A 71850-nucleotide genomic window follows, 5' to 3' on the forward strand; every position below is an offset into this window, starting at 1 on the left:
TGGGGAAGTATCAGGGAATGTTTAGCATGCAGTTCCCCTACCGGTTTGGACCTTTTCTTGGCTCTGTGCCTCTGAGTGTAATTTGGATGAGTGCAGCTTGCTTGCCTTTGGGCTCATTAACAACAATATAAACAGTAATTACTGTGATCGCCTAATTAATTAATTTAAAAATGTTGCATGGTTAAAAAGCATGAGCAAATCTTTTCGAAGATAACAATTTTACGGAATCATTGTTGACATAATTAGCAATTACATGAACCAAAATACAACCAAAATAATGAAAATACTGTTCAATTTTCTTTTCATAAATCTTCCTTTTATTTTGTATCTAAGCTTGCTATTCCTGCAATTATCCTCTTTCTGATCCAGTATTTTCTCAGCGTGACAGCTTTGCTCTCCTGATAAATGTAATTCTTCCCCCTGGACAATTTCTTTTGTTTTAAGGCTATTTTTATAATCCTCTGATCACAAGGCTTTAGTCAGTGGTTATTGTGGGGAAAAGAATGGTCATTTGGGCTTCAATGCTCCATCATTTATATCTAGTTAATTGGTTAGTCAATTGTGAACTGAGTTACCAATAATGAACATCCACAGAACAAAGATGGGTGTGTTGTGGTTTGAGGTGATAGGGATATTTGAAAGAAATCTTTCTTTTAATTAGCAAAATGTTAAAACTTGGCGTTAATTGATATGATCCATAATGTGCACAGTAATATGGTGTGATATAACACGATATGGCAAGTAAAATCTACCCCCCCCCCCCCTACATTTGTTTACCCAATACATTATTTAATCTGCATTTTTTTGTAACATATAATTAATGTACTGTATAGAGTTAGGCTAGAACTTGCTACAAGTAAACACAAATACATATTCACAAGATGGTGCTAATTGCTGTAAACAATAATTAATTGAACAGTAAAAAAATAAAAAAAAATAAAAAAAGGAAAGTCATTCATTAACGGTAAGGACACTTCTGTCAATTGAGTCAACACTGTGTGTGGTTCATATGAAATGTCCTATAACCCTGCCACAACCCCATTTGACTTTTACCCTTGATTACTTCTTCTAATGAGAGTGTACTAGATTTATGCACAGACCCCCTAGTTTAGTGGATGGCCTACTGGATATGAAAAATTCCCACAGTCAATGCAAATAACTGCTTGAGTGCATTGGCTATTAACACATGGCCATGAAAGAGCCTCTCCCTTATCCTTCATTCCTCTTCACTCCCTTCCCCTCCTCCTGTTAGAGGCTACAGGAAGGGGAGCCAGTCCTGACACAGTACAGAAGTGAAAACTGACAGAGTAAGGAGAAACTGTCTGTGTGTGTGTGTGTGTGTGTGTGTGTGTGTGTGTGTGTGTGTGTGTGTGTGTGTGTGTGTGTGTGTGTGTGTGTGTGTGTGTGTGTGTGTGTCTGTCCCTCAATTGCCTGAATCAGTACTCAAAGCTCCTTTCATGCATACATGAAGTTACCTGACACTGACATTCTCTGGGAATATTTTGGATACAATTGTGTTTAATTCAATCGTATAACAATTAAGATTCAAATGCTTAAAGCATTTAATTGCATCCATACATGTCTGCATCTGGGATACTTGTGAGAGCATGCCATGGACAGTGCTGTAATTATAAAGTTAAACTTGATCACCATCTGCTGGTCAAAGTCATCAATATCTACTATGAGCATGAGGACATGGGTTTTTTAGTCAGAATCCCACTGCTGCTGTATACCTTCAGGTACTTTAAGATTCTTGAACATAATCCTAATTGATTGCTTCAAGCTCTGGAATAATTTAAATAACTGTAATGTTTTTCTATGTTTTGAGAATTATGCCCCTAGCTTCAGCTGGTACAGCATGTGGTACAGTGCAGAGTACCAATTTAAAGTGTATCAGTGGTAGCAATGTTGCCATGTGCCAGAGAAGTTCATACCTGTGTGGAATTAGCCATTTAATTATTATTTTTGGTCGATGCCGGTAACACTTGTAGTGATGCAGTAACTAACAACACTGTTATTATAGGTTGCTTTGTAATTGGTATTATTGGAGATATTGGAGATGTTTTGTTATTAGACCGATTTAAATAAAAACTTTCTCTATTCCAATTGTGTAATAATAAAAGTGAAAAATTACCATTACCATTTGTATGTAATTACAGAGCAATTACAAAATTGCAATGTAACAGGCTGTCACAGTTGCAATGTAACAGGAGGCGGCCCTGGGTAGTAATGAAGAGCTGGACCACTAGATGGCAGTAGATACCAATCAATGGGGAAATCCAAAAGACTCCCAACTAAATTGTAACCAGATGAATTTCCAAACTTAAACTAGATAGATAGATAGATAGATAGATAGATAGATAGATAGATAGATAGATAGATAGATAGATAGATAGATAAATAGATAGATAGATAGGTACTTTATTGATCCCCGAGGGGAAATTAAGGCGTTACAGCAGTTCACATCACAAACAACAACAACAAAATAAAGTGACAACAGAATGATCAAATAAAATCGACATCTGAAACGTTATATACACTAGGAACAGTCCAGTATGATTTAACATCCCCCAGCCTGACTCTGATCACCTCAATCAAGCCAAGAGAAGGAGTTGTACAGTCTTATTGAGGCAGGCCGAAAGGATCTCCTATAGCGCTCCATAGTGCAACGTGGTTGTAATAATCTGTTGCTAAAGAAGCTTCTCTGCTCTGCCACAATGTCATGTAGGGGATGGGAGAGATTGTCCATGATGGCCAGGAGTTTGGTCCTCATCCTCCTATTGGCCACCTCCTCCACAGTGTCCAGGGTGACACCGAGGACAGAACCAGCTTTCCTAATAAGCTAAGAATAAACTAGCACACTGATCAATCCCATTCAACATCCACTTACTGTTATTGGGGCCAGTTGCAGTTCAATGGACGTTGTATTTATGTCGGTTATGAGGGCATGTTTGTTGAATCCTAGAACAAACTCATTTATATGAATGTGATGCTCCACCCTCTTTACACCCAGGCATCCCATGACGTCGCCAATACAGGACAACAGCTACGTCTAGCTAACATTTTTTTTTGTAGACAGGCTCAAAGGCGCAAGGTGGCTAGGAATACTTTATTGACACCTGTTGAAGCACATGCTGTCTATTGTTTTGAAGTGTTTTTTTGTCCGTTTCCGAAGTACTTGTCAATTCAAGAGGATTCAGGCTCGTTCCCATTTTGGACTTTCGTAAGTTTTCCTAACCCTGAGCAGTGTGATAGCTATTGTTTCCTCCTCACCGGTTAGCCAGTTAGCTTAGCAACATAGGAAGTTGGAGTTGCTGTTATTCCTGCTGCACATCTGCAAGTTAAATGTTACGTCTCCAGCTAGCCAAATAACTGCGTTTAAATTCAAACTAACCACGAGGGGTTGAGAATGTTACTTTCTCATGAGCTATTCTGTACGACAACGTTGCATCCACGACGCACGGTCAGGCGCCCCAGAGGGCATCTCTAGTCTCTCATCCCTCGTTCGTTTATTCTAGGAAACTATCGGTTGATTCTAGGAATGTGAATCCGATACCTCCATTGAATTAGAGCCACTATACTTGTATATTGCCTGGCTCATGGGCACGGCAATGAGTCACAGCTCTCCTATTCTCCCTGTCATTGGAGTTACAGGTGGTTGGAACCGCGTAGAAAGAGGGAAAATGTATAGTTCATAGCATTTAAATAGTGCATATTTCATTTAAGGGTTGTGAATGTGTCAACTTACCCATGCGTCAATATGTCTTCAGACGTTTAAAATATTGTTATGGGGGGGAAATAGACATCAAAGTTAAAGACATATTTTGATTGCTTTGTTTAATCTGTTCAGGGTATGCCAGCCAAAACCAACAAGATAGGAAATCTCTGTGCCTGCCCAGGCTGTTCTGATTTTCACACTAATTATAAGCAGATGGGGAATTTTAGGGATTGCTAGGTGTTGCTGCCTAAAACTGAGTGTTAGGTCTCACCTGTGTGTTCTGGTGCCAGATATTTTCCCCTCACCTTGTTTCTGTTTCATTATGTTTTACAGAAACACAGATGATCAGCCATCTGGGCCAGAGGCACACAAGTCAAGCTCAGTGATACTCCTGTCACCTCAAATCAGTGTCATCAGGCTGAACACGTACAGAGGTATGTGATGTTGAACTTGTGATGGAAGCAGGGCAGGCCTCTGGATTAATGTTGCACCCCTGCCTGACAGACACATGAACTTCCATTGAGACAGTTTTATGATTGAAGCCAGGACCTCTGGTTTGCAGGTCAGTGGGCCACAGTCAGGCCTACAGGCCAATTCAAGCTGTACATTCACTTGCCTACTCTCGTATACTCAGATCAATGTTTCTCACAGCTGAGCAGAAATACAATTCGTTTCAGCAAGAGATTGACAGCACATACTCGGTCTAACAAATTGAATGAGATCAAAGTACTGTAAATCTAATTGTGATATTGTGTTTTGATTTCCCATTTATTGATTTACTTTTATTTGATTTAGTTTTTCAACCAGCCAAAGCCGTTTTCATTGCTGCTGTTGCGCATACAGAACAGCTCAGTTTTAAGACAGTGATTCCCCATGTCTCCAGGTGCTGTACACACACTGTTGAGGTAACCTGTGGATGAAGGAGGACACTACTCATCTGTCACGGAGAGCCAAGAGCGCAGTACAGGTAAGGGGACAATGCCTCAGTCATTTTGTACTATGCAATATGTAAAGTAATTACTATGTAACAGCAAGTTAGTATGATGTTATTACAAGTACACATGAATGGAATGTGAAGCGTAACTAGCAACAGCCTTATACAATTTGTGTACGATTTAAACAAAAAATGTTCAGTATGAAAAAGGTTGTTGACAGCAATGTAGGCCATTCTTTCTTGTAATGTTTGAACTATTTAATGAACAGCATATTATATAGTAGAGTACTCTCAAGCCTGCATCCCGTATCAGAATATCATATTATTACTAGTTATACTACTCGTTATAACTAGTTGTTATAACCAGTTAATTTGCCAATGAACTGTTTGCCTCTGAGCCTTTCAGGTGTCTAGCTATTGACAGAGACCTGGCACTGCCTCTCAGTCCCACTGCCTGTGCTAGCTAGATAAACCCACTGGTAGGTGTTCAATGGACTCATGTGACTGCTGCTTTTAGGCCCTCCATTGTTAGGTTTGTGGATACCCCCTCATGGGTACACTCACCTGGAGGTATGCCACTCTATCCTCCCCCTCACGGCCTTCGCCCCATTCAGAGAGGAGAGGACCACTGGCACTGAGATCAAATGGGATCATCAGCTGTCAATATGCTTTCCACAATGGAATCGTTGGGGTGACAGTTTGAATCGGGGACAATCTCAGCATAGATTTTGTGAAATCATAATATTATATTATTATATACGAAACACAAACAGTTTGTTTTTCTTTGCAATATTTCTCTTGCTTGAAGACACCTTGAAATACAGGATAATTCTGTAAGCAGAATGTATGGTTTAATATTAGAGAGGTTTTTTGGGGCTGATACAGATTTCCGATCTTCTGCCCACAGTATCGGCCAATACCGATATCCGTCGGTGGGGGTTTGTTTGTTAGCAGTGAAAATGAAGTGTCTATATGGGCCTACTTACTGTCCAGGACGATTTGTGACCGTTTTTAACTATCTAATAATGAAATATAAAAGAGACAAAAACTAGAAGAATGCAGAGCTTAATTTATAACTGTTTAAAATAAGCTTTAACAGTAATTGAGTAATATACTAGTCAAGCAAATTATTTAGAAACCACTCAATCAGTTAACACAGTCAATGCTTGCGCTCCAGCCGTTCAGATCAACAGTTGAGTCAATCTTGGACAGTTTGAAACACAGGCTGGATTGCTTCGCCAATATGTTTCCCTGGAGTAAACAGCTGCCCATGTTCCGTCAACTATTATTCATAAGGAAAAGTGAATGAATAAACAACAGGCAAAAAGGAACAGATATCGCTTCTCTCCCCTGCTCTGTGTGTGTGTGTGTGTGTGTGTGTGTGTGTGTGTGTGTGTGTGTGTGTGTGTGTGTGTGTGTGTGTGTGTGTGTGTGTGTGTGTGTGTGTGTGTGTGTGTGTGTGTGTGTGTGTGTGCGTGCGTGCGTGGCCTGCGCCAACTCATCCCCCTTGTGTTTTCTCACAGCTGAGGGGGAAAAGCATTCTCTGCCTCTCGCTTCCATGCGATCTGCTTAGAGACAACTCCTCCGAATATTACTCCGTTGTATAAGTACCCAAGTACCCAAGTGGCTAGCATAGACGTTCTGTTTACATACACAAGCGGCGCCAACGACATCTCACTGTCGAGAAATGTGGCTCGTGTTTTTTTGGGTCATAGATCGGTTCTCTGTATCGGACAAATGAAAGGAAAATCACGTTAAGCACGAAAATCTGCAGATTCTGATTGGTGTCAAATCTAATGGGTTCATCCGTAATGAATAATCATAACTCCTGTACATTGAGACTTGCCTTGTTTCTTATTCTGTGGCGTTATGCTAGCCATTCTATTATCACTATGTCTATGTCTCCTCTGTGTACTTTAAAAAGCACACCTGTCATTTTGCATATGGGGTTAGGTTACCCATGGCTGTTGTAATGACCCGTAATGGTGTGTGTGTGTGTGTGTGTGTGTGTGTGTGTGTGTGTGGGGCTGAGTGTGTGTGTGTGGCTGAGTGTGTGTGTGTGGCTGAGTGTGTGTATGTGTGTGTGTGTGTGTGTGTGTGTGTGTGTGTGTGTGTGTGTGTGTGTGTGCGCGCGTGTGTGTGTGTGTGTGCGTGCGTGTGTGTGTGTACATGTGCGTGTGTGTGTGTACATGTGCGTGTGTGTGTGTGTGTGTACATGTGCGTGTGTGTGTGTACATGTGCGTGCGTGTGTGTGTGTGTACATGTGCGTGTGTGTGTGGCAGAGCAGCAGTCCGTGGATGACCGAGTGGTGATACCTGGCCCTCTGATTGGTCAGGCCCCAGGCTCTGACCTCTTGAGTCGTGACAAGTATACACACTGACTGGGCCGAAAACTCAGTGAGCCAGTGTCACGGGGCTGACATTAAAGCGCTTGGTGAAATGCCAGCCCCCCTTTTTCTCCTTTCCAAATGTGATTTGTTTATTAGTTTGCTCTTAAACATATGTATTTATAATGTGAGAGGGGCGCCCTATCCTATAAAGCCAGCCTGTTGCGTGAAAGATGCAAGGCTGAGAGTAAAGCTAGTAACTGATGAGTATTTGGGTTCAACTTGCTGTCCCCCTCGTCTTCATGATCCATGACACAGTCCCAAGATGTTATCTGGCACGCAGCGTAGTCGTTCAGAATCAAGCAGCTCTCATTGTCCCCGTTGTCCTCTCACGTGCGACTGTATCAGCTATTCTGTTTCCATCCCATAGCTCCCAGGACATTTGTTTTGGGGATTCACAGGTCAGCAACGCATCCTCAACTTACCTTAGTGTCGGGCGTTGCCTGAAAACCACATCCCTCGCCTCCCATTCAAATGTCATCTCAACACACCAGCTGGGTGGAATGCCTCTGACTCTAGAAGGTCAAGAGTGAGACAAAAAAATATAAATTATTTTAGGGTCATGAACTGTCTGAAAGGTTTCAAGGATGATACTGAATGTTCCCATCAAGATGTTTTTCTTTTGTCCGGTAATGATTGCTGTTGAACATCAAGCTAGCCCTGGTGTAATTATGATTAAGACCTATTGACTAAACACTCAATCTCTCTCTCTCTCTCTCTCTCTCTCTCTCTTTCTCGCTCGCTTGCTCTCTCTCTGATGTACAATGTAATAACTCCAGATAATTACAGTCTGTATTTCTCACAATAACATTAGCCTTAAATGGCAATACATTATCAGGCAGTGACAGGGGGACAACAATAGGCATGCTCTGCCAGCCATTTTCAAAAGCTGTGTAGGTAGTTGGAGTAAACAGCAAACTCAAAGTAATTGTTTTTGTCTCTTCCAACCTGTAGCATAAGCATAGCCACTGCATAGTGCACCCCCCCCCCCCCACACACACACACACAGATAGGGAGGGGGGGCAAACTATTTTTGTCTTTCAACAGACAAGCCTCCATGAACCAATTTACACCTGTTGTAAGACTGTGTCCTGTCATCGGATCTCTACCCACTTCCAGTTAGGTCACAGTAGCCAAGTGTGGACACTTCTGGACAGGTGGCGATTATCAGATCCGGCAAAACCACCTCCTCCTCCTTCTGAAGGATGAAATGTTATATAGCAGTGGTTGTATTATCACCAGTTTCTTCTTTCTTTTTTTTCTTCAAGTGTAATACACCCATTGTTTTAAGACATTGGGCAATGCAGTGAATCTGTTTACATCCCATTGTGTCTGGGCTAACTGAGAATGTGTTTGCAGTTAGCACTGTTTGCAGAGCTTTTGGAAGTATTTGGTTCTCTCCGACATTCCCAATTAACCACGGAGCCCTCGATGCTTGGCGACACTCTCCAGACAGAGTTCTCAGGCATGCGGTTATGAACATCTCTACTTGTTATTGTTTGTGCAACGAAGCCGTGCTGGGATAATAATAAGACTGTGCTTTCAGCTATTCCTTTCAAGCTTGGTGGTTTACTCCTACTCCATTTTACAGGGGAGCACATCAGAGGCCCAAAAAGGATAGGGAAGGTTATGTATTATTTTTATATTTTGCATAATGTATTTTTTTTATCAGCAATGTGGTATGTAAGTACCCTAACCCTAACCCTAAAGTATTGAATAGATTGTTTGATTACGGTATATTGAATAATATATTTGTTTTGTCCAAGACTGCTTCCATCTGTTTGCGCTGAATACAGAAATCTCCACCAACAGTTTAGGGACACCACTCCAGATGGTAGGCTGAGTAGAGAACAGCCATTGGCTGATCTAGATCCTGATGCTACTGGGTGGAACACAATCTCCCCAATAAAACAAATCGTACATTTCTTCCCATATAACCAGCGTGATAAAGTAAATAACAGCGGCTAATCTGGGAAGTTGTTTTTGCTGGCCGCGTTGCTAGTGTCCTATGTGTGAGTAATCCCATCCAACAGCTGCTAACCGTCATGATGAGGCCTGTTTAGACCTCGCAGTGCGACCTCTCCCACACACAGACACAGACACAGACACAGACACACACACACACACACACACACACAGACACTTGAACAGAACGCTAGATACCGAGAGGCTTTTATGCAGAGCCGAGACCAAACGCTAAAGGCTGTCAGGTATCACCTCTTCATTGATTGTCAATGTATGGAGAGCACACTGGCGCAAACGACGTGCTTTGAGACCTCGCAAAAAGCACAATAGAAATAATAGCACTTTTTATTATCATGACGACAAACAGGACATGAACCCATAGATGAAAGGACGTGAGTTACAGTTACAGACAGTGAGAAGAAAAAGGCGGTGGCATTAGTGACGAGGGTATCCTGAGAGTTGACAACTTGGGTGGCTAAGATGCACTGACAGGCCCTGGCTTCACACCCTGCGCTGGCTGGGAGTCCAGACTCCAGGGGCATTCGCGGAATGAAAATGGGGCTCTTCAGAGCATGCGGAAACGCTTCGAGTCTGGAGCAAAGCACTAGCCTGCGACTTTGAGCCTAGTGTGAAGATAGTCGATACGTAGATTAGAGCTGGCCTCTCTCTGTAGCCGACAGAGGGGCATTCCCTTTGCTGATGTATAGTGGTGGAACACACGTGTCAGGGCCTCGTCTTCATCCTGCATGTGTGAATCACTTGATCGGGTTAATCAGTTCATCTTTGGAAGGATGTGTTTTCCATCTCCGATGCTCCCATGAGAAATGCACTGGAGTAGTAAAGAATGTAGGTTGCTGTAAAACGTGGCTAGCAATTTAAGATCACGCATGCAAAGATCTATATTTTGAGAACAGTGTGTAATGGCCTGTAGTCAACCACGTACTTTGAATAGAGACGTTCCATTTTCCCTAGAGGTGCGTGTCAGGCGCAGGGTCGATCTGCTTGTCTTTGCCCCCGTCATCCGTTTCAATAGAAATCCACTACGGTAGTACTTGTCCTTTGATGTGCTGATTGATTGGAGCTGTTATCGGATTGATTTCCGATACCCTGCTACTAGGCACGTGTATCATGTCCCAGATAGATAGATAGATAGTCACACATGAATGTTTTTATTTTTTTTGCGTTTAACATTCAGACATGTCCAGAGAGGCCCTCCACTGACGCAGGTGAATGCACACGATGCTCTGTACCACACGTTCCTTTTATCTCCAGTTTACCACCCATCGAGAAGGAGGGACGGAAGACTGGAGGATGAAAGCTGCCCGGAGCGTTGGTTACAGGAGGGGGGCTGATGAGTGGGCTGGAAATCGTGACGAGAGAGAGAGAGAGAGAAAGAGAGAGAGAGAGAGAGAGAGACGCGCGCACACATACCGAAACCGGCACACGTTTCCGAGGCCCGTCGAGGGTGCATGTTTCTCTACCAGACACCCACACAGCCCTGGCACGACTGGTGTCCTCAGAGATGAGTGCATTATGTCTATTTGTCTGAATTATTTCTCATACAATCACCTCAGAAAGAGCACCAACTTCACATCCAGACCGGTCTCCTCGTCTTCGCATAGAGAGACGGTTTGATCAGATTGTCGTGCGAGTTATTAATATGTGACGGGTGGGACCTTGAGTTGGCCAAACAAGCTAGCTAAGGAGCAGATTTGTCATTTCAATATGTGACTCATGCTTTCTCACATCGGCACGTCAAGTATCCGCCCCGAGTGACTTACTTGAGAAGATGATGCATTGCAATGAGATTTTTAATCATCCCTTTGTGATATCTGTGCGATAACTCTAGCCCAGCATTAGAGCCTTGTAATGGATTTTTAATCCCTGAAATTCTACCGTCTTGCTTATCAGTTAAGAAATGATTGAAAGGTGTTTTGGTAATGAAATGCCTTATCTTTAAGTGACGTTGCCCCTTTCGCAGGGATTTTTTAAGGAGATTTAATTGCAGCTGTGAATTCCTTTAGGCCTAGCCTATATTTTGCGCTCACCTTCCACGTGCACACGTCATGGTTTCAGTGCAAAGATTGTGGTCTCCCATCTGTGAGATAATGCACAGGTTTAGAACATGGAGATGGAATATGTTACGTGTGGTGTTCCCAAGGAGTTTTTCCTTGCCTGCGTGCCCTTTGTGTTTCTCCCCTCTGTGGCTTGCCTTTTTTGGAATCTACGGTTTGTTGTTAGTTGATATTGTTTGAATTCTATTTTATTGTCTGTATTGTTCTTCTTGGAAAGCACCTTGAGATAATTGTCTTTGCAAAAAGCGCGGAAAATGCATTTGTTTGTTTTATCCATCCATACAAAGCAATGAAAATGTTAAGCCAAGGTGGAGAGGAATAACGGAAAACGCTTTCTTTCCTGAATCTTATGACTACATTGTATTGTGATCCCTAGTATCCCACATGATCGGCTAAGAGTTCATGAACTGTGAATTTGGCAAATTCCTTTTGTTTTTAGTGGTAGATTTTTCTTTTTCATTACAGTCCCCCCCCCCCCTCTAGTGATTAACGAGTATTGCTTTGGGGCCAAATGTTACGGCCCATATACGGCTGTTAGTTTGGGGGAATGAATCAGAACCTCTGGGCTTTTTGATGTTTTTCTTGTTGCAGGAAGTGCTGTATGAAATATGCCTTAGCAAAAACCATTCATTATTCTTCTTGCCATTGGCCCTTTTATTCACAGCAAACTACCAGTATTAAAATAGCCCTGAGTTAAACCAGGCCCACATACCAGGGGAAATAAAAGACCATGATCGAACAAATTCATCAGATTGGCTAATGTTTTGAATGCATTTGGATGGATTTTCCCTTATCCCCCAGTACAAATCTTTCTGCCTTACAGCATCTTGCATTTCCCCGACCCGTCCCCAATTTGATCCAGTAGAGAGTTGATCTAAAGAGTGTTTTGTACTGTATATCCAGGCCTGGGAATGCAGGTGGGGGTAGAACAAGGTTGTGGCAAATTACTTTTCGATTCCATAACTTCCGTTCGTGAATTGAATTGGAATTAGGTAATTGAAATACAAAGCATTAATTTTCAATGATTTTTCAATCAATTTAAACAATCTCAGTATCTGGGTATACTGTATGTTCCAATGGTCAGCAACTCATCTGTGTGGGTTATTTACATTATAATGTAAATTGAAATGGAAGGAAGGAATTGAGCTGGAGTTTTAAAACACTTCCTGAATTGAAAAGGAAGGAATTCATATCTCCCTCCCTCCCCTTTTATCCCTGTGTAAACTGTGTCAACACTGTGGCCTCAGAGCTGGCTCCGGACAGGCCTCCCTGCCTGTGTCAACACCCAGAGCCCAGGGCTCCTGGAGGCCCAATAATCCCAGGCCTCAGTGAGTAGCTAGTGTGGTAGAAACAGCCGTCGGCAACCTCACATGGTCAGGCTTGTCTGCCATAACACACCTCAGGGAGCAAGGTAATATGCTTTTGATTACCGGCCGTATATTTGGTCGCCATGAACGGTAGCAGCATCATCTATGTGCTGCAGCAGTCGAGGCAAGGATGCCATTTTGCCCGTCGCCATAGGGATGCAGTAAGGTAGTATTTTTTTAGCACTGTTTTTCTTTGGGATTTAAGAGGAACACAGGAGCATTTGCTGTGTTAAACTAAGAAACACATTTACGATTTCTAATAAACCTATGCTCCTGTCATGTCTCCCTAGTAGGCTCAGTGGGTTACCGTGTGTTTTACTGGTGTTCAGAGCTATTAATAGACCAAGCAATGAATCAGATTGTATCTTAATGTCAGCCTTTATTTTGAAGCTCTCTGTGTCTTAAACAATGGGAGCTGCTCTTCGTCTCTCTGGTGAAACACCAAATGGTCTCTGAAACACTCTTTCCAATTCTATGTGAAAGAAAAATATTTAGAAAAGTTTCAGCCTAAGACATTCATAGTTCTTTGATGCTTGAAGTTGGATTAAGGCTGTGTTGCTGGCAATAGAAAAAAAATACTTCTCCTCCATGACTTATAATAGTGACTTAGGAATAGTTTTTCTCTCTGTCCCATGACAGCAGTTTTGAGGTTCTCTGTGTGTGTGTTGGTGTGTGTGTAAGTGAGGATTGAGGGGACAAAGGCGGACTAATGCAGGGGGGGGAAAAAACATCCTAAATACCGTATTAGCTTTTGTTCAATTCCTTTTTAAGCCATTTCTTTCAGTCCTTTTGAACGAAATCAAATTGCCATCGCTCAAATTCTAAAATTGCCTCTTCTAAAATGGATCATTTGAGCCGCGGGGTGCCTAAAAGCCTTTGTATCGCTTCATCTCACTGACTCAGTCGGCTGTTGGACAGAGTACAAAGGGACCTGACGTTTGGACAGAGAGAGGGTTAGGGACATGAGATTTTCAGGCCCCTGCTATGACTGAGGCAGAGACACAGCTACAGCTACCTGCTGTCTGAGTGCAGACAAGCATGACACAGGAACAAGCTGGGGGAGACAGACTGCTGGTGAAGAGAGAGGGAGGGAGGGAGGGAGAGAAATAGGGAGAGAGAGACAGACAAGAAAGAGGGAGGGGAGAGAGAGAGAGAGAGAGAGAGAAATAAAAGGGGAGAGAGAAAGAGAGTGAGATACACTTGGAGAGGAAGAAAGGGAGAGAGTCAGACAGACCGAGAGAGGGAGAGAGAGAGAAAGAGATGAGAGCAGTAGAGGCCCCAGCAGCAGTTTGTGGCATGTGCGAGAGACAGTACATGAGCTACAGCACTGGAACATTAGCACTTGACAGGTCAACTTTTGCTGTTGTGTATGACCTCTCTGTCTGCCCGGCCCTCCATGCCTCGGGCAGGAGTTTATGGGTCAGGTCAGCCAGTTCAACCAGAGAGCATCCTGGAACAGTCTTCATCTGGGTGACTGCACTCTCTCCCTTTCCTTCTCTCTCCCTCTCCCATTGGGACTATATTAGATACAGTGCTACTGCATGGGAAATGAAAGCAAATAACACGGGTGTTCTCGCTGGAAAAATGAGATGTTGAGTTATTATCGTTTTATCTCTCAGCAGTTTCCAGATTCTTTACAAAATAGAAATAATGACCTCTCCTCTGACCTCGGGTTAATTATTTTTGTCATTTCCTGGGAACAGCCTGCTGCTGAAATTGATTCACAGCTCGGGTGAAAGAAGATGATCTGTATGTCCGTGACAAGTCCGTGACGTGGTATAGGTCCAGTTTTTCTTCTCGTTATTTCCAGTTGCCCGACCTCACAGCTCCAAATGCGTCTCTCCACTTTTGGTGTCTGTGTCTTCTCTGGCTGCTGAGTTTGAGGTTAACAAGCCGTGTTCCGTGAGAGGATTCATGTTTTGGAGACTGTAGGGAAAAGAAAGGACACGCATTTCAGGAACCCTTCACCGAGTATGGTACAAGGTGAAGGGCTTTCACAAATATTTTACTTTCAAACTCATTAAGTGAGAGAAGTTCAGATCAGAAATGATATAGCTAACCTTTGGTTTGATTTTTAAACGTGCATTGCAGTGTTGTAATTGGAGAGAACAGGTAACATCTATGTGCTCAAGTGTCACTTATGAAACGCTGATTCTCAAAAATGTTTCCAATTCTATATGAATTATCAGTTTTAAATTAAAATACACATTATTTTTTGGAATCTATTCTTTAGATATTATAATCCTGTCAAACGGGCACGCAGTTATCATTGTGTTGACATTGCATTACCATAAAACCCGAACTGGTCACCCTCATTTTGACTCATAATTATATTTCCTTCTTTGGCTGCTCCATCATCATGTCTGGAGAAACACATTAGCCAGCCAACCATTGTTAGAGGGGTTTGTCGTAGGGGCCCTTCTCCTATCTGTGTGTATCTGACCATCACAACAGCAAACAGATTGGTTGGAATGACTGTGTACTGTATCTGTGAGTGAGTCACATGATTCTGTTTAGTGATTCAATGACTCACAATGTGAGTCTCCTCTCCCTCCCCTCCACGCCCTCTCCTTCAGAGAGAAACAGAAGCCCTCTACCATGGGTAATTCTTCATTAAGTAAACCCACATTTATACTAAAAAAGCTTCTCATTCATTATCTCCTCAGATTGGTTAGTGCCCCCCCCCCCCCCCCCCCCGCAGGCAGAAGGGCGTCCCTCTGAGCCTGGAGGAAGAGAGCCAGGAGTCCATTCTACAGGTTGGTGCTGCTAATGCATCTTGTCACTTCAGCTCATCTGGACAGATACGGCCATTTACAGTGCAACACAAACAATAGGAGGCCTAAAATGGGTTATGTAATTATGTTCCATGGTGATGAACTGCGGGGCAGATGGATTTGGCTTTTATAAGATCCCATCTTTTTGAAATTGGGATTGTGCCATGTGGCCAGTACAGATGGACATTTCTCAGAACGATACAGTATATAAATAGGCTACCAACTGTTCTGTAAGCTGTGGTTGATCTGTCCGTTGTTTTCTGTGGCTTTTCGAATGATATAGCTTGTTATGTGCATTACCGTGGAGTTGTGCAAAGAGGCCTTCCTTGCAAGTGGTTAAGCTGTTGAAGAGCCCTTTGGTTGTAGCACGCTCTGTTTCCCATGACTCTGAGATCTTCAGAGGGGAGGCCCGGTGTGGTTTCTCCTAAGTTCCCAGGCCCTGAGATCCTCCCAAACGCAAGCTGCTGCTCACACACTCATCACTCATCTCTGAGAGAGAAAGTGTGTGTGTGTGTGTGTGTGTGTGTGTGTGTGTGTGTGTGTGTCTGTGTGTCTGTGTGTCTGTGTGTCTGTGTGTGTGTGTGTGTGTGTCTCAAACCGGAGATGCATGGACGTGCATGTCAGTAGACCCCATTCCCCCTTACACACACACACACACACACACACACACACACACACACAGGGCTCTCAGGCTGAGGGACAGCTGCAGCTCCTCCACTGAAGAGCCCCACTACAACACAACCAAGGGCAAACGACAGCTCACAGCCACATACAAAGGAAAGGTCACAGGGCGCTGTGGAACCACTGAACTCCCCTCAAATGACGTCTGCCTGTGTGACCAAGAGTCTGTCTAAAATCAAGGGAATTTGGAGTGTTTTGTGAATGCCTGTCATGGCCACTAGGATTCCATTCTAGGATAATTGATGTACTCCACCCACTAGAAACCCACTACATGTTATTCTATAATGATGGCATTATCTGTTATTCTGTAAAGACGTTACACCGTATTAGCGGTTTAAGTATGATAAGTGTTAATCAATGTCTATGGTGGAATCCCACAGGAATATGTGGAGGCCAGGCCACCACCGTGTGGTACATCTGCCGTGTGCTTTCATAGGGCAAAGGTGAACACAGCCATCTGCTTCTGTTGCCTATCATACGGATGACTTGAGAGATTCCAGCCAACGGCATCAATCTTTGTCCCTCTTTTTTATACCACACACACACACACACACACACACACACACACACACACACACACACACACACACTAACAGCCAAAGGCATCATGTCTGTCTCTCCTCTATGGTACCAAATGCCTCCGAGGTGATGACAGGCCTGGGACGGACCACTTCAAAGGGAACCCCCCCCCCCCCCCCCCCCTTTGTCCCCTTCAGTGAATCATGCTCCTCCACAGCCGCCATGCTATTGATGCTTTCAGAGGCAGCCATTCAGTGACCGAGGGTTCCTGTTACACTACATCACTGGGGATCTCGGGGTCAGTGACATGTTCCAGGTGTAAACAATGCTGCCTGGACGTGGCGCCACCCAGGCCTAGATCTGTGCCCTCCACGGCTTAGTCAGTCTGCATAACCCCCAGGGTCTATAAACCACTCCGGTGGAGGTTGGTGGAGGTAGAAATCGGAGGACGCATGGAACGGAATAAGGAACGGTATCCAAACATGCGTTACAATGAGCCTGTCCTCCGTGTCTACCTCCACCAGCCTCCCCTGCTCCGCTCCTGTAGGGGGGAGAGGAGACCTCAGCCTTCACTAGTTTCATTTGACCTGCACACACTCGACACACTTGGCAGCTTCTCCCTTTTACATGCAGCAGTAAAGAGTAAGTTGTGCTGATAACAGTTACATCCACTCTTAATGAGCAGGGCTGCTGCCATTCTTCTGCCTCAGGTGTGTTGATGGCGAAGGATACATGCCCTTGACCTTATAGTCTACATTCATTGTGCTCATGCATAGGCGGATTCCTAAAAGATTGCGCTGATATTTGACTGAGCGACCGACTTGACTGACTCATTTCCTATTGTGTCAGCGACAAATGGTCTCTTTCATTGGCGTGTTTATGAACATCACAAGGGAATGCCTTAGCATTCTGGTCCGTGCCAGTAATTGTTCATCACAATTCCAATTGTGATTCTATTCTCGGATTCATCCATCAAACCTCTCTGATGTCCCGCCAAGCTCCTCATGTGACTTAATCCCAGTGTTGAGACCGCAGCTATTAAGCCTGGACTGTAATTCCATGTCTCTTTTAAAGGCTTTTTACCTGCGTTATTTTACCTAATTTTAAAGGCTTTTTTACCTGTAGAGTGTAATCTTATGGCGGGCAGTACTGGCTGCTGGTTGTCAAGTGGCTTAGATTGAAACTCATTTGCGATGGCTGGCTGCTCTCAGGTTCACCCTCGGGATTCTCCCGCCTGGCATTTGAAAGACAAGCAAGCCGCATTCAAAGCGTCCGTGTCAATATATCATAAATATGCAAGAACAGGCAGAGCCCGAATATATTTCCTGCAGACAGCAGGGAGGGACAATGAATACAGAATGAGTCAGTGTCTGTAATGCGCCTTTTCTTTTGCTCCATCCCTCAATCTGCTTCCTTAATACCCCCCGTCTGAGACGGACCTGGTTAATCCTCTCCATTGGACCCTGTTGTACTTACATCACACACAATACGGGATATCTCATCCTCTGCTTTTCACCCACCTACCCGCAATCCCAAAAAACGGAAACGGCAGATGTCGGAGAGAGAGAACGTTCCGGACCAGGGCCAGACGACTCTCTATGTAGGCGAACACTTAACAGGGCGGCAGCTTGCCCCCTTAAAATAACAAGTTGCTAAGCCGGGGGATCGGGAGGCGGGAGGGGGGGAGGGGGGGGAACCAAAAATGTTACAAAAAATGGAACATATAGGGACAACACAGTTCTCTGCTTCCAGTGGAGTAATAGATAGATATGCACTCACTCACTCACTCAAACAGGTGGTGCAGCACTCCACCGTGCCCTCCGGTGCTACAGCCCTCCTGCCTGTCAATGACGCAACACGGGAGGCAGAGAGGGTTTAAAAAGATACGCCAGTCGAGTGGCGACCAGAAGAGCTTATTGAAGGGCTAGAGAACCGTCGCTGAAGTGCCTGATGAGAGAGAGCACCTCTGGTGCCGTCGTTGCTGAGCAGGATCCTACCAAACCTGTCCGAGGTGTATTCTGCCCCTATAGGAATACTGTAGCTCCACCCGTCTCAGCTAGCAAGAGAGTCTGTTGCGTAATCCACTGAGCTGGAACCGCGTGACGCACAGAGCTGGACTGTTGTCGGCTAAACTCTGGGCTCCCTCCATATGCTGCGACGGGAGATGAATTCACTTTTCTATGAGCCAGCTTTCTCTCTGGGCAGGGGAGAGGAATGAATAACAAGTGGCATTTTTCTAGTTTTCACTGTAGAAGTTCACAGCAGGGCATCAGTCCAGAGGCAGTTATACTTAGAGAGGGTAGTCATTGTGTCATGGTCATGGACTTCAGCCTCCTTCTCTAAATAGGGTGAGCCAAGCAAGTGCTCCTAAAAAGGGTTTGGGTGCCTGTCTCCCGCTGAAAGGTGTGTGTATGTCTGTGTGAGAGAGTCTGTGTGATTCTGTGTGTGTGTGTGTGTGTGTGTGAGAGAGAGTCTGTGTGATTCTGTGTGTGTGTGTGTGTGTGTGTGTGTGTGTGTGTGTGTGTGTGTGTGTGTGTGTGTGTGTGTGTGTGTGTGTGTGTGTGTGTGTGTCGGAGCTTATGGTTGCTCCTGTCCCTCAGACTAAAATATCTACTATATAAACCCCCAGTTAGATAAGAGATAATCAAACCTCATTAGCTGCCTGGGGCATTCCCCTCGCAGGCGATTATCCACCTGTAATCTGTTATTATCCAATGCTTGGAGCCTGTGTTTAGACAGACATAATAGCTCATTATTAATGAGAAAACCGGGTGAAAGGCTTTGAAACAAAAAAGTGTTGTTATTGTAAAACTTCAGATAAAATAGTACCTACTCTGTTGCAAAACTTGTGCTACTTTTTTGTGCCTATTGAACACGACCTATGTCACTTGATTTGACCTCCTGGAGTGGTCTTCTCAAATGTTTATGAGAACCACTCCACACTGGATGGTGAAATTACATCTCTGTACATCTGTCTATAGTTTGGATACATTGTTGTTGTCAGTCTTGCTGACAGCATGTTTGGAGTTTCATAAAAGCGTTTTCTGCCTTTTGTTGTCAGCTCTTTCCTTTTGATATTGACTGCATTTAGTTGGATGTTGACAGTTTATGCGGAACGGAAAAAAGTGAATTTAAATTATTCAGTAGCTAGTCTCTCATATCTTTGCAACAGAATATAAACTCCTAAGATTTTCTTTTAAAAGATTGGCTCTCTCCACTTTCTTTTGCATGAAACGCCATGCTGTCTTGGTGCCTTTCAGGAGGAATTCCCCCCTATCCCTGTTCCATATCTCCATATCCTTTACAGGTCTGTTTAATCCCCAGGCTGCAGCCTCAGTCTAAATAATGCACCCTCACCGTCTGACGATAACTCCTATTTATTTTATTTCCATGTTCTCAGCCGTTGAGTGTTCCTGTTTCTATTCTGCTCTGTAACAGCTGAGCCACAGTAACTCATTTGTCCTAGTATGGCCTTTAACTAACACCCAATCTCTCTCCTCCTCTGTCCCTGTCTCTCTCTCTGTCACTCACTTTCTCTCGCTCTTTCTCTTTTTCTCCCTCTCTCTCCCCCCCCCCCCTCCCTCCCTCCCTCTCTCTGTCTCCCCTCCCCCACCCATGGCCTGTCGTGACAGTCCCCCATACCCATGCACAAGCACAGGCCAGTGGGATTCTCTTTGGTCAGGCCTTGCCCTCCCTCCACCTCCACCCTGCTGCCCTGGGCCCCACTCCCTCTATTCAGCAAACCACCAGATGCTATTCAAATGAGTTGCTAGGAAAGTAATGGTACCAAAGTTGTCCATAGCCACAGCTTGGGAAGGGGGAGGGGATGAGGAAGGGGGGTCGACCCCAAAATAGTTCCCCCTGAAGTGCCCTCATCCTTTGTTTTTGAAAAGCACTGTGCCCTAGAAAATCCTCATCCAACAGTCTCAACATAACATAACAAACAGCCAATAGGCCGAAGTAAAACTACTTTCTGAAACCAAGCTGGTAGCACTTTACACTATGGATGCATTTCAGAAAAGGTTAAAGGTCCAGTATGTAACAATCAAGGGTTCTAGTGGACTCACTGATTTCCGCCTTTCTGTCTCTGGTGGCTGTCTCTTCCAATCATGCACACATGCAGAGACACAACAGCTAATGTCTGACACTGCCAGTCCATTTCAGGGTACATTATTATTATTATTATTATTATTATTATTATTATTATTAATAGGGAGGATATTGTTGCTTGTAACTTCGAACAGAATTTTGCCCCGTTGGCCAGAGATGACAGATTTCCGACAGAATTATGCCCTGCTCCTTTATTAAAGGATTTATAAGTAGTTTAATAACTTGTTAATATATATTTTATATATAATAAACTGTTATAACCCATTGGTTGAAATTATGTGGTTTACTTCTTCAATGACATCCAAATTGCTGAAATTATTTCCCTGAGGCCTGACCTCAGGAAAGGCTGTTTATTATGTTCCAAATCATCAACAATCATATCCAAACCTGTGTTTTTATTGTATTTTTTCGTCACTGACAAAAATCCTTTTTACAGTCCCAACTGAACTAGTGAGCTAACATTTATAGTCTGTTGAAAACAGACGCTGAACTTGTCATGATTAAGCGGTGATTGAATACCCCCGCTACCTAAGATTGTTGTGTGACATAATTAGAACTGAAAAGTGACAACATGTCCTCTTTGATTCTCCTCAGCTTATGGGATTCGTGTTGCCCTGCCATAGGAAACTGCAGTGCTCCTGTGTGTGTAAAGTCTTTGTTTCGATATACAGTTCTTTCCATAAAACTGAGTGCTTAGAATGCCGTGTCTGGATGTCTAACATCTTTTAGATGTGCTGTTGCAGATGACCTGCTGTGATGATCTTAAGGAGCTGCAGCTGTATTCCCAGCTCTCTGTCGTGTTCTAGGCTTTCTATCAATGCAGTTGGAATCTGTTTTAGTTTCTCCATGTATATCCTCTCAATTGTTCTTCCATTATGATGTATTGTTCTTTCAGAGTGATTTAAAAGGATGCGTTTAATCTCAAGCGGTAAGAGGAGGCAAAGGGCATTTCACTGTGGTCATTGAGTGAAGAGGAAAAACCCCGCTAATGCTTTTATAATTCAACCAGGCTTTAATTCAGTTTAATCTCTTGGCTGAACAATTCATCCATTTGGTCTTCCGTCATAGTTTTGGAATGTGCCAAAACCTGTCCAGGACTCATGTGTCTTAATGTGCCCTTGGTCTTATCCTTCTTTACTTGACTTGGTTATATGAACTGCAGTTTTGTTGACCCTCTTTGTGAGAGGTCAATAACTGTTTTAACAAACAAACCCAATGTAAAGCTAGAAACACCTTACTCAGACTGCACGTAGCACACAGCCCATTGGCATATATATTAATTCCTTTTAAAGGGATCAGTGGATATGATGCAGTGGGTCAAGCTGAACTCGCCCTCGTTGCTGTCACAAAGCAAGACTATCGTCAAATATTTTCTCTTCATGAACTCTTGTCCTGAGCTTTTAATGCTTTGTTTTTGTGTAAGTGAAAGCAGGCAAAACATAAATAATACGCTCTCAATTGTATTGTGTAATTTGTTTACTGGCAGTTGTCCTAAATTTGAAATTAGGGAAATATAAGCAGTGCAGCTTTGTTAACTAAATTCGGTAGCTGTTAAGTTAGCTAACATTTATCTCCCTCTCCTGCTCCCTCTCCCTCTCCCTCTCTGCTGTTGACAGTCTAGTTGTGCGCCTTTTTTCAGTTCAGTCTCTGCGGTGTGTCAGATGACCTATTGAAATCATTTCAGTGCAGTGTTCCTGTTACCAGGGTAACGCAGGCTCGCTTTTGCCTTTCATTTCACCATGTGACCAGGGTCTTTGACGTCAGCAAGGAGGAGGCAGAGTTTGGTACTCAGCAGCTGTGGGCTTCTAAGAATCTTGCGTGGAGTTGCGAGTCGTTGTCACTAGTCGTGCTTCAGTGCTTGTTGCTGCTCCCTGCTCTGGTGCTAGTCTCCTGTTGCTGCTGCTGCTGCTGCTGCTGTTGATATCTACTTCTCAAAGCTCTGGGTAATGGACTGCTAAGGGCTTACAGAACATTATTATTAAGTGAGGTAAGCTATCCTTACCTTATCCTAAGCTATCTTTTGTGTGTACCGTTCCCGACCGTTTGCGTTCACGTGATTCAACAGTTCTTTAAGCTGATGGCTACAGGTCTCATATGCCTGTTGCACTGTTTTGAGAGCTGCACAGTTCCGCAAAATGAAGAAGTAGTTTAGATTGCTCTCAGTACTGCATAAATTATTAAATAAGGAACTGTGAGTGCTTCATCTTTACAGCTAGTTCCTTGCGGTGGAGATAAAGGGGAGTTTACGACACTGTCGAGGATAGTGGGGTTAAATGCTTGATTAGGGGCTCTGAGATATGTAGTTCAGAGTGCAGTTCCTCAGGGTTCTGGTACTGATTGCTTTCTCTTTCTCTCTCTCTCTCTTTCTTTCTTTTTCTCTCTCTCTCTCTTTCTCTCTCTCTTTCTTTCCTTCTCTCTCTGTCTCTGTCTCTCTCTTTCTATCTCTCTCTCTCTCTCTCTCTCTCTGTCTCTCTCTCTTCCCCCCCCCAATGGCCCCAGATCTGTTTTCAACCCCAGCAGGAAGTGAAGGGAGGAATTACCGTGGGGCTAAAGTAACGCTCAAGTAATTGCGAGCTCCACGCGGCTCCCCAAAGCGTTCAAATGTTGGTGGGAGCAATAGGTTGGAGCTGGCTAGGCTACATACAGGGAGAGAGGGTAGGGGGGGCAGGCAGCTGCCTCTGGGACCCCTCAGAGGAGGTCGAGGGGGGTTTCTGGGGGGGGGATGGTGTGGGAAGACTGGAGCCGTCTGATGTAAGCCCACCTCCTCGGCTTGCATGCCTCAGACAAAAGCACACCAGCCTCCATTTAGCGTGGAAGGAAATGGCAACCATGAGCAAACGGCCCGTGGGGACGAGAGATAATGAGGGTGGTTTGATATCTGCACTCCATGTTATTCTATCCCTGTCGTTAGCTCCTCCAAGTCTCACCCATTCCCGCTATCTTTCCTCTCACAATTTCTCTCCCACTCACATTCTCTCCCAGCTTAACTTCATTACCAGAGGTAGGAGTCTTGTCTGTAACAGGTCTCGGTGGCCATCTGGGATCTCACGAGCGAAGCTTTCGTTTCACTGCTTCAAATTAGACCCTCATTGCAATGGAAGAAAAATGTTTTTGTTTCCTTGGTGGGTTCCGGCACTGACACAAATGAGATGTGTCATTGTGGTATTCTGCCTTGCTGCCTGGAGAACACAGGCGTGTGAGCTCAGAGGCCCTCATGAATGTGCAATTGTACCGCAAAATATTAAAGGGGTTCTGGTTTAAAAGTAAACAGCGGTTGACAAACAATGAAGAAACTTGGGACCGAATTCACGTTCTCAACTGCATCTCCTGGGTTTAACCAACTCCAAATGTCTCAGCTTGAGTCGGGGCACATCAGTCAAAACTGTGCCTCTTCCTGTTGTGAAATGGGCTGCATAAATAGTCCTCTGAGGCCGTTTTGGAGAGAGAAGCCAAAAGGGTGGACAGACTGAGTGGGAACTGACCCCCATCTCCCTTTCTCTTTCCCCATGTATGACTCAGAGTTGTTACTCTGTCAGTGATCCTCCCCTGCCTGCCTGTGTCTGGGAGATTGCCACTGTGTTGATGGGTTGTGGCTGGTGGTGTTGGATGTGTCTGTACTGAGCTGGAGGAGTGTGTGGCTGTGCGCTGGGCTGGTCGGCGGGAGTGCTGGGCTGTGCTGTGCTGTCCCTCAGGGTGACAACAGTGTGTTGGGTGCCCCACAAAGAAGGGGCCAGTCCTTAAGCTGATCAGAGACAGCGGTGGTGGCAGCTATTTAAACAGAAGTCCCATATGTGGGTGGAGATTACCCTGCTGCGGCTGCTCCTATTGTGTTTTATCAGCTCTTCTGTTATTACAGCCAGAAAACGGAGGCTTTGAGCACACAGAAACGCGTGTTTGTGTTTGTGTGTGTGTGTGTGTGTGTGTGTGGGGGGGGGGGGGTGTTATGGATGCGTGGATATTTGAAAGAGGTGATGTCGATTTACCAGCTCTCTTAATGGTTACATCCTGTGTTGCTTAAGAAAGGCTCATGTAACCTATAACACTGGAAACCAACCTGAAGGCAGTTTATGTAATACCTGATTTATGATCAGGCTCAGAAAGAGAGCCTCGAGTTAGCAGAGGCGTTTTAACCCACTCTGAAACACACTCCTGTTGTTATGCCTGAAATAATTGTGTCGAGGTGGAGAGTTTTTGACACTGTAGCGGTATCCGTGGAACAGCCGCAGTTTGTACACATAATAGTTATTATATCAAGAGAAAGGATTTTGTCAGTGCAGGATGCCAAGCTTTTGGTTTATCACCTGCTCTGCTTTTGTCTCATGTACTCAAAAAAAGAAGCTTAGGATAAGAATGACTATTTAATCACAGGAGTCCTACTGTCACATTACACAGACCTCTTGCATAACGTCTCAGCAATTGACTCTTAACTTTAAAAGGTTATGGATAACTCTTATATAGGTGTAATTGATGGATTGGCTTTCATCAGAAGTGAAGAAGGGTTTAACTATCAGTTTAAACAGATATTACAAAATTAACCTGTAGAATGTAGAACTTTACAGGTGTCTTCAGATAAACACTCTCTCAGTCTGAGTACCTAACACTAACCCTAAGTACCCCCGGGGCCCCGGCTGAAACCAAAACCAAAACCAATCATCTTCTGACTTATTCAAGACATTCTACACACTATGTGATGATCATACAATGGTTGACCAAATAGTCCAGCAAAATAGTTGGAGTTTCATCTGTTCCATGTTGAATGACTGAAGTCCTATCTATTGGCACACTAGCCTAACTGAAAGAAGATACTGTTTAACGTGGAGTTCATCAACAGGCCTGTATCGGAAGAAAACATCCAGAAATAGATATCGCCTCAGAACTGTAAAATTAGCCCGTTTTTTTTATTACTCTTGTGTGAATTCAACTTCCCCACCCCCACCTCCCCTAGCAGTGAGCCATGCAGGTCTGAATGATGTGTGGGACAGTGAGTGAGTGTCTGTGGACAGGGACCTGTCAGCGTTGTTTAGCAGAGACAGCTGGTAGGGCGTCCTCACTGTCATACTCTTAACAGGCTTCTTTATGTAGGGGTCAGAGTTTACCAAGGCCTAACCCCATGTGGTTGTTTGGGTTGCAAAAGGGCCTCGGCCTGTAGACTCTTCTCTGGAGTGTGGGAACAAACTGTTATTTACACATGACGGAATATGCTCTGTCACATGATGTCGGATATATTCCTTCACATAAATGTTGGAGTTTCACCAGTGAATATTTTACAAAGGCCTTTGTTACTTTCTTTTAGAAAGACTGCAAATAGTTAATTCACACTTTCATCTGATGTGACATAGTAGGCCGACATATATGTACAATATAGTCAGACAGATATGCCATCCATCACCCTTACTTGGAGGGTAATATAATGTCACTTAGTATGTATTATAAGAACTTCAGAGGTGTGATGTCCCCACAGTGTAGAGATGTGAAGCTTTTGTGTTGTGAGAGTGTTAAAGCTGTGCCTGGTCCTTCAGCGTGGTACGGTGAAGTGCAGTAAGAAGCCTTCTCCCTGGAGCTGCTGTCTCAGTCTGCTGGATCAGCCAGGGGGAGGACTGGGCACAGGGACTATTGCCTAAGTACTGTTGTCATTGTCACTAGGATAAAAATAAGCACTTGTTTCTTACATAAGTGCCACACACACAAACTCCTTGGGGTTAGCAGTATGTAGACATCATCTCATACCATCTAAGACCTGGACACAGCTGCTGTGTAGACATTTCTGGTTCAATAATTGCTTTGCTTCTCAGGCGGCCTAGTATGAAATTATCAAGCAGGGAAGGTTCATCATAGTGATTTCATATTCAAAATTACATTAGAGCTGTATTACTCTGCCTGTCCTTAGGCCTGTGTGTGATTTGAATTTGAATGGATCACTTTATCTCCAACTGTGAAAGAAGAAAGCCAGATTTATCCTGAGCTATTTTCTCCCCTCCCACAGTGTCTTTTTGAAGAGGTTTGAAATGTAAATGATTGCGTCATTTGTTGCCATGTTTTTCTTTGTGCTAAGAAGAGTACTTTCCTTTTAAACCCCTTCTCAACCATTTTGAGCTTGGTGAACATCAACACTTGATGTCAATCACTTCCATTCAAGTCTGGCCTCTCCTATCAGTACAGTGTGGATATTAGCTAATGTGGCTACTGTATGTAGGGACCTGGGTGAGGCCTGCAGCATGGCGTGAGGATTTCCATCTAGTGTGCACCGTGCCAGCTCAGCATGTGTGTTAATCCTGCAATCTAAGTGCCTTTAACAACCGGCGTAATTAAACAGTAATCCATCACTTGTAATGAATTGCTTCCGAGGACGGAAGCGGTCACAGTGAATTTGCAGATGTTGAACACTCAACACTTTGCTGGGGTAGTCAAATAACCTGGAGCAGTTCAGGCTGGGTCAGCAAGTGCGAGCTTGGTTAGAAAAGCTGCTAGCCTACTACTTTTGCTGTGTGCGTGGGTGTTTTACACACATCTTTTTAGAAAGGTATTTGAAAGGTTATATTTGAATGGTTAAAACAGATGGAAGATTTGTTCATTGTTTCTTTCATGCAGTTCCTCTGTCTCCTTCGCCGTTAGTAATCATCACACTGTTTTATTTAGTGAGGAATATTCTAGATAGTGTCATTATGCTTTTATAAATTGGATATTTTTAGCCTTGTCTGGAGTATAATTCCCACCAGATGTCAGACTGTGAACCATATGACCACACACACAACCAGCGGCAAGGCTGCAGAATAATATCTGTTTCTCTTCCATTGTTGTTATGCTCTCCTCCTTTTCCAATTACAACTTCCATTCAGAGCTTGTCAAGGAGAACACACCACATCCTCATCTTTCACATTGTATGCCGACTAACTCCACTCATTATTTTTGAGTCCATTTTTTTGCTGATTTTGAGGTTGTTTTTAATCTGGTTCACCATCTCTGCATGAGAAGTGAATTAAAGATCACTCACACACGTGCGCACGTGTGCACACACACACACACTCTGTACCATTCAGCTAACAGGAGGTATAGCTGTCTAGCTGCCAATTACTATGAAAACTCTTCTCTACCCAGCAATTTTGGACTCCAGCCTCCACAGAAGTTGAACCAGAGGTCTAAATTACATTTGGAGGTTTCAGAGTTCACATTCACTGTCATTAGAAGCCAACAGTTTGTTTGAGCCCCTTCAGATAGCACTGTAGCGCTATTCATGGAATTCCAGTTATCCTCAACTTCCTATTTCGTGCAGGGAGAATGGTAAATAACACTAGTATACTTGTTGGAGCCTCAGCTACTTAGAATTCCACTCTAGTTGCATTCATTTGCTTGGCAGTCTGGGTGCATGCTTGCTTCTGCTGTGAAATGGAAGGAATCCGTATGCACCCGTATCGTCGCTGGATTGTTTGAAATTGTTTTATGCAATTGCGCAAAGATCATTTTTGAAGATAAATAACGAAATTGCTTTCTGTAGCCATGTACTGTAAAGTGATGTCAATTTGAGGACGAAAGAAGAAATTGAAAACAACATGGTTTTTTTTTCCCCTCTTAACTTGACTGTTGTACCGAAGGTGTTACATGGATAGAGACAACATGTTTATGTCCCATATTACATTCTGAATTGCTCTGTGTCGATATGACGCGCTGGGCTGAGGCCTCTCCCGTAATCCATAGTGTCACCAGCATTCCCATGGTACGGATGCAGAGTCTTCTCACATTATCACCACCTTCCCTCTCATTCAGGCCTCTGTGTCCCCACTATAATGAGCAACCTCTATACTGCATATGACCTTTATCAGTTTGATGGATGTTAGAATGAACATACAGTGCAGTGTAAATGTAACCCTGCCCTAGCCCCCCTCCCCCCGCCCCCCCCCAGCCCTCTGCTCACTGAGGTGGATCATCATGATCTGCTCACCCCTGATATTCACCATCGCTGGGCTCTGTCTGGGCTCTGTCTATCTCTGAGAACTGTCACCTCACCTCTGGGTAAGAGTACGAGCCGTCTCCTGTACTGTGAGGGAACGGAGGAGAGAATAAAAGAGAGAAGATGACATGACAGGAGAGGTAATGAAAAGGGGGCAGTGAGACTGGGAACACAAGGGGGGGGTCTTTCCCAGGTCATGTCACCCTGGCAACCAAGGAACAGGATTCCATTTTAATAATAGTAATATAATGCGCTGAAAAAGGAAAGGGATCCTACAGAGAGCTGAATTATTACGATCATGACACTGTATTTATTATTCATTATTCATTCATTAATATTATTCACATTCAATTCATTGATGAACATTGTACATGACTCACTCAATTGCATGGGTATTGTTACCAACCAGGAAGTAAGCTCCCCTGGGTCTGGTGCCGGCAGTTATTTCCAGTCACAGTGTTGATTAATAGCTCTGCTCAGCGTGCCATCAGTTTTTTGTTGTTTAACCTTTGTCTGTAATTATCATAATTTCACCGAGGTCAGAGAGTCAGTGTAGATAAGAATATGAGCACTGAGCAGCCCAAGCCATCTCTCTGTGGAAGAGTTATGATGACACTCCTTGATTCCAGGTTTGGCCACTCTATTAGGGGCTGTTAAGTGAAGCCTTAATCAACTTTAATCTTCTGCCATTATCAAGTTAGCTGAGGGATAGAGGGTTTGTGTTTGAAGCTGCCCAACGAAATGCTTCAGAGTAGGCATGGAGTTATCACTCTGCTCTATTGAGACGGTGCTGTATGCGAATGTAACAGCAAACAGCAACTCTCTCCGGCTTCATCCTGCACCTTGCTGTGATGTAACTTCCTCTTTTGTTTGCTATTTTCCATGATGTCATTTCCTCTAGCTATATTTCTCTTTGACCACAGGAAACTGAGCCAGATTTGTTTGGATCCCAGGGCATGTCTCTCGAGGCAGTACCATCATGGGGCTGGCCTGAGTAGCATTTTCTCAGACCTGGTTTCACCTTAGACCAAACAGGACTTTGATGATGCACTGAGCAGACTGAATCAGGTAATAACAAACAGACAGACATGCTATTCTGCCTGGCCTTGAGGGTTACTCATCCAGCCAATTAACTGGCCAAGAATCCTGTGGCACGGAGGAGACCCCACAGGAGCAGCACAGGGAGCCGTACAAATTAGTCACGACCCCAGAATACCAAGGAGACTCAACATAGCCAACACTACTGTATACAGTATATCCAATTCATCCAGTCGCCACATATCCAGCACTTCAGCTAATCCAATATGCAGACTCCACTTAGGCTACAGTGCACACAACACTATCTAATATATCCAATACAGACAGACTCCACAAGGCCAAATCCAATGTATGCAGACTCCACATGTCCAATTTATCCGACTCATGCAGACCAGACACAGCCACATATCCACAGATAATTAACCACCCTGATGGAGCACTGTTATAATCAATGAAGATCCTGCTAACAGAATTCTCATTACTTGCCAGCGATGGCTTTTCTTTCCAATACATTTTATTTTTTTAATTATCGGTTTATTATTTTCAATAACAAATGCCTTGTGGTCTTAATCTGGCTCAAACATTTTGTGAAAGTTAATTGAGAGAATGTTCCTTTATTCCTCAATGCTTTATTGCTTTTCTACTGTATCCGTAATGGCTGCATCGAGTCTGTTACCATAGCAACGTAATGAAGGATCCGGGACTTTAAAGTAATGGTTGAAAATAAAGGCTGCAGCAAGCTAATCAACCCACAAGGAGACATCAAACGTTAGATGTTCTTAGACATGATGCTGAAGTGGCTGCTCTCAGATATGGCTCCTTCTTTGTTTTCAGTTTTTTTTGTTTTAAAGGGAGTCAGAACCTCAAGTTGTTGGCCCACCTCCAAGTGGTACAAAGCCACCCTGATGGAGCACTCCGTGGCAGCCTTCCAAAGTCCAGTCTCTCCTTTCTCACCTCCCTGTGCCCATCACATTGTAGGGCAACCCTCTGGGCTTTCTCAGACCTGCTCGGGGCACGGATGGTTTGATAACGGGGCCTGTTCTCCTGCTGGCCTGTGGTCTGTGTGGTGATGCTGTGCAGCTGTGTGTGTCTGTGGGGCCCAGAGAGAGAGAGGACGGACTTCAGGCAGTCATCTAGCAGACAAACTCGGACGCTGTGTTGGGGGGCATCCTTTGTTCTGCTGACTGGGCTAGTGTTGTCTTGTTCGGTTGTGCTTGAGTCACGCCTTGATTCAACCACAAACTGGTTTGTCTGTTTATTGTACTGGTGTGATTCTGTGGTTGGTTGGTGCTAATAAAGGTTATATAATAAATAATGGGTTTATAATTCAAATTCTCACTCACTCTCTCTCTCTCTCTCTCTCATTGTTCCCATTCTCCATTGTTCCAGTGAGTAAGCTGCCGTCTCGCACTAAGAGTACAGAACCCAACACGCCCCCTCCTTTGCCTGAGAAACTCTCTCTCACTCTCACTGGGTAGTGGGTTCTACACACACACACCCACTTTTTTTTCCCACTGTCCTCTTTCTAATTAGGCCCATTTTAAGCATCTCCACCAGCATAGGAATAGCGTGGGTGAGACGGGTTGGTGGAGTGGGCCCGATCCTCCCAGGGGACTGTGGCCTCTGCGTGTCTGGCGTTCCTGGGCTCCCTCTGGGCCCTGGTTTCTCATCCCTCTGACAAGAGAGGATAATCTCTGACAGCTGGACCAACACTGGAATGTGGCTCCACTGTTAGTCTCTGACAATACAGCTACGCCGGGGTATCCTCTACTAATCTGGGCTGCTATAGCGATGGCTTAGGCAGGCAGGGCCCCAGATGCAGCTAAGCAGAGGAGGAAGCCACCTACTGTTGCCCCTCGTCCATCTCCAACTCCTCCTCCTCCTCCTCCTCCTCCATCTATAGGAATCTGCTGCAGCTGGACATTCAGCCCCCCAGAGCAGCTGCTGGAGCGGGGGAGGAGGCTTGGCGGAGGCTATTGGGGTTTTAGCTATGGTCAGGGGGTTCTGGAGCTTTGTTGTCCAAATACATTTCATTCCTCAAGCTGATGCTTGAGAATGAGAGAGAGGTGGTAATCCGAGGTGTCTGTGTGAACTAAGTGTTACACTGTAGGCTATTTATTATTGCACTGGTAAATGTGTTGCACACAACCACCCGCAGCCAGTACCTGTTGCCTGTTTCTCAGAGCCTCTCACCTGCTGATTTCAGTGGGCTACTTGCTACTCACTACGCACGCACACACACACACACACACACACACACACACACACACACACACACACCAGCCCAATAAAACAGCCCTTGCACTTTCCCCCCACTCAGTCACCCTGCAATCAATGATTCAGTGTGAAAATGAGTTTGTGCTTTCCCTCACTCTACATTTTCTTTTTCTTTTCTTTTTTTCTTTCTAAAGCTTATCAATGGCCCCGGAGTCTTTGCGGGGGGTTTCCATGGCAACTGCTGTGGGGAACGATCAGATGGTAGATGTAAAGGTCTTGAGAAGCAAAGTGAAGTGGCGGCCATGTAGGGGAGGTGGAGGAGGAGGAGGAGGAGGAGGAGGAGGAGGAGGAGGAGACGACGACGACATCCTCCTCCTCCTCACTGGCCTATGCAGTAACACACCACAGTGCTAAAGATAAAAGGACTCTGTCTGATATTCCTCATTCCCTGGGGCTGTTGTACTCTCATACAGTAGCTGTATTAGCCCCTATCTGGATAATGTATTCACACACAATTACCATCACTATGGGCCTCTTAGCCATTCAGGATGAGGATAAGTGGCTTATTACAGCTGGAGATTTTTTTTTTTCCCATTATGATGGTGCTGGGAAAGTATTAACAGTTTCACGGGTGATTGCAAAAAGTAAGTATAATTAAGAATAGCCTATGTGTTGTGCACAGCGGCTTTACAGTGGGTATTCCCTTTTACCTGTTGCCCCCAATGTGTCTGTATGTCAGGTGTTGCACCTGTGTGTGGGATAATGAGAGATGAGCTTGGTTTTATTTAGCTCTCATGGTGAGTTGATGAGAGCCACCCATCATGGGCTATTCCTTTTATGTGTCCACTTCTTCATGATAATTATGGCTGCCTGAGAATTGGATATTGACAGGGCAAAAATCCACTTGGCCATCTAGACCTGTTATGGTCCTTTTTGTTTGATATTTGAAACGTGCGTTGTCACCATACGATGATGATGATGATGATGATAATGATACAGTGCTTGATGACACAGATCGTTTCCATCTCTCTGTGTTCTATTTCTGACACGCATCGAGGGGGGAAGCATCTCCCAGTGAGAGACGGAGCAGTCGGGCGCACAATGGGGTTTCTGTGTCACACAGCCAGGTCTAGTCAGGTCAGACATCATAGAGGCAGACACACACACATACACACACACACAGAGCTGCTGAAAATAGACTGCGTGTCGTCAGATCACAGGGCTGCAGGCGTTAGTTGTGCATATCATGATTGCTGACGGGAGCTGTGGTTTGGGTCACGGTTATGGATTTTACTGGTAAAGCGCATGGTGTCGGCCAGAGGAAGACTACAGTCAAATGAGGTACCTCCTGTGGAGTTGTTTAGGCCAAGTATAGCCTCTGTGATATTTCTGACGTGATTTACAGTCAAGTGTAGTAGTTTCATTGTAGTACTCTAGTTTTCGGTCATATTAGCTAAGTTTTGCCCTTCACAGCATCACGTTTCCGTCATTCCTCTGATGAAAGTGGCTGTTAAATAAATATCTAATAGGATGTGAAACATGTTTCCCTTGCCTCGTTAGCAACACAGAGTTCCCTAGTATTTCAATGTCCAGCCAGTCACTGTTGCCTGGTCAGTGTGGCTGAGCAAACGGGCTTTAAGGTAGACGCAGAGGCTAACAGAGGCTAACAGAGGCTAACAGAGGCTAACAGAGGCTAACAGAGGCTAACAGTGCCTTATCAAGGGGTGGAAACAACGTTTTGGAGATTTTTTCCATCCACCTTTTAAAGTGCATGCAAAACCTAGATTCAAATCTTATTCCAGTCATGGTTGTGGTTTTCATCACGTTTACCAAACGTGTTCTGTCTTGTAGCCTCACTCAACCGTTGGTCCTTGTTCCATGTTGTTGGCCTTGCCCATCTCTTCACTTCTAACCTAACCGCGCTGAGGAGAGGAAGTGCTTGTTGTGTGATCCATGTTTGGTTCCATGAGAGTTCTTGTCCTTGGGGGTTAAGAGCTAGGTGGATTTCTTTTGAGAATGGGGTACGGCCACACCTTCCTGTACTATACTTGTACCAGTCAGCTGCTCTGGCACTGATCCACACCATCCAGTAGATACTGTCACTCTGTAGCAAAACACAAATACAGGATGGAATGATACCATTCCCCATTCCTCATTCCATTCCATGCGTTACAATGAGCCCGTCCTCCCAATTTCTCCCTCCACCAGCCTCCACTGCTCTGTTGATGAGTTATCTAAAGTCCATTTAATTGTAATTGGTTTGACATTCCACAAATATATGAGATGCTGTATTCAGGTCATTTTAATGGATTAATTCAACGCCACGGTACTTTATACAGGTCTTGGCATTATTAGCCTTGTCAAGTTGAATGCAGAGAGAGACAGAGGGAGACAGAGAGAGACAGAGGGGCTGGTAACAGCAATAATAATCTGAGCATCTGGCCTCTTCCAGAGAGCGAGGTCACAGGCTCAGACGATTGTCTCATTAGTACTGGGAGACATGACCTCGGAGAGAGGGGGGAAGTCACTTCCTGTTTGGAGTTGCACTAAATGTCACGAAACGGCAGATACGAAACAGACTTTCCGGCCCCGAAGGATGAACAAATTACGCCTGAGAAGATACTCGGGGTAGTTTTGTCAGATACTATTCATTTTACAAGCACTTTTCAAGAGCTTTATCGTGCAGTTGCTTGATCAGTATATCAATGTGAACAAATTCAGTTTGTAAATGAATGTGTACAGCGGGGTCGCACTGCAGGGTCGCACTGCAGCACATTGTGGCTTATAAAGTATGGAGGCCTAACTATGTGTCAGTAGTCAGGTAGTCTCCCTTAAGACACAGCAGCTGTGGAAAAAGACTATGTGCCAGGTACTGTAGCTTTCAGTCGTGGCTATGAATCAGGCTCTGAGTGTCAGCGACTATAGTCAGCGACTGAGCAAATAGCCTTATTCTATTCATGCACTTGGGTTACAGTACCTCACAGCACAGTTTTACAATTGACAAAATGTTGTTTTGTTATGTTATGTTATTTTTCTGTCCCAAAAAAACAATTTATTCCACATGTATTATTCATCAAATAATATCCCTTTTGATGTAAGAGTGAATGAAAGCATCTCCCGGAGGCGTTTTTGTGACCAGAATTTCAGGGCCACCAGATCCTCTCTCAGCCATTGTCTCTCACCTCTGGCTGAGGCAGCTCCCTCCACACAATTAATCCTCTCATTTGACAGTGTGCAGACATACAGTAGCTGTGTGTGTAGGCTATAGGGCTAATGCCCTGGCAGTGGCATGGCGTTGAGAGAGCGTAGATTTAGTTATTTTAGTGTAGGATATGATGTGGAGGAGTGTTTGTTGATTGGCTCCAAAATACAGTATGATTGGAGCACCTCTTTCAGCCCACTCAGTGTGTGCGCAAGCTACCGTTGAGTAGAGCACTGACTACAGTATACGGGTTTAATAGAGCTGTAAAATCTGTGGAAAGCATATGTTTGACTGCTCCATGGAAAGGTCCATCACTTGAGAAGTAAGAGACATTTGGTTCTGGTGAGCATGGTTAAGTATAGTGATATAAACTCTGGTTCCTTTTTTGTTAGTTTTTTTTGGTCTGCCTCCACTCCCCCCGTAATGGAGGACAACCTTATTTGTATTATTTAAAAAGGGAACAGAGTAATAAAAATGAAAAATAGATAAAAGCTCTGGGTTCCTTTTACTTCTCTCTTATTTCTCTATGGGGATACCTCAGGATAGATAGAGTGACTCATGCTCAGCCTGTTGGTTGAATAGCAGTCAAGAAACCGCTAATAACATTCAACTTGTTTGCTGTATACCTAGCTGTCAACACACAAGCTAACAGCACTCTCTCCCTTTCTTCTCCCTCTCCTGCAGCTGTTACCTAAGTGATCGTCATGGGGAAGCAGAACAGTAAGCTCCGTCCTGAGGTGATGCAGGACCTGCTGGAGAGCACGGACTTCACCGAGCATGAGATCCAGGAGTGGTACAAGGGCTTCCTACGAGACTGCCCCAGCGGGAACCTCTCCATGGAAGAGTTCAAGAAGATCTACGGAAACTTCTTCCCCTATGGAGACGCCTCCAAGTTCGCCGAGCACGTGTTCCGGACCTTCGACGCCAATGGCGACGGGACAATAGACTTTCGGGAGTTCATCATCGCCCTGAGCGTGACGTCGCGAGGCAAGCTGGAGCAGAAGCTGAAGTGGGCGTTTAGCATGTACGACCTGGATGGTAACGGCTACATCAGCAAGTCTGAGATGCTGGAGATTGTACAGGTACGGATGCCATGGGTGGCCTTTCAGAATTGTACTTCACATGAAACAGGTTCATCCTACTCTGGTTTATATTGTCTGATCATAACAAAATATCTCTTTACACAGAGTATTAATGTCCGTTGCAATATATTCTCCTATTAATTGCTCAAGAAAATATATTCTGTATAGATTACAGGTGATCCATAAGCATCCCTTTCTGTGGCTCTGAACCAGACTTGTGTGTCACTGTAGATTAATGTCCATCTGGCAGGTTGTGCACCTGACGTTGGTAGTTAAACAAATGATGAGCTGGCCGATCAGCAGTCAAACAGTCAGAGGGGACTTTAACACTGGCCAGAGCTGTGATTAAACACTGTTACATAAACACCTCCACCACTGTATCCATAACACTTGTAGGCTCTATTTATGAGCTAGTCAAGATGGAGCAGGTACAGTACGATTTACTGTACCCTTATGCTTATAACTGTCCAATGTTAATGGTTGAGGGAGAGACCTCTAAAGAAGGCCTCTTGTCAAGGGACACAAGATATAGTATTCTTTCTCTTGAAATATTTTACCATCATGGAACATTTTACACAAGCTTACCAGTTATTTAAGCTAAGAAGTGAACACAAATTGTCCCGACCGTCTAGACTCAACAGGCTGAATATTCCGAGCGGAATACAAGAGAGGGGTCGTGGAGAAGTCACATCCGTTATCTGAGCTCTGCAGTGGTGTTCAGTTCACCTTTGAAAAGAAGACAGTGGCTGGCATTTCCTGCCGAAGTGCTTCTTATGTAAACAGACCTTCTGCGTATTACTCCCTCAGCTCAGATGGCTATTTATGTCCTCTAACTGCAGTTTGTCCTAGTTCAGCTTCACCTAATTCTTGTGAGCAGAAAGCTTCTCTCCACGCATATGTAATTTTAGAAACAAGTGGTTGCTCAGATGTTGGGGCCCCGCCAAGCCAAACTCTATGTTCTGGGGTTCTTCAGAGTTGTGCTGGGATGGGTTTGCCTTGCTCTGGATCACAGCACTGGTATTTTGAGCTCCTTGCATGGAACCAGATGACATTCTGTACCATCTCAGATGGAATCCTTGTAATTAGAGCTCTTGTAATACCGCTTGTATTCATATGTAATCAGATTATTTATGTTGAATTATAGCGGAATGTAAGCCCCGCTCCGACTCCAGGGGAATCCCTCTGTGATGATGAGTCATGGACTGTGAGATTTTTCTCAAGGGGAAAGGGGAGAGAATTAGAGTCAGGGCCTTTGTTCTTTTCTTGACTTGACAATACAGCAGGATCTCAGTCAGAAGAAGAATTCCGAGTGCTCTGCTCTGGTTTATGTCATTCTCTGTGTACATCACTGGCTGTGAGTGACAGTCAGAACAGAAGATCAGCTCTAATGCTACAGGGGACCTGTGTGCGTGACTCACCCTGGAGCTCTTTGACACATAAAGCCCTCCTCATCCCTGAGCTTGGGCTGCATTAGGGCACAGGGCTGTCTGGCTTACTCATCACCCACGGTGTCTCAGCCTAGAAACCTCAGGAGAGGCCAGGAGAAAAGTTTGGAGAGCTAGCCTAACTTTTCAAAGTACTGTACTAGATCTAGACCTCAGATAGCCTGTCTGACGAAGCCTGAAACTCTGTTTCCTGCCATTTCACATGTATGCATTGTGATGTATTCAATTGTTACTTGAGTAGTTTTGATGATAATGGCGGTGGTGATGGTTGTAATCTAATGGTGGCGGTGGTAGTCTAAGATGGTGAATATGGTTGATGTGATTATGGTTGATGTGCAGTGAAAGTAGGCTGAATATTACTCCCATTCTCATTAAGAATAGGCCTGATCGCTCTGATAGCAAAAACAGGCCTCTTATCTGATTCAAGAAACTGCTAGGCCTACACTATCTGTATCACTCCCCTTTTGCCTGTGTGCGTGTGTGCGTGTGTGTAAATGCTGGTGATGCTCATAATTGTCCTTGCTGTGGGTGTAATTGAATGAGATGGATAGCAGCCAGCTCATTTTCTTCAGATAATGACAAAACCGAACACGGACAGATAAAACCGGCCTCTAATCGCTATCTATAATTGATGCCTCTCCGTGGTTGGAAACAATTATATCTCAGGAACACACGTGGACAGGCCACATCGAAGTTCATGTTGCAGTGGTCATTAAGGCCACAGATATAAGATGTGTGTCGGGAATAGAGACGATCTTGTGATGTGAACCAGCCTCTCGCTACAGGAGAAGTCTATGGCGTGGGTTGTTTTTTTTAAGGGAGCGAGAGGCAAGCACCTGGCGCTGAAGCGGAGCTGTCTGTGGGCAGGGCCACTCAAACGGTGCTCAGCTGGCCTTGTCTGCTTCAATAACCCTCAACAAGTGGCTGGCCTCTCCTCCAGATATGATTTAAGGCTCCCTATTTCACGGCCATTCAGGCCCAGTGTGAATGCCGTAATGACCAGAGAGGGAGAGAGTGGCGGCGGTGATGTGATCCTCTCCTTTTTCCCTTTCAACACGGATCTATAAGAGGATAGATAGGTAGGTAGGGAGGGAGGTGATGGTCCCGAGTGCTGTATCAATATACTACACACTCCACGCACTGCTGCTCAGCCTTTTCACCGGGGGGCCTGTTGTGTTGCGTTCTCTCCTTTTGTTGTCTGGAAATGTATGAGTACAATAGGTGTACAAAAGAGGCTCCTTTTTTTTTACCCTGTTCACATTCAGGAATACGTGTTTGTGAGTTAAAAAGATAAAGCATGCGGTTTGCTGAATTTGTGCGTGCGTGTGTGAGAGAGAGAGAGATTCAGCTGTTAGACTGTCTACAGGAGCAGGTTGAGAGTTAGTATTTAAGAGCACCGCATACCGTATAGAGGGATACGGGATACTGCCAGGCCAGCACAGAAAACAAATCGATTTAACACGCCTAATGAATTAGAATGACTCCCACCTGAGTGGCACTCAGACATTATTCTCCGTTAAAAGCATCAAAGGTTATTCAGGGGATTATAGCTTGTTCCAATCCTCATGCTTTATGCTTCAGACCTGAATGGGTCGACACGTGTGTTTGTGTTCACAGGAGGGTGTTTTTTTACTGTGCTTCCCTCTCGTCTCGTCTTTGTCATTTACCTGATGTCTCTCTTAGGCGAGGCCCGCATTTGGGGACCAAGATATTGATTGATAGGCCCACCGCTGCCCAAAAATACGCGTTTGAAAGGCATTCGGCTTGTTCCAGCACAGAAATGGTTTTCTGCTCGAGTGCGTCAGTATCGGATTGGCTCATGTATTAGTAGATTCCATTACAATTCCAAAACAACCTGTCCCAGCTCTGATATCGTCCAGACTCGACCTCCAGGCTAACGCTGGCGGTGCGACGGTACAACCTGACAGTCCATGGATTGTCCCAACTGTAGTAGGTTTTAAACAGCCGAGGTGTAGGCCGTCATTAAGTGCTGATGCTCTCTGGTGGGGGTGTCATACGAAGAGAAAACTAGAGCTGAAACTTCAGTAGCCATGATCAGGCCTAACGGAAATCATTCAGACTTTGTTAAAGTAAGAAGCATTAGAAAATGCCAGAGGTCCTTTGGCTACGCTGCCTATGCGTGCACTCGTCTCGGAGGAGTCATGCTGTAAGTCTAGGAAGCAGGTGGGAGCAGGTGGCAGGGTTTGTGGGAGGCTAAATAAATAGAGATGTGGCTGAGAGACCCAGAGAGGTGGGATGCAGGCAGGCAGGCAGGCAGGCGGGCAGGCAGGCAGGCAGGCAGGCAGGCAGGCAGGCAGGCAGTTCCGGGTGGGGGGGGTTGGTTGGTACTGTAGGCTGTGCTGCTGAGGGCTGATGATAATCCGGTGGGTGGTGGTGCCCACGGTGCCCCCTCAGAGCCCCAGGCAGCCCCAGAGAGAGCAGCGGTGCCAGGGGGCTAATGGTGGGAGAGCAGGGCCTATTTAAAGCTCCCGCAGCCACTAATCACAATCAGCCCTCCACTGTTTAGGTGTCAGCTCAGATTCCCCTCAAGCCCTCCTCCTTATTAGAGATGGAGCTGGCGCCTCCGTTATTTCATTAATGAGCACCGTAACCGTACCACCAACCTGCAATGCAGCAGTCGAACGCGCGCAGACAAATTGGTTTGTAGGCTGGTTGTTTGTTTTCCCCGCTCCTGTGTGTTTCTCACCCTGCCATACAATTAATAGTGAATCGTGTTAGTGTACGTTTGACGTCTACTCTTTGCTTTTGCCCGCCAAGATAATTAGCCTACTGCACACAAAATAGGCCATCCTCTGAAATCCCATCCTCTGTTTCTTGTTCTCCAGGCGATCTATAAGATGGTGTCTTCTGTGATGAAGATGCCTGAGGATGAGTCCACACCGGAGAAGAGGACAGAGAAGATCTTCAGGCAGATGGACACCAACAGAGATGGTAGGTCTCCTCTATGCAATCTATACCCAGGATATTTTTTTTTTTAGGTACTTATTCTAAAAATGAATCGGTGTTCAAATTTCTCACTGCCAGCAGACAACACTTCTAACCAGGTCTAAGCGGGTTTCCCAAGCAGCTTAGCGTACAGCTGAATGGTCTGACACAGCCACCTGTTGGAGTGTTTGTGTGTACAGTGCAATCGTTGTCGTAGTGCTCATTACTGAAGCATTGTGGCGGTCCTTCAGCTGGAGTGAGCAGCTCACTACAGACAGGCACCACTATTGGGCTCAAACATCTTCCTGAGCAGAAGAGACACTCCAACAGGTCGAGAGGGGGAGAGGGAGAGGGGAGGGAGGGAGGGAGAGGGGAGAGAGAGGGAGAGAGAGAGAATTGACCTCATGGCCATTGAACTGTGCTGTCTTTCATTGGCTCCCATGATTAGAATCACGAGTACTGAAGGACTGGGGAGTGTGTGTTTGAGCATGTGCGCTTCTGGATTTGTGAGTGTGCGCACGCACGCGGGTGGGTGGGTGCACGCACGCATGCTCATTCGTGTATGTGTATGCTGCCTGCATATAAAACTATATAAAACTACATTTATTAATTCATTAGAAAATACTATGTACAATACACATTCATATACATTGATAAAATGACAGAACGTATTGCTCCCAAAACAGAAGTTGTGTTCAGCAATTGATGCTCCAAATAGGGGAAATGGAATAATGCTATTTTTGGAATGCAGTGGTATCTGCATATTTGTTGTTGAGATCCATTGTCTGACGGCATAAATAGTCATTTTGATGCAATGAGGAGCATTAATTATACAAAAGGAAGCCATATGATTGAATAAGAACCTGAAGGGAATGGCCTCTGCTGCCTCAATGAGCAAATCGAATAAAAATGTATCAACAGAAAACAGTCCTGTAACCTGAGCCTGTAGTTGGTTATAAATATCTGCGGTTATCTTCACACTCTGTGGCACATTTCCTGTCTAAGACACGATAAACACAATTTCAAAAGCATGGACAACAGAGTGATGCTTTCTCTGCAAATACTCTGAATACATAATAGAGAATGACATACATGTATGACAAGGATATGAATAACAATTGAGGGCCATCTCAATACTGCCACCTGTTGATGAAAGTTGAACACCATAGTTACCTTCTAATGTTACTTGGGAGTGTCATGAGGGACCCTTGTTGCGAACCAAATAAAGGTATAGCTAGCTCATGTTTCAAACATGGAGGTTTAATTTTATTTTCACTTAAACTGTCATCTGACTCTCTCCTGTTTGTGTCTCACAGGTAAGCTGTCTCTGGAGGAGTTCATCAAGGGGGCCAAGAGCGACCCCTCAATCGTCCGCCTTCTGCAGTGTGACCCCAGCAGCGCTGGCCAGTTCTAAAAGGGGCTCAACACACAATGTAATTCACCTTTGTATTGATTTAGGTTTTGTATGCCTTTTTCTTTTAGCTGGAAATGTCTTATCCTGTCTATGATCTTCTGGCAAGATGGAGAAAAACACAGGGTCCACCAATGTAAAGCATGTTGATGTTTTGGTTTGATAGATTATATATCCAACTTACTGCAACTTACTGGGATCTATCAATGGTTGAACAATTTTATATCACTATTTTTCTTTTCAGTGCTTTTTTGGGTAAATCCAAATAGCCCCTCCCCCTCCACCATGGAGACAACTGATGGAAGACACGCCTTCAAACAAGCACTGAGGACAAGGGTATCATGGGAGCCAGCTTCTCCAGACGTCATGGTCAACCCCTAACCCAGCAGAGACTAAAACCCAAAGGTTTTCCAATGACTACATTCATGATGCTATCCCCATGTATTTGACAAAAAAGAAAATCCTTCTGTTTTAAAGGCATACATTGTATCATAACTGAACCAGAGTCTCTAAAGGGTTGTCCCTGGCTTTCAGTGTCCTCCAAGGCTCCATAGGCAACCCAGGTCCTCCATAGCTCTTGTGTGTATCATAGACAGAGTGTGCATGAGAGAGAGAGAGAAAGCATGAAATGGACAGAGACAGAGAGAGAGAAAGAGATTATTTAACCTGGTGAAAAGGTTGTGACATTTGTCCCATGGAAAGAATTGTTTTAGTTGTTTTTTTTTTACTGTGAGAATGTGAATGTGTGTATGATGTGTTTTTTTGCAAGCTTGATACACTTGTTTTGTTTTGTTCATTTGTGCTGGGATATTCAGACTCAAGAAACAGATAGAGACTCTATATTGTGCTATGCATATACGGTTATTACACCCTTTGTAATGGTCTGGACTTCCTGAAGTATCTCTGGTTTGAAGAAGGAGAAGGATGATCCAACCCATATATGTCCTGTCCTCCATGGTCAACATATCACAGAGAATTTGGTATTGATAGGTAGCTATCTTTAGTATGGCTCTTTTTGCCATATTTCTCCTAAATGCATCACTGTGTGCATAAATAGGACATTTAGTTTTTAATGGCCAGAGTAATGCTTTGACAGAACCTCCAAGACATTTGATAAAAAAACATTTGTGCTGTGTAGATTTCTAAATTTCACCTAAAAGTGGGAAATAAAAACCTGGTTTTGTACCTTACTCTTAATAGTTTAGATAGTCAGTTCTCCAAAAAACATTTTCCCTAAAAACCACAAGTTTCAGAACAAATGTTACAAATTGTGTTTTCCATAGAGCCTGTTAAAGGATATCAAGCATGCAAATCTGTTTTTGTTCTCATTTAATGTGTGAAGAAAAACACTTCACATTAAATTTTAGATGTTTTAAATGGCGCATGTGAAACAATTTTCGATCATTTTAAAAGGTGGAGGTGGGGTTTACCGTATGAACACATATGCATGTGACTTTGTGCATGTGTGTATAAGTGTGTTCATGGTTATCAGCAGTATTTGCTATGTTTCAAATGTCATTCATTACCTGTCAGTGTGTTATGGAGAGCATTAAGATGGCCAAAGCTGACATTTTGTATGGTAAATTAGTTTTGTAGCTGATATGACATCCTGGGGCTGCACAATGTTATTGCACAATGATTCAAATGCCATTTAGGTCAAAGTATGTGTATTTTGGGCAATACATTATATTTTCTTAGCTCCTCCTAAAACTATGTCCTACGTGCCGTGATGTATGACATTTCATACAGCTACAGAGCTCCTAAGTGTGACATGGCTAGCCTGTTTGTAAAATTAGTGCCCAGTCAAATATAACCCTCTGAACCCCCTTCACCGTCTTTTTTGCGATTGAATCACAAACGCCCTTTCGACACATTTTATTGAGAATTACTCCTAGCTATATCTGGTGTCACTTTCCCAAATAGCTGTGAATAAGTACTCCACTCAGTGCTTCCGCTCTTTTGATCATTTTTTTCAAGAAAAAGCAGGAAGCAAATCTGGCTGGCGCGGGCCTAAGCTAAAGCTCTGAGCCACAATTGTGCACCGCTGTCAACTGTATTCACAGATACACACACATACACACACAGATGTGTGCACTGTTAAATGGGGTTAATAATACTGTATTTTATTAGAGATGTGCTTTACCTTTTATGTTGAGCTGTGGTTAAAGCCCTGTCATTCTCAAACACAAACCCACCAAGGATCTGAGCCATGGAAGTCCCTCTGGCCCTGCCATGAGTCTTCTCACAGCTCACTGGCCTTCTCCTCTCCACCCCTACAGTAGCATACAGTACCACGTCAATTTGTTAGCAACACATTAAACCCTTTTCCTTTTTAATTGAATGTAACTGAGGCCCCAGGGCCTAAATCAGTGGTTTCAGTTACTGAATATTGTTAATTGGACAAATATTGAATGTTTTTTTGAATAACTGCTGTTTTGTAAAGAAAAGACAACATTGAAATAACTGAGGATCACAACTACTGCAAAGATTATGTCACGTTGTATGCTTTTATTGTATTTCTATTATTTTTTAAAAAGCTGTGTCAGGTGTAACATTTCTGTAAAACACAATAGCACCATGTGGTCAAGTGCCAAATAAACAAAAACAGTATTGTATAAATTTATACTGTACAATTGTTATCTGTCGAACAAAATGTTTGTAATTGTTGCATTTTGTAGGTTTTGTATGGTATCCTGTATTTAGTGACAAGTGTAGTTTTTGAACACAGGATTCTGTTTTGGTCAACTTAAAAAGCAAAAATTAAATCTGCAACTTTTTGTGCGCTATGTTGGATGTCATGTCTGTTTTTTTTTTCAGTACTCAATAGTAGGACTTCTGTGACATCTGTAACGATGTTCAACACCATCATAGTAACTCTCAAAGGTTAACTCCACCCTACCCAAACTAAGTACGCCAATTTTCATTCCATGCTTCCTTTACTGGGAAATGAAAATAGCATCTCTTGTCCAGAGCACAGTGACCAGTCAGGCACAGCTGCAGCTTCTCAAATGGGCTGGAGTGAGTTCCTGTTCGTCATTAGAAAGCACTAGGGGCATGTTTTTCCTAGAGCTGGGTCATATTGGACCTGAAACCCTAACCACAGGAGACATGGAGTGTTCTGAGGCAACTCTAGAAGACTTTTCCTTATGTTGTCAAGTCAACATCACATTTTGTCCGCAAATACCTGGCCTCAAATGTTTTTAGGAGTACTGTTATGACTCTGTCTGCCTAGTTGAAAGAGGTCTAGAGACCTATTTTCTATTTCTTTCACCTGAATGTCAAACTATGCTAATAATATGAGCATCGTTCTCTGAAAGTACAATCAATAATCCACAGCCCAAGTGCTTTTCTGAGGCAAATAAGCAGGACAGTGACACAGCAGGACGTCTTGTCACCATTTTTTAAATATCAACAAGTGGTGCTGTGCCATGGCTCTGTCTTTTCATTGTCACAGCAAAATAAGTCACAAGAGAATAAAGACAATTGTGACACATATATAAAACTACATTTATTAATTCATTAGAAAATACTATGTACAATACACATTCACATACATTGATAAAATGACAGAACGTATTGCTCCCAAAACAGAAGTTGTGTTCAGCAATTGATGCTCCAAATAGGGGAAATGGAATAATGCTGTTTTTGGAATGCAGTGGTATCTGCATATTTGTTGTTGAGATCCACTGTCTGACGGCATAAATAGTCATTTTGATGCAATGAGGAGCATTAATTATACAAAAGGAAGCCATATGATTGAATAAGAACCTGAAGGGAATGGCCTCTGCTGCCTCAATGAGCAAATCGAATAAAAATGTATCAACAGAAAACAGTCCTGTAACCTGAGCCTGTAGTTGGTTATAAATATCTGCGGTTATCTTCACACTCTGTGGCACATTTCCTGTCTAAGACACGATAAACACAATTTCAAAAGCATGGACAACAGAGTGATGCTTTCTCTGCAAATACTCTGAATACATAATAGAGAATTGCACCATAACAGTGCAACAAGATGACAACCTGGGAATGCTGGATGTCATAGACGTGTATATCATTTTTCAACGGCTCAAAAGGAGAGACTTCTAAAAAAAAAAAAAAAGTATACACACATCACACAGACCTATCGTTAAGGAGTCAAACCGCGCCATCGTAAAAGCAGTCTGAGTGCTAGGAAGAGCAGTCGTTGAGCGTGCTTGCTTTTAAGCGTCTTTGAAGCATGCAAAGCAGGAGCTTCATACTTCCCATGTTCCATTTCAATGGCATATCAACTCAATTGAAGAGGTAGCAAGAGCAGTGTTTGCAGACTGGACGTGGGTGTTGGAGTCTGTTGTTTGTCTGGAAGTGTCTTGTATTGTCCTGTTCCAGCCAATTACACCATGCTGGAGAGATGAGTCCAGATGCCCAAGTCCCACATCCCGCAGTCCCATTCTCAACCTGAACGGGGAGCCATTGAGTCACCACATGGGGCTTTGATGAGATGCATCTCTAAGTACTAAACCAGGCAGTGAGTCGCCTTTTTGAGTGTTTTGGCAGCGGAATCTGATATTGGCTTGTGGTCCAATGTGTGGGGTCCTGAGAGGCCAGAGAGGTAGCCCCGCCTCTCTGGCAGGTCAGATCTCTGATAGGATGACCCTGAAGGAGTCTGTCATGTTCTCAATAGACAGGATGAACGTGTCCTCATTGGAGTAATGCTCGATGATGTTGTCATCCATGTTGACCAGAATTCTGGGGAGAGATGGGAGGGTTATAGTTAGCATTGCAGAAACATGAATACAGAAAACATTGTCCATCTTGACAACATGAGAATATGCGTGTAAAGTATAGCCTTTCACTGGTTGATAAGGTATTTTCTGCAGCATTGTCAAGTTACTTTAATTTGCTATAAAACACATTTTCTCACCCTTTTTTGCTTTTCTTGTAGACTTTGGTCATCCTCTCAAGGGGCACTGCATATTTCTCTGAGATCTGTGAAAGCAATAGATCAGTACCAGAGCAGTTATTAGAGGAACAGTACAGGTTTCATTACACACCTCGCCCAATTATCCAGATCAGGGTGAAGTCGGTAATACTTACTGCCTCCATCAAGGCCTTCAGAGTTGGAGACTTGAGCATCAAGGCATCAAACACCTCATCAGACTCCTTCCTCACATACAGCAGAACTGTGGAGATGGGTTTACAATGGATGAAACAAACATCACATGGTTCTTGTAGTAATCAAGATCATATACATAAGAGAAGTCACACAGACACACACACACAGACACACACCTCTCTTTTGAGTATCTGCTTTGAACTGCTTGGCAGGGGGCGGACTGAATTCTTCCTCAGTGGGTAGTGACATCCTCTTCACCACGACACTCCTGAAATACAGGAATACAACATCAACCATCTAACACACTACTGGCTACAGGCTAATATGTTTCAAGGCATGGAGAGGATTTAATTAGAAGACATTATAACAAGCCATTTCATCCAAGAGCATGAAATACTTCACAACATGCATAGCAATGATCATGTCACCATGGAAACATATCAGAGCATATAAGAGCACACATCAAAGGACCCACTGCACCATGTGAAATTCAAACTCCTGATACCACTTAATCATGGATGTCAGAGTAGCTATTTGCCACACTCACCCATTCTTCTCCACTTGCTCAGTGTTAAAGGCAAAGACCTGTAGGATCAAAACAGGCAGAGAAATCAGTTAGCCAATAAGGAAGGGGGGTGTGTGTGTGTGTGTGTGTGTGTGTGTGTGTGTGTGTGTGTGTGTGTGTGTGTGTGTGTGACTTTCTCTCACCTGTCCAGCTCTCTGCAGGTTGCCAAAGTGGACATCAGGGATGAACAGGACAGGTTGGGACTCCAGGTCAACCATGGATTTGAAGAACATTGCATCAGCCTTCTTGGTCAGACACGTTGCCAGATTCCCATCCTTCCCTGTTCCGTGAGAGAGAAACCAAATGTGTTAGACTACAGTGACAGTCGAGCACCAATTGCTATGCAACTATCTTAAACACCTCCATGCTTCATCAGACTTGATTTCAATATCACGCTTGTTCCCCTGGGACTGATGCCTCATTGAGTTCAGCTGCAAGTCCTTTATTGTGGTGGTCATTCTGCTGCATGATGTGTCCCAGCTGATTAAAATAGCAGACACTCAGGTTAACATAGACTTCCATTCATCACGACTTTTCCACATGGGCACCACTGACCTTTGGTCTTCTTCCGGTTCTGCTTCCTCTCTTCATCGCGGATCTTCCGTTCAGCCCCCTGTGGAATAAATGAGATCAATATACTGTGTTAAACAGAGAGATATGGAAATATATGAAAGGTAAACCTATCCCCTTTAACACTGGTTTACCCCCTATTTTGTGTGTGTGTGTGTGTGTGTCTTTCTTATCATCAATCCCCAAAGCCCACCTCACCTTGTCACAGAACACCTTGATCTGGGAGAAGGCGCGGTGGATGGGCTTGTTGCTGCGGTTGTTGTAGCTGTAGGTATCAATCTGTATCATGAGGGGCATCCCCTTCACTCCCTTCTGAGAGGAGAAGTCTGTACTCAGGCAGTTTACAGTGATGAAGATCTATTGGATACAAGAGATGAGAGTACATCAGTCCCTGACAACTAAACCCCATTTAAAATCCCCTGAGTGGTTTTCCCTACAACAAGTAGTTTGTCCTTTTCCATGAGCCAATTAATCTTTCCCAATATCCTCCACTGTTATTGGGGGTCCTCCTGTCTAAAAGCCTTCCCCCTCCCTAGCCTAGCCAGCTCTCTGGTCATAAACGTGCTCTTTAGGCCCCGTCAGTCTTGACAGTATCTTGGCTCAGTGGGTTTTACATCGTATAACTGATGATGACTGGTCAGATCTTTGTTGTCTAGCAGTCAGCCTCCAGGCTTCAGCAGGCTGTTAAGATACCTAGTGAGGTGTGGTCTGAGAAGGGGTTTACGGCAGAGGAGAGCAGGGGTCAGGACTGAGTGAGACACAGGTTCAGCAAACAAGTCAGGTCTTTTCAAAGCTTATCATCTACTCAAGACCCCCACCCTATACGTCTATACGTCCATCAGTAATAACCACCACACCCACACTGGTCTCGCCCCCTTTACTTATCCTGTTAGAATACAGTTCATTAGAAGAAGTACTCTTACAAAGTACCGTTTGTAGTTAGCATTCTTTTACAGGAGGGTGAAGAGTTGATGAAGAGGCCACAATGGTAAATGGGACCCTGATTGTCTCTCACTGTTTACTTTCATTGTTGTTCACGAGCCAACATTTTGCAATCAGTTGTTAATCCCAAGTGGCATGAAGTCACCACAATTAAGAGGTCTCAACTCCAATGTTACCAGTAGAACAAGATATTCAGCCTCTGCTACAGAACTATATAAACAGATTGAACGGTTGGAAGTCTTTACCATAATGAGCGCAAATATTTTCCCACTGAGGAGCATCACTGCGATCAAGTCTGAGCCTGTGTATAACTGCAAGGCCTGGAGCACAAATAACTCCTCTACATTGTACACACATTGTACACACTACCTCCTCCCCCTCTCCCTCAGTCTACCAGAGTTAAAAAAAAAAAAATACTGCAGTGGGCAAGTCTCAAGAGGTGTGTGTGTGTGTGTGTGTGTCTAACGTGCTATTCATTCAGTTCCTCACCTAAATGACGCATGAACTCATAGAGGTATGAGAAGTCTGGAGCCCATTCTGTGCAATCATTCAGCCCATCACAAACAAACAAACAAACAAACAAATACACAGATGTCTGGCTGCATCGAGCATATCCAACACAGTTCTCACTCAGTTATAATGATGATGACTGTTGCTTGGCAACAGCAGAGCCAGTGCACTGTCAAAAACAAAACCCTAAAACTGTAATCAAACACCCTTGTGGCTGTGATTGTTTTGCTTGCCTGCGAATTGTGATTTGAGGAGGGTTCCGATTTAGTTTTTCAACAAGGTTCACAGGGCAGAACACAAAATGACACAACCAGTGAATGACTATATCCTCTCCACTAAGCAATGGTGGCCAATGAGACCCCAATTCAGAACCAAGTTGATTGAGTAGAACCCCTGTGTGTTTTCTAGCTCCTGTCCATTTCCTCTGTGCCGTGACCTCCCTGTATTAGTTAAGACTGGAGTGGCTCTATCTGTTCAAGCAGGGGTGATAATGACAAGACAGATGGCACTGGTTTGTTTTCAGCTGAACCTTAGAATCATGTCTGCCCTGCCTGCATTGCACACAGAACTGACTCACACTAAAGGTTACTAGAGTCTTAATGCAGGTATGACGTGGATACACAATAGCACCATTCATCTGTGCAGTATGAAACAACAGTTCCTGTTTTCTACTGCAACACGACAGTTGTGTCACTCAACCACAAACCACCATCAGATACCTAGAGATGGTACATCATAGAATACATTTCTGACAGAGTACCTAGCTAATGTATTTCCAATTAATCAAACACATAGTTAATCTTCATGACACCTACATACTCTGGGAGTTATTACAGTTTGCCACAAACTGTTTTGTTTGACAACGGTGAACCCGCTTAATCCATTTGGAACCAATCCATCTTACAAATAAGGGAATGCTGTCATTAAACCTGCATGTGCATTCAAAGAACATAGATAAAACATCAACATGTCCAGCTCCATATTGATTTTCCTCACAGACAATAAAGAACAAAAGTACAATACTAATGTACATCCACATGTACATACAGTGCCTTCGGAAAGTATTCAGACCCCTTCACTTTTTCCACATTTTGTTGTGTTATAGACTCAATTTAAAATGGATTAAATTAAAAGAATTTGCCATCAATCCACACACAATACCCCAGAATGACAAAGCGAAAACACGTTTTTTAAAATTTCTGTAAATTTATTAAAATTGAAATACGGAAATTCCTCATGTACATAAGTATTCAGAATCTTTGCTATGACACTCTTAAAATTAGCTAAAATGCAAAAATGTCATCAACAAGTTGAATTGAGTCCATCTTCATGCAAGGATAATAGTTCATGTAATTTTTGTTTGTTTGTTGTTTTTATAGGGTCTCTGATTTGCATAGGAATCAATTACACACTGTGTAGATTAGGATGTCACTACCAACTCAGCAAATTTCATAACTTTCTCTTGATCCTGACAAACTCCCCAGTCCCTGCCAGTGACAAACATACCCATAACTTGATGCAGCTACCACTATTCTTCACACGAGAGATGGTGCAGAAACTGCATTGCATGTGCTGGATTTGCACCAAACTTAATGCTTTGTAGTAAAACCAAATAAACACATTTCCAGTCACTTTCTTTGCTGAATTCATTGTTGCAAACACAACTATGGATATGGGATAGATTATTTTCCATTAAGGGATTCTTTTTGGCCACTTGGTTATCGACCAATTTTGTAGAGTGACTGAGATGATGTTGTCCCATCGACTGTGCTTTTTCCTCTCCACCATTTAACTTTGTAGATTTTTGTAAGTCTCCCCAGGCCTCAGGGTCGCATTCCTGAGCAGTTTTGTTCCTCTCCATTTGCTCAGATTGTAATGACAACCTGATCCACACAGTGTGTAATTGATTCCTATGCAAATCAGAGACCCTATAAAAACAAAGATATTAATTCCAAAATTACATGAACTATTATCCTTGCATTAAGATGGGCTCAATTCAACTTGTTGAGTGATTTGTTGATGACATTTTTGCATTTTAGCTAATTTTAAAAGTGTCATAGCAAAGGGTCTGAATACTTATGTACATGAGGTATTTCTGTATTTCAATTTTAATAAATTTACTGAAATTTCTAAAAACCTGTTTTCACTTTGTCATTCTGGGGTATTGTGTGTGGATTGATGGCAAATCCTTTTAATTTAATCCATTTTAAATTGAGTCTATAACACAACAAAATGTGGAAAAAGTGAAGGGGTCTGAATACTTTCTGAAGGCACTGTATGTCCCAAATCATATGACCTACACTCGCTAATAGCTTTAGACTTTTTCAATAGAGGAGGTCATCCTGAACAGCAAATATTTATCCAGATAGCTGGAATTGAGTCTCTTTCATAGGCGTATTTGAGGAGACCTCATTAAACACTGGAGCCATATGAGAGCCAGTTTGTTTCTGTGCCCCTGCTCGGCCTGTGTGCCTGGAGGGCTTCTCTATAGAGGCGGAGGTCTGCTGGAGACCTGCAGGCTTCATCTAATGACCCGGTGTGTTTGCTGTCTGCCTTTGTATGAGTGACCACCTCACACAGGTGAAACCTGAGCAGATCCTTTCATGTGCTGCTGTTGTGTGCCCAATGCGTCACACCTAACATTACAGGGGCCTCCTCTAATGAGCTCACACAAAGCAAAGAGGCCATCCCCCCACTGTTTGGATGACAAAGAGAATAAGGATGGTACATGCTTCAGAGGTAAAATGGGAAAAAATCTCTTTGTTATATCAATTCAACATATATCAACCACATATTATAAAGCTGTAGGAATCACATTTTTTTCACAAATTTCACTCATGAACTCGGTCTGGGTAGTGGCAGCAAAATACTGAAAGAGTTCATTCATGTTATGAACAATCCCTGAGAGTATGAATTGTTGACACTCTGAAAATAGAAGTAAAGATGACAGAGAGGAAGCACTTTCATTTTTCTTCACACTGTACTTCTATTGTTGATGCACAACAACATTCCTCCTTCTTACCTTTGCTTCTTCATTGACGTCCCAAGTAAAGGAGACAGCATTGTAAGCAATTTCCTCAATGTTTCCGATTGTGCTGAAGCTCTCTTTGTAGTCGGCTGCATAAAGAGAGGAGATCAGAGAAACAAGATGAGTTTTTGTGGCAACCTTCCTTTCTTCTTAAACTACATAGGGCATTTTTACGTGTCTTTAAAAATGGCACACACTCAGAGAAGAACACAAACATTGGGCTTTCAAATTCTACAACACAACTGTCCTGTATCTTTTCTGACTGAATCAACCAAATAATAGATATTCAGTGTAAGAGCTTCAATGAAATTAGTATATTTAACTATTTAACAAATCCACAAAACACCGATGATGCGCAAAAGCTAGAAAAATGTCACCACCTTGTTTTGAAGGTGGCAAAATGTTGGGTATTAATTGTATGCATGGACAGGGACAAAGCAGATAAGATATTCCCCAAGTAGTCCATACCCCCAGTTTACACCATCCTATACAAGCTGGGACCTGTCTTTGAGCATGAATGGGGCCCCCGCCCATTTCTCCCGTTAACGGCTCTATTCAAATCTCTGATCCAGTGACACAGCCTGGGGGCTCGGAGGGAATCCGGGCCAGACAGACCGTTATTCAAATCAGCTCGGCTGTGTCAGGTTTCAACCCCCAAAAATGTGATTACTCTCGGACCATCTCGCAGGTCTGCCACCTGCTGTCTTATTATTTTTTTAGGTGTCAGTCGAGTCAGGCAACAAACAACTCAAACTGATAATACCTTCCCTAAGGGCAGCACTCTGGCTCCATGCATTCCCCATCTGTTAGGTAGACTGATAAATACCTGCCCAACTCAAGGAATTCTGACAGTTTTCCATGGGTATGAAAGAGCTGTCGGCAAACATTGGGTGAAAGGATATCAAGAAAGGAAAGACTTGATCTCTTCTTACCGATATCCAGAACCCTCTGCTTGGCCGTGTGCTGGCGGGAGTGCCAGTATTTCCAGTGCTTGAGCTGCTCATCTCTGCTCTTGTCCTCACTGAAGACCACCATGACCACACTCTGGGGGGGATACAGACAGTACACAACCACTGAATTTCATCCATTTCATTAAAAATCAATTTATCACAATTTTAAAACATCTCAGTAAGCCTTCCACAAGTTGTTTGTTTGTATATTCACACAATAACCAATGCAACTCTCTCCATGAGGAATGATAAAGTCCTACTGTCAGAGTCCTTTTGGTCAGATTGATGTGTGTCTGTAATGAACCCACCCTCCAACTCAGTTTCTCCTCTACATCCCCCCCCCCCCAGTCTTCACCTGTCCTCCCCTCACCTGCACGACACTCTGCTGCCGCAGCTCAGTGCTTCCCATGGTGCACTGCTTACTACTGGTGCCCCCGCATGCGCTCCTCTCTGGCCCGGGTGATGGCCCACTCACCCGCACTTTGCTGATGGGATGGCGCAGGCACTTGTTGGCGCCCGTCTCGCTCAGGGTCACGGCGTAGAATTGCCCCTTGTTCAGGTAGGTCATAGGCCCCTCTCCCTGCTTCTGACGCAGAGACTTGGTGGCCTCGAGAGTGTACTGAAAGCTGTTCCTGTCGGAGGGAGGAAATCAACATTTAAGTACTGCGATACATGGGTTGTTGTAACAGTGGTCAATACGTGGGAAAGAATTAGTCACTTACACTCCAGGCTGGTTGTAATAGAATTCATCAACGCCTAAAGAGAGTGGTGCTCTGTATTTCTGTGCAGGAAACATGTCAAGATAACTGTCATGTACCAAAAAAATAGAAGCTTATTTGTAGTATTGGATATAGATGTTTTATCATAACCCAAAATATCCTTAAGTCAGACATCTTTCCACTAGCCTCCCCTTCAGTCACTCCCTCCTGACCCAGGTTCTCACCTCCTGCTCGAAATGGTCTTCATAGGTGCTGTCTGGGGTACTTCTCTGGTCGTCCTTCATGTAGCCACCATGGCTAACCATGGACCCATCATAGTTATTCTGCTGCTCATAGACGACCCGGATCTGCTCCTCGGGTCTGTAGGGCCCTCCTGGGTTCATGTAGACAGGGACCTGGACCTCTGTTTTCACTACAGCCACAGCCCCCCCTACACCCCCACCCTCTCGGTACTGCTCCTGTTTGGTATCCAGGTGCTCTGCGTTCAGAGACAGGTTCACAGGTACAGACCTAAGCACATGAACACGGTTCTCCAGCGTTGTCAAATTCCCCTGGTTGTCAGTCCCTGCTGTCTCTGTTGCTTTAGTGTTGGGTAGTAATCTTTTTTCTCTGGGAACCTGTAATGATGGGGAAGGGTGCTATTAGCATATTTCAAGAGAACAAACCTCTTCAATGAATCAACTGACATTTGAAATGTTTCTCATAAGACCTAGTCAGTTTAGGAGGACAAAAGATACAATAAATACATGAAGAGACGTTACAACTAAGGTAGAGGCATAAATGACCTCTACACTGAACATGTGATTCCCTCAGGAGCAGTGGGCAGTATGCAGATTAGTCTCCTCTCTCACCTTGTAGTAGTCATAGAGCAGCCCCAGAGCAGCTGCACTGTCCTCATCCCCATTGATGCTCATCATGGCCTTTGTGGCTGCAGTCAGGGGGTTCTCCAGGTAGGTCTTCCAGGCCTCATCTTCACTGGTGAAGGCTCGCCGAGATGGAATGGACATCTCATTTGGCACAACCACCACCAGACGTTTACTGTGGCACCACAACACAATGAGCAGGAATATTAAGTATACGTATATCATTAACAAGGGCATGTCTGCCAAGCCACTACATCTGCCTCAGGCCTTTTCTCACAAAACATCAACCAAGACAAGCCACCCCCCCCCTCCCTTCAATGTCATCAGGGGTGCTAATGGGAGATAATGACTTAGCTACAGCACATATTGGAACTGAAGCAAGAATGTATTTACACTCAAAATAGCCTCTCCCTTGTTACTCAATGATATGCAACTGCTGTATGTATAGTTCTCAAAGGAAAAGATGCAAAACATCACAAGGCAAATTGGACACATAACTATGACATGACAAATATTAATTCACAACACACCAGTGGCTGGTAACATGAGACATCATTCAAAAACTCTACAGAATGACACTTCATTGTTTTACTCTATAAAATATCACCAACTTTTGCTGACAGGTTACAGATACATATTTAAGACCTGAAACATTATTGGTTTACAGCGCAAAAAGTAGATCCCTTCAGTTCCCAAAATAACTTCTCTCCAAAGTGAAAGTCATTGTTATACATTTACAAGAGGGCAATTCGACAAAAAAAATCTAAAATATATGACAAGATTCTCACATGTAGGCCCACTTGGCATAATGTATAAACATTCATGCATTGCAATAGTGGTTATAGGAAAAAAAGAAGTGAAAGAACATATTCCTTGTGAGGAATTAAAAAATGAAATGCAATTTAATAGATTTTTACGCTCACTTATGCAGGCAGAACAGTTGTCTCGAACCAGTATAATTACTTACTTTTCCAAGTCCATGTTCTCTCCACCGGGTCTAGGTCTTGCTTGAGAAACTGGACTTTCAAGTTTGTGCAGGTGAGTTTATACGAGCAACACGAGCGATGTCAGATGAACCTGGGCCGCAGGTAATACCACTTTTTCTTATAAACAAGACTAGATCCTCCTCCCTAGGTTTCCCCTGGTCAACGCTCTGCGCATTCCTTGATGACCATCGCCTACTGGCATAGCAATTGAGTTGATAAGACAAGTCGTCGCTTGAGAGTCGATTGAAAGATGATCCATGTCCCGTTGACGTGGACGTGAACGCGATATTAAAAGGTTTTTAAGTGTTGGGGCTACTATCTTTGCGCGGAGCAAACGACAAGCTAGAGTTTGATTGGTCCAGCCACCTTACCTGGCGGCACCGATTCACCGATTGGTGTTCTTTGAGACAGGAGGTCCGCCTTTAAAGCGACCTTTATGATCTTCCCATAAACAAATACACTCAATGATGAGAGATTATTATCAGTGTTTATGATAATAAAAGACCGAGCCATGAGTTTCCAAGTTCCTGTTTTAATTACTTGTTATTCTGGGATGTTTGTGATTTATAACATTACATAGTTTCTGCTAATTACAATTGATAATTGTATCAGTCAGACACTTCAAATGATATCATATAAAGTATACGATTTTTTAAGGTAAAGTTTGAAAACAAATCTGAGCTGTGTGGCATAGCAGTCGATGAGATAAAGACATTTCAAGCACCTGTTCCTCTCAGAGGGCTGTCATTGCATCTGCCTGGATGTTCGGTTGTCATCAGCTCCATTTAATAGAATAAAGGAGGTAGTTAAAGCAGGAAGAGTAATTTGCTAAGACAGTGCCATTGTTATACTAATTTACTCTTTGTGTGAAACTCTTTTCCCTGTTCTGTAACTCTGTGCAAAATGAACCCTGTTCTAATCATTGCCTTTTAGGGGGGATCTTTATATCAGTATTTCACTCTAAATTGGTCAATGTTATTCTGGATCAGTTTGTTCCAATGCAACCTATGAGTAATTATGTACTGTACCATAAATTAAATAAAACTAAAAAGATAACAAGTTCTACTATTAAGAGTACAGTTTATTGTGGTTTTGTGCGCTATAATGAGGTGTAGTATCCCTAACCTACAGTAGTTTGTATAAGTGAGTGGTAGTTTCAGAGCTCCGGTGAAGGTGTTTGAATAAATAGGTGGGGTTCTCATTCTCAGGTCCTGCTGGGCTGTCTCTGCTTAACCCAGATGGATTACACAGCCCTAATGCAACTACACTACAGTGAGTGTTGGGAAAGCGCCTAGCCTTCATCACAAAGGTTTTCTTCTCCACCGAACCTGGCCCATGTGGGTGGGGGTATGTGTTTGTGTGGAGAAAGGGCAGGCCTGGACAAAGTTGTGAAGCAGTCTCATGATCTCACACTCTGTTTGTCCTCACTAAGTCATTATTGTCACTGCACAGTCATGGGAAATTGGAAAATGACCAAAGCGGTCCAAACCACTCCCATCATCCTTAAACTGATAAACTGATAAACTGTGTATTTTTTCAATTTATGCAACAGACTGAATCACTAGGTGTATGTGATCCTTATTAATCCTATATCAACTGTTCTATCTAAGAACAAAATCTAAGAGCAAGCCTTGTGTCAAGGGCAAATTTCTTAGTCTGTGAGCCCATCCTGCCCTGGCTGGTCAAGCATGAGTTAGTTTGACCATCAAGGTAAGAGAATTGACCTATAAAGACAAAAACAGGGGGGGGTCATGGCCGGCAGAACAGTTCATTTTGGGAAGTTCACATAGGGCAGGGAGTAGGACAGCTACGGCAGTTTTCCTCTCAGAATAACTACCAATATGACTCAAATGGGTTTACATTGCTATACATTACTAAACAAAATCCATGTTAGGACCATAAAAAGCGTGATTACTCTTAGATGTCTCTCACAGTGCTGCGAGGTGCCGTTATAGAGCATGAAGGTGAAGTGTGTACTCCCCTGTGGTACTCCTGCTCCATGCCAGGAATTTCATGAGAACAAGTTGCTTGTCTGGGCCTGACTAGGAGCTCACCATGCAAGTACCTGTTGGACAGGTAACGATTAGAGTGTGTGAAGAGAAAGTGGGACTGGAATGTGGGTGTTTAAGAAGTTGAAGTATACCGCTGTGTCTGTTGTACCTGCTGAACAGGTATGGGCTTACACAGAAGAAGCACTGGGGTGGAAGAATAGCGTATTCCATCATTTCAATGTGCCTGCTGATTCTAATGAGGAAACATTCAGTTAAAATTAATGGGTGTCATTTTTCATGTCCATTTCATGAAAATTCTCTATTCAGGCAAAGATAATAATAAATAAATAAGTGTGTAACTCATACCTTTTTATGATGATACTGTATATCTTCGTTTTTATTCATTAGTTGCTGTTTATAACATTTTCCCACTGAATGATCCTAAACATGATTAATCTTTTTCCCATATTCCAAACACAAAAGAGAAGGGACTATTGTGTTACACATTATACTCAAAAGCTTTCCTAGAGGATGAGCTGAAACCAAATAGGAAAGTCTCAGGCAGTCTCCTGATAAATCCTGCCTTTTCCACAGACAAAGGGAAAAGGTTTAGAATTCCCTGCAACTCCAAAATAATTGGCTAACACCTCTCCAGATTTCCTTTCAGGTGCCTAGGGGCTGGGAATCTCTTCCTAACCTGTTAATAATACCTTTCTTTGGGAGCTTGACAATACTTTTCCCCAAAGTGCAGACCAGAGACTGGATTCTCTCTCTGTCAAAGAGAATTATAAATAAATCTCCCACAAAAAATTAATGTGTGGATGGTCCATGGTGCACAACACACAGGCTGCACTTTCAGGGTTATTGTCTGGGGCCCTCTCCCTCAGTAAGAATAAAACCCTGGACAAAGAGGAGCAGGGATTGTCTGCTCACCCCTGTAGCTGAACAAGGGAGACACACAATACTTTCTGACACCACAGACACGTTCCCACAATGATAACATTTCACTGTTGTTGAAAGGAGCGACTGGAGCGTTTTCCACAGATAGAACATTTGGGGTTTTGGTACGGTACCAAATGTATATCTTGATATTCTCTACTGAAACAAACTTGGTGGCAAGTCAAGGGCTGGTTCAGACCGCTCCTCTGTTGTCTTTACCTATAATGGCAGTCTGCTAAACCCTGCCCTGAGGGACGTAACCTGCCTCTGTGGTTGTAGTTGTCCACATGGCCCTAGTGTTTACAGCTATTTATCTGTCTGTGCTAACTGACGCACGTTAGAATGCTACCTATGTTCGGAGTGGGAAAGAGCCCCACTCCGGCACTAATGTAGCAGCATCCAATCAGGCAACCAGGGATAGTGGTAAAAACATGGGTAAGCCCTGAACACCATCGACTGAATAGGTGGGTAAACCCTAACGCAAAGAACATTGAACTAGCAGAGAAGGTGGGTAAACCCTATTCAACAAAATAAAAAAGTGGGTAAAGCTGAATTTACTATCAAACATTTCAATCAAGATGTTCAGACAACTATGTGATCTTAGGATAATTTTGCAGAAACAATCAGTTATGAAATATTATAACTACAGTTATCCACAATATTAATAGCAAGTAGACTGTGTTTTTGCTGTTGCAAGATGTATGTGTGTGTGTGTGTGTGTGTGTGTGTGTGTGTGTGTGTGTGTGTGTGTGTGTGTTTTGAGGCATTTAGAAACAGACAGACCTATAGTTTCCACCCTAGACCATTAAGTTGTATTATCCTGTAGCCTAACTGAGGAGTCATTTCGCGAGCCTACTCTGCTGCAGTGCTACATATCAATTCTGCAATAAATGACCTTGTTTTAAGAGTTATTGCGGCACCTAGTGGAACCTATTTGTACACGAAAAAGTTTGTCAAATCAAGGTCAGATTCAGAAGGCAACGATAAACATGAGTTTAGTTTCAGGGTTGTTCGGGATTGTTGTGTTTTGCCTTATGAATACCAGCTTCATCTTTATTTCAAGGACTTAAAAAACACATTTCTATGCGCCGAATTCGAGTGGGTGGAATTCCCTCTTTAGGACCATGGAATGTGCAACTCCGCCCACCCGGCGCACCAGGGTGAAGTAAGTGGAGCCAAAGACAGTCGAACTCACTCCATGTGCAACATCATCATTTGTTGTGGCTGTGATGTGCGCAGGAGACGGAGTGGTTCCAGGCGACAACAATAACCGCTGAAGGTGAGAAGGGCAGTCTGTTTATTTCATACTTAGCTTGTTTTCGTATATGTATTTGCATCGGACAGGTAAGACAAGTTGCAGAATTCAGTCATTTGTTTAGTTTAGTTTTATGAATGTCTTGCCAGCTGAAGGTTTGCCTCTGAATGTTGTCATTGGTGATGGAGGTTGGCGAGCTAACATGGTGGAAGGGGCTTTAACGGTGATGGGCTTCCATTATGGTCTTTGTCTCTGGCTTGAGACTTGTATTCACAAAGCTTGCTAGCTAACTCCCTCTCTCCCTCTCTCTCTCTCTCTCTCTCTCTCTCTCACACTGTGTGTGTGTGTGTGTGTGTGTGTGTGTGTGTGTGTGTGTGTGTGTGTGTGTGTGTGTGTGTGTGTGTGTGTGTGTGTGTGTGTGTGTGTGTGTGTGTGTGTGTGTGTGTGTGTTCTGCAAGGACTTCATAGCTATAGTATGTCTTTTTTGTTTTGAATGCACTCAAGATAGCCTTCATTATCGTCATTACTCAAGCCTGCCCTGCTTCCCTCTCCAAGTCAAATCATTAACTTTCTGGAGACATTCTATTAGTCTGCTTAAACCTGGCCTGACCATGTTGGTGCATAATACCGATAATCCTTGGGATGCAATTATGAAATACCTTTACAGCTGTCTAGCTAAATGCACATCTAAACCTCAACATGAGCACCATCAAGTGACCCAGTTTTATGTCACAACCTTTTGAGTTCTTGCCACTCAATTCCTTCTGGGAAATCTCAAACTTAATTGCCTTTTTGCCAGTGACCTAGAAAACTGTGATTAACCTAATTTGAAAGTGAGCTTAAGATTTGAAGGACTGTTTTCAGTTTCATTTATGTCACAGTGGATGGGTGAGAGGATCTCACCATTGTCCTATGGCAGTTGACCAACTAGGAACACACCTGCCACTTCCTAAGCCTCTTTTCTAAGAAATTGAGAGATCTCAGTTTAGGAGAACAACTGTCTGACCGTATGTGTCCATTTTTTTTTCTGTCCCTCCCTTTTTCTCTTTCTGGTCATCACTGTGTCCCCACAGCACAGCACAACTGTTGTGATCACTGTAGGGATGCCATGTCTCACCACTAGACTTGATGTATCCTTTAGATGAGCTGGGTCTTAGCTGGGAGAAGAGTAGTGTCAAAACATAAACCTGGAAAGGCAATGAAAGCTTGTATATGGAGTAGCTTATGTCTGCATTAAAAGTCTATTTGGGTTTTGGAAAACAGCGGTAGCATTTATCAATGTAAGCTCTGTTTTTCTTTTGCAAAGCATAGGCCTGGTTATTGTCCCAGTAATGCATCTCAGTCAGCATCCACTATTTCACCTAGTGTTTTTCTCTTGTGATGTGTAATCCCCTCTCTTTAATCAGATCCACTAGCAGCAATGGCCCATGGACACCAGAAGCTCCAGTCCCAGTAGAAGAATGCCAAGAAGCAGGCTGTGGCCAAGAAGAGCATAGGACATGACCAGAAGGCTTCAGCCAAGGTGCTCTAGTGTACACCTGCTCAGTTTATATTTGTTACCTATCGGTATGTCTGTGTTAATTAGCATTTTCCTTTAAAAAAATAAATAAAATTAGACAGTGAGACATGTGAAAATAACTCTTTTGCCTTTGTGCCTTTTCCCAGAGCTGGCTGATATTAAGCCGTGAGTGGCGTCTGCCTGGGAACTACACCAGAAAGGCTGTTATGCTCTTTGACTATGACTCCATCTGAGGGCTCATTGTTTCAGGACAGCAAATCATTTGTTGTCTTAAACTGCAGAAGATTATATGAATTAGCACTGACATGGACTGTTCTGATTAAAACTTTGGATATAGTTAGTTGAATTCTTACTGTTTGAATATAATCACTTTCCTACTACAAAACTCACTATCGGAATCAGAGTTGTGTGGGTGAAAGTTTGATAACTAAAAGCCTTTAACTTGAAGATGTGTGTTACAGCCTATATTTGTCTGTTTTCATCCCTCTCTTTTTTTTAAAATTTCCCCCACTTAAGATAAACATGCATAATTTCATACAGGCTTAGGTATGGTGGTCACTGTAGTTTAGTTCTGGACTTGACTGAAAGAACTATAAATATGAACTTCTATTAAACTTTTTGCAAATGTCTGCGTTAGCATAATGTTATGTGACAATGGTTGTAAAGTTCCTATATTGGGATTGAATGATTTTAATTTTTTTGAAATATCTATATAATCTGTCTAGATCTTCTGTGCATGTACACTGCATGACCAGGGGTGGCGCTATAAGCCTTCTCCAAGTCTGAATTTCACTGAATCAATTGAATGAAATTAATGTTCATGAATGTTTGCACTAAAATTTACTGTACATTAGAGAATTGTATAGAGCACTATTTTATACTGAGTGACATGTAACAAGTATGACAACAGCATCCCTGTGGTATGCATCTGTTGAAACCAGTAAATGCAGGATTCCATGATGCACAGTTGGTTGTCTATTGTTTGTGTTGATTGTAACTTACCTTTTATGAGCCCTCTGACCTACACTTACATCATGGATTTGGATTTTAACTAGTTTAGCTGTCAGCTATAGAATGCTAACAGTGGAATGATTTGGTTGATATAGAAGGTCATTTACCACTGAATGATGTAAGCACTGTGCCTGACTGGTCTATTAACCTGTTTACTCTTGACCTATAATCATATCTGTATCCTTATATAGAAATGTATGATATTTTCAGAAAACTATTATTTTGTTCATAACTGTTACAACAACCCCCATGTAGAGGGTAGTTGAGTAGCAACGTTATTCTTCTCTTAATTGCATTGAATTATTGTTTTATTCAACCAGATTTAACCAGATCATTGTGGTTATTCTGTATGTAAGTACTATAGGTTTGCTGGCACTATACAGTAGTTGCTGGGGATTCCAACACCCTCTCCTTAACAGTGGAATATTGTTTTTTGTTTGTGTGTTTTTTTCATAGTGCCCTGATTATGCTGGCATCTGATGGATGGGATTGTAATACTCAGCTGAGGTCAGTTCCAAGTATAGCTTCAGCTAGGTGGAAGAACAGTAGATGTGCCAATTTCCAAACCTCCCTCACTGTATACCAATAGGATGTGTGTGTACTAATGTCTTCTTAATGTCCTCGAATGAAAGAATGTTTTATTAGATTAGGCCAATTTAAGTGATCATTTCAACTCTAGTGAACAATCAGGATACACTCACCGAACACTTTATTAGGAACACCTGTACACCTTCTCATGGTGGAGGTGGTGTAATGGTGTGGGGAATATTTTCTTGACACACTTTGGGCCCGTTAATACCAATCAATCATTGCTTGAATGCCACAGCCTATTTGAGTATTGTTGCTGACCATGTGCATCCCTTCATGGCCACAATTTACCCATCTTCTAATGGCCACTTCCAGCATGATAATGCACCATGTCACAAAGCAAAAGTCGTCTCAAACTGGTTTTATGAACATGACAATGGGTTCAGTGTTCTTCAGTGGCCTTCCCAGTCACCGGATCTGAATCCAATACACCTTTGGGATGTTGTAGAACGGGAGATTCACAGCTTGAAAGTGCACCTGAAAAATCTGCAGGAATTGCATGATGCAATCATGTCATCATAGACCAGAATCTCAGAGGAATGTTTCAAACATCTTCAGGAATCAATGTCACAAGAATTGAGGCTGCTTTGAGAGCAAAGGGAGGCCCTACCCAGTATTAGTATAGTGTTCCTAATAAAGTGGGATGAGTGTGTATAATGGCTTTCCTCTTGATTGGGGTTAGACAAGTATGCATAATAATAATAATAATAATAATAAATAATATGTTTATTTATAGAGCATGTTTTCGTATGTGCTCTATAAATAAGGTACAGCACTTTGAAACTGCAGCTCAAAGTGCTGTACATAAAAAGTCAGAGGAACAGTAGTATAATAGAAGAAAAGTGAAATAGGAAAACAATAAATAAACAGCAGTAGCCTACATGTTAACATGATACAAGCAATGGTAATAGATAATTAAAGCACTATTCAAGTAAAACCCAAGCAATACGGACCAATAGTGCAATAGAAAGCCGTAGATAATAAAGTTCCCTTCCGTTCTATTCGATTCATATTGATTGGTATCGCCCTTAATCACTGTTACAGTCTAAAACAGTTTCATAATGCCTGAATATGAAAGACAATAAGTGATGGTACACAACACCCCCCAACCTTAGACCCTCGCAGAGGACAAGGAAAAACTCCCACACAAAACCTTACAGGAAAATAAAAAATGGAAGAAACCTTGGGAGGGGCTACTCAGAGAGGGATCCCCCTACCAGGACGGTCAGGCGTGCAATAGATGTCGAGTTTGGGCAGGCAGAAAGTACAAAATACAAATTGTCATGATGAGTGTGAGACATCCTGATCTGACGTGACGTCACAGCAGACAGAAACTCAGTCAGTGCCGCCCTGGGGACAGGGGGGTGCCACGCAGATGCCAACACTATCCTGCTGCAACCTGGAAACATGGAAGGTGCACACCCTGGGGTGTGCATCTACCAAGCACTCATAGTCACACAGACAGAAAGACAGTCATGACCAGCGTGACAGTACAAGTCAATATCCACAATTGAGTCTTGCAGGAATTTGAAGCTTGAGAACCTTTGGAATGGCTGCATGCTGAGTCTGTAAATAGCTGCTCCTTCCTACGGCCAGTACCATGATGTTACTGTTCATAGCGGCCTCATCAAATCGGGTCTCAAGAGATCTTGCATAAACAAGTGAATCCTGCAGTTACTCATCCATCCTTTGAGAAACAAAGATGATTTGTTTGTTCAGTGGGGGTAATGATGCCACAATAGTGAATCCTTCCTTTTAACACTGACTAACAACGGATAATTACGTTTCTCATGTGTCATATGCCACCATAGCTTACATATCATTTGGCTCTTCATATTTAATCAAAGATTTGTGTCTGTCTACTCACATAAGCTTTTGACCCTACGATGTAATTCCAATCATCTGATCTCTCTCCTGTTTAAGTCTCAGGACAGTACTATGGTAAACATGGTGACTTAACATGCTTTGCCAGTTCTATAGACCCATACTGTATAGGTACCAGGCCAGGCCAACAAGTTTTAAGAAACAGACCATGAAATAGCTGAGCTCATTTCCTCCTCAGAACCTGGGATTAGCACATAAATTAACATATATACAAATCCCTACTACGGTAGATGCCAGTGGCCTTGGATTTGAATCTATACTAAATGTCCCATTAACACTAATGTTGTGTGCAAAGGTCTAGATATTAGGAGATTACCGTATGTTAGGATACTAAAAAAGGAAATATTGTCAGACCATTTGCATATAGCATAGCTCATAATGACATATGAAATGGTGTGTGCCTTGTCGTAATAGATGTAGTGTGCTGAGATGACATGAGCCTCAAATGATAATCAGCACCAGAAACTATATGTTTATGCATCTGTGGTGGGTCAAGTTGATGTTGACCATTCCACTGACTGTATATTGGGAGCAGCATTTACAACTTATGAGTTGTTCTAACAATATAACAATATGCTACTCTCTCTCTCTCTCTCTCTCTCTCTCTCTCTCTCTAGAGCAGGCAAATCTAGAGCAACGTGGATGTGGACGTGGACGTGAACGTGAACTTGGGATTTCTTTTCATTTTAATGTGTTTGTTATGTAAGTAACAGATAGACATGTTATGTTATCTAAATGATAGACATTACTGTGCTATGGGAATGCATGACTAAGTGTCCCCAAAGCCTAGTTGGATCTGGGAAATATCTCTGAGAATTACTTTGGCTTTTGTTAGAGTGCCACTTGCTACTCCTGGGTGTGTGCTTCACAGGGTGTGGCTGTCAGAAGGGAGAAAACCTACCCAACCAGTCATGTAACAACACACACTGCCTCACCCGTCCTTTATCTCAAACCTCCCTCCCAATGTGCTCACAGCCCTTTCTACTGTGCGTAACCAGTGGACTTTTCCCAATAGGTTTGTGCTACGCTCACAGTAATAAATATCAGTTTCTAGTCTGAAACTGTACTGCCAATATCAGAGATCTTGCCTTAAATAGGTTACTGGCTTGATATCACGGTCTTAGGGGAGAACATGTGACAAGGTAAAAATAGATTAACTTTCCCCATGGAAACCGGCTAGACCGCAGAAATAGTACTTCTATTAGGAAAGCTCTCTGTGTCCTGTGTTCTAGTTAGTTTGTGGTGTTCTCAACATCACAAATACCCCACAAGATATTATTGACAAATACCACACATTATATTATTGAGGTGTTGGCAGATACAGTACATGTGCACTATATAAGAGTCTATGATTTTGTCCTTGTGAGTAGGTCATGAGTATACCATGGTCATAATTAATTGAACACTTATCACAATCACCTAATACTTGAGGTGTTTGGTCTCTCAGTGCATACTTGGCAATAGCCATAAGCATAGACACCTTGTATTCAATTCGATACAACTTTATCAATCCCAGACGGGTAGTAGAGGCAGTCAGTAGGCAGTAATAAATACATCCAAACAGCACATACAGCACCCCACAATAACACAACACAGAGTGTTGTATGTTAGTGTATTTCCTAGGGCCCCGGGCCAAAAGTTCTGGATTTGTTTGACACCGGTGACAGTGTGCTTGGACTCTTTCCCCTCAATTTCTACATTCATGGCAGGAGTGGGATACTCCCCCGGTCTCTCAGGCCCCAGAGTGTGCCCCTGTTGACAGGTTTGCGCATAGAATGCTTTTCAAGAGCATCCCTGCATAAGCATACTAGGGTCTGGATCTTAATGCCACAGGTGGTAGTGTGCTTGCCTCATAACAAGGTTGATCCCCCTTCATTTTCACATGACATTGCAAAATCCCCTACATTTTCTGTTGATGTCTTTCCATAGAATTTAATTAATTCTACTTCAATGGGTGTACGAGTTTCTCACCATCTATAAACCATCACGTCAATCATCCGTTGCCTTGGTATCCTTTGACGTCACACCCCCTGCTCCGTCCCTGCTTCTCGGGCTGGTGTGATTGGAGGGAAACCCCGTGGATTACTTCGAGACCGACGGGTTGTGAGAGAATCAGCTGTGTAACGTAGCTAGCTAGACCGAGAACACCACTATCTCTTAGCACTCAGGTAAGAGAACATCTTCCATTCCAAAAATAACAGGTGTACGTGTAGTACGGTTAATTCTGTCATAATATATATAGTCCGCAATACTAGCAAAGGATAAATATGTTATATGTTGGACTATGGGTAGCTTTGTCGGTTAGCATTAGCAATAGCCAACCAAGAACAATGGCTGGTTAGCCACAGCGTTTGCGTGTGGGTGAGGAGGTTGTAGTAGCTTTGAGTGTTGTGTCAGTTTCGGTGTGGCTACAGATGGCAGCAAGATTTGAGAAGAGGGTTTTTTTCTTTTAGCACAAGTTGTCAAAATCGGTATACCTTCAACGTTGCATTTCATTGATGGCAGCATTTTGACAGCTAACGCAACGCGCTCGCTAGCTGTCACTGATGCCCGTCGATTTTTTTTTTTTTTTTTTACTAAAATTGCTGGCCTATGTCGCCTTGTTTGAAGCGGGTCACGAGGAAAACACTTGTCACATTTTTCCAGGCAGTAGCAAGTTTTTAGAACGGCTTACTTCCACGGGTAGCCGGCTAGTTAAACATGGATGATGGTAGTTACAGCTCGCCAGACAACCCTCACGACGCGTCGCGAGCTTGGCTGGCTAGTTAGCGGGGCACGTCTGGTTGTACCCATTGCCGGGTAGTAATTTCCGCATCAGTCATACGCTAGTCGTGATGGTAATGTACCATCATCATTGTGTAGCTAGCTCAATTATGAAGCTAACATCATATATAGTAGACGTCTGAGTTTACCACCACAGATTGCTAGCTATCAGTACTAGCTCACACAGCCCTTCGTGTGAAAATGACGCTAGGCTAGCTAGCTAGCTGGCTAATCACCCAACAGGTACAGATCAGATGGGTGTGGTGAGGAGTGAACGCACATCCGCGTTTTTCCCTACCCCCTCACGCTAGCTTGAGTTTGATTCTGGAATGAATGCCATAGATTCTTTCCATTCTTTAGTCATTTGATGAATTAATATTTCGTTGCAGTGTAAAGCAAGGCTAATTCCTGTGTGACTATGGGCGTCATGCTGCTTGTTGATTATGTGATGGTACGGGTGGAAGAAGTTATTGGGTCTTGTAAAGGTTGCTAGTTTGCTCTCGGGTTTTGAGAACGCAGTGCTACATGTACATGCAGGAATGGAAAATAAGGTATTGATTGAGTTTGACTGCTGTCAGAGTAAGCAAAGGCCCGTGGGCCATCCTGCATGGTGCGAGCGGATGTAGAGGGTATTGATTCACTGAAGATGATGCGTTTCCCCATCTCTCTGGACCTCTGATTGCTGTCTACTCTGTGGATCCCTTATGTGAATTTATATCGTGTGAACATGTTGACGTGTTTCATTTTTTTTTAAAGTCATTGTCTTTGAGAGAGGACCATTGCTTACCCCCACCACCCACCCCGAGGTCTATAGTAATTGTGTAGAAGAAGTTATATGCATAATAACACTCTAATATCATAGATTAGGTCTGAAAATTCTTTTGTTTAATTTTAAGTTCACTTTTAGGTAAAGATCGCTTGTCCGATGTGTATGCTGTTCCCCAGACTGATGCTGCCAGTTTCTCTGTTGCATGTTGAAGGCTAGTTTGTGTAACAGCGCTGGATGAAAAGTTTGAGGGCACCATTTACATTAGCTTGTCAGGGTATAACACAGTCACAGCAAGTGTTGTAATAATCATGCTAAAATATGTCCCTTCTTTTCCCCAGTACTGAGTAGCCATGGACAAGTCCGAGGTGACCCAGAAAGAGCTTGTGCAGAAGGCCAAGCTGGCGGAGCAGGCGGAACGCTACGACGACATGGCGGCCGCCATGAAGGCGGTGACGGAGGAGGGCAGCCAGCTGTCCAACGAGGAGCGCAACCTCCTGTCCGTGGCCTACAAGAACGTGGTGGGCGCCCGGCGCTCCTCCTGGAGAGTGGTCTCCAGCATCGAGCAGAAAACGGAGGGCAGTGACAAGAAACAGGCCATGGCCAAAGAGTACAGGGAAAAGATTGAGAAGGAACTGAAGGAGATCTGCAATGATGTGCTGGTAAGATTGGTCACCTTTCTGCTCCAAGGTTCCTTTGGGGACTACTTTGCTTTCTTTCATCCAGATCAAAGGGGGGTAACTGTAATTTCTACCACCAAGTAAATCCACACCAAAATGGTGTGTAATCTTTACACTTGGGATTTTAATGTCCATCAGATTGTTTGCTGTGTCACATTTTACGACAACAGGTGCTGAGCCTTTCTCCAAAACCATGCCTTAGTTCTGCTTGTCAATTAGTTTGACAGTAATCCAGATATGTCAGTTGTGCTTGCTCTAATTACCTGTCATGATCAAGGGCCTCCTCTATCCAAGCTCATTAGTGTATTTCTGATCTCATTTGCCCCTGTGTTGAAACAGGGAGTTGCCCTGAGAATGAGTGGTGTCATAGGTGCATAGTAGTAGTCCTGGATCAGGATGGGGCAATAGATAGTGGGTCCTCCTCTAATAGTGGTTCCAGGTTATGTCTACCAGACTTTGTTATATATATATACGAGTGTCTCAAGGCTGTGGAATGAAACTTCCTTGTTTGATCATATCTTTCTGGTGACGTCTGATGATGATCCATGTGCAGTATATTACCCAGGAGATGGGAATGTGAGATAGTAGACATCGTAGGAAGATGGATTCCCTTGTGCAGTACAAACATGTAAATGTTCCCACTTGAGTGTAGTTTAGTGTTGGTTTGAACTAGGCCTATATGTAGAATTGTGGACGTCGTTTTTAGGACTGATGTTCTTAGCTACCGAAGACAGCAAGCTGAGTTTAGGGAGTGGCTAGAAGGCCACATGTTGGGTGCTCCCTCCTCTCTCTCTTATCTGACACTATTTCATGGTTGTGACTTTTCCAATATGGAGCCCTGAGATACTGCTCATGCAACATTTTGGGAAGTTCAACAAAGTGTCTAGGTGTCTTGAATAATGGAATGTCTTTGGTTGATTAATTGAACCTTCCCTGGCTTTATGAGAGAGAGAGAGGGAGAGAGCTTTCATAGACCATGCGTTAGTCTGGGTTGTTATGTAATTCTTGGGAGCCTCTCTGAGGGGTGTATAGGGAAACAAAGGACACCCAGCGGGGGGCAACCTGACCCGTGGTGTGTAGTCCGACTGCGAGTGGAATTGGCTTTCATCAGGGTGTAGCAACTGCCGTTGTCGCTGAGGCCGTCAGTGCATTAGCTGTCCGGGTGAGTCACCGGGTTATAATCCCATAATGACAGCAGCTGAGCCACCGTTCTGCGCCACTGACCTCCACCTTAGTTTTCGCACAGGCATGCTGAGAAGAGGGGGAGGACGAGGTCACTTTCACTATCCCCCCCAAGGGGCTGGCCCAGGGGAGGGCGGGGCTATTGCTCTCTCTGAACAACTATGTGTTGTCGAGGCCTCATTTGACTCCTCCCCTTCCACACACAGTAGTCTCTCATTGTTGTCTCTGGTGTGCGTCGTGTGCCTGAGTCCAAGTAGTTGACTCCCCAACGCTATCCGCTGGTTCTTTTCCCGTGTGGAAACCACCGTCGTGTGTATGAGTTCTACCATGACTTGTACTGTAAAACACTGCAAAATAGATGGGCCAGAAACATATTTACTAGGCAGTGTATAGGCTACCTAAAAAAAGAACACTTTGTGACTTTTCTCTGAAATTGTGGATAAGTAAGTATGATGTCATGGTTCCATTTGTTGGAATGTGCCCTTTGCCTTGAGGACATTATGTAATCTAATGTTATCCACAGCGTGTCATTGCATAACATTCCTAACGCTGCATTCCGGAGGACATGCAGCAGCCTTATATGATGGACACCCTGACTGATATTAATTTGATTCAGTATGTCGGCCGCAGATGACCCTGCTCTGGTTTATTGGGCAATGAATTTCTTCTCAAAGGCCTCCCTGTGCTTCTCTTGCATGAGTGGCACATGACTAAGTATTGCCAATCCCCCACAGATCTCACAGTGTGGTGGAGATCCGGTTTGGAATGCAAGTCTGATTTTCATCTACCAACACCAAGGCCTATGCGACAGAATAGCAGTCTAAGGGTGTAACATTTCAGTTACAGTTGAACACGTAGGTTAGGCTCTGTGAACACATTCCTAACACGTTACTAGCTGTGGTTTTTCAGAGGTGTCACAGTGCTGCTGGTTGGGTATATGTACGGCGTCGTGTCTGGAGGTAGGCTAGCGGAGCTGCAAATGAGGGTGCTGTAGATCTGAGCAGGCTCGCTGACCTACTTCCACTGTGAGAGCTAGTCAGGAGTTCAGTCTATTCTCCCCAACCCTCCCCTTCATCTGTGATGCAGCCCTGGCTTGTACCCCAAGGCTATCGAAGGTAGCTTCATTTCACGTGAACCAAATCTAAGGAGTTCGCTAGCTACCTAGCTATGTGTTTGTGGAACTGGCACCGCTCTCTTCGGGGGGGCCTACAGAGGCCTACAGAGCTCTGTCT

The 71850-nt window shown here is 43.6% G+C and overlaps 3 protein-coding genes across 6 annotated transcripts in view; 2 read left to right on the forward strand and 1 right to left on the reverse strand.

Annotated features, from left to right (window-relative positions):
* The first annotated feature begins 3069 nt into the window (after nt 1–3069).
* On the forward strand, nt 3070–44601 carry ncalda (neurocalcin delta a). 3 transcript variants are annotated; one of them, XM_083678427.1, is made up of 7 exons: nt 3070–3223; nt 4052–4152; nt 4602–4685; nt 35616–36013; nt 40305–40410; nt 41721–41837; nt 42060–44601. In XM_083678427.1, exons 4-6 carry the CDS (start codon nt 35636–35638, stop codon nt 41816–41818), a joined length of 582 nt encoding a protein of 193 aa, XP_083534553.1. In that variant the 5' UTR covers nt 3070–3223; nt 4052–4152; nt 4602–4685; nt 35616–35635; the 3' UTR covers nt 41819–41837; nt 42060–44601. The 3 variants fall into 3 exon arrangements, with proteins under 3 accessions (XP_083534553.1, XP_083534555.1, XP_083534554.1); XM_083678429.1 differs by lacking the exons at nt 3070–3223; nt 4052–4152; nt 4602–4685 and adding an exon at nt 15163–15201; XM_083678428.1 differs by lacking the exons at nt 3070–3223; nt 4052–4152; nt 4602–4685 and adding an exon at nt 22423–22516.
* A 703-nt stretch (nt 44602–45304) lies between these two features.
* Nucleotides 45305–56321, reverse strand: LOC310810604 (grainyhead-like protein 2 homolog). Of its 2 annotated transcripts, none has more exons than XM_083678425.1 (15): nt 56022–56321; nt 55043–55229; nt 54416–54808; nt 54195–54253; nt 53948–54104; nt 53455–53566; nt 52517–52611; nt 48241–48399; nt 48028–48085; nt 47616–47752; nt 47455–47492; nt 47084–47175; nt 46889–46974; nt 46716–46780; nt 45305–46540 (listed from the first exon to the last, which is right to left on the reverse strand). In XM_083678425.1, exons 1-15 carry the CDS (start codon nt 56033–56035, stop codon nt 46426–46428), a joined length of 1767 nt encoding a protein of 588 aa, XP_083534551.1. In that variant the 5' UTR covers nt 56036–56321; the 3' UTR covers nt 45305–46425. The 2 variants fall into 2 exon arrangements, with proteins under 2 accessions (XP_083534551.1, XP_083534550.1); XM_083678424.1 differs by having other exon boundaries at nt 53843–54104.
* A 10969-nt stretch (nt 56322–67290) lies between these two features.
* Nucleotides 67291–71850, forward strand: part of LOC310811480 (14-3-3 protein beta/alpha-A-like) — an 8867-nt gene continuing 4307 nt past the window's right edge. Inside the window, exons 1-2 of the mRNA XM_083679656.1 lie at nt 67291–67395; nt 69098–69418. Of these exons, the coding sequence (XP_083535782.1) occupies nt 69110–69418 (309 nt within the window). The 5' untranslated portion in view covers nt 67291–67395; nt 69098–69109. The remainder of the gene's footprint in view (nt 67396–69097; nt 69419–71850) is intronic.

This window comes from Argentina silus (genome assembly GCF_951799395.1).
Source record: "Argentina silus genome assembly, chromosome: 10".
In the NCBI taxonomy this organism is placed as follows: Eukaryota; Metazoa; Chordata; class Actinopteri; order Argentiniformes; family Argentinidae; genus Argentina; species Argentina silus.

Coding starts and splice junctions, on each gene's coding strand:
- ncalda (XM_083678427.1), top strand. CDS start 35,636: ATGGGGAAGCAGAACAGTAAGCTCCGTCCTGAGGTGATGCAGGACCTG. Junction 36,014..40,304: donor AGATGCTGGAGATTGTACAG/GTACGGATGCCA, acceptor CTTGTTCTCCAG/GCGATCTATAAGATGGTGTC. Junction 40,411..41,720: donor GATGGACACCAACAGAGATG/GTAGGTCTCCTC, acceptor TGTGTCTCACAG/GTAAGCTGTCTCTGGAGGAG.
- LOC310810604 (XM_083678424.1), bottom strand. Junction 47,753..48,027: donor GAACCGGAAGAAGACCAAAG/GTCAGTGGTGCC, acceptor CTCACGGAACAG/GGAAGGATGGGAATCTGGCA. Junction 46,975..47,083: donor AGCAGATACTCAAAAGAGAG/GTGTGTGTCTGT, acceptor CCATCTCCACAG/TTCTGCTGTATGTGAGGAAG.